This window comes from Scardinius erythrophthalmus (assembly GCF_964197995.2).
Source record: "Scardinius erythrophthalmus genome assembly, chromosome: 1".
Lineage (NCBI taxonomy): Eukaryota > Metazoa > Chordata > Actinopteri > Cypriniformes > Leuciscidae > Scardinius > Scardinius erythrophthalmus.
The window spans coordinates 44,005,836-44,077,924 of record NC_138221.1 but is presented as its reverse complement, the minus strand read 5'-3'; the positions used below and the strand labels follow the sequence as shown (position 1 = coordinate 44,077,924).

The window sequence follows — 72,089 nt, the reverse complement described above, 5'->3', positions numbered from 1 at the left end:
AGGCACCAGCGCCGCTGGTTTCTTGGCTTGCAGTTTCCCAGCTAGAATTTTTTTGTTCTAAAAATGTTCTGAGAACATTATCTTGAAATGTTCGTATAATGTTTTCAGCGGCTAGTTTTATTTTAGTTCCCAGAATGTTCTCGTAAAAGGTAGGAAAACATTCTCTAAAAACATTCTAAAAATGTTTAATGATAACATTGTTAGAACATTATTCCCTAATGTTCTTATGACATTTTTAGCGGGTAGTTTTATTTAAGTTCCCAGAATGTTCTCGTAAAAGGTAGGAAAACATTCTCTAAAAACATTCCAAAAATGTTTAATGATAACATTATTAGAACATTATTCCCTAATGTTCTTATGACATTTTTAGCGGGTAGTTTTATTTAAGTTCCCAGAATGTTCTCGTAAAAGGTAAGAAAACATTCTCTAAAAACATTCCAGAAATGTTTAATGATAACATTATTAGAACATTATTCCCTAATGTTCTTATAACATTTTCAGCGGGTAGTTTTATTTAAGTTCCCAGAATGTTCTCCTATAAGGTAGGAAAACATTCTCTAAAAACATTCCAAAAATGTTTAATGATAACATTGTTAGAACATTATTCATAATGTTCTTATAACATTTTTAGCGGGTAGTTTGATTTAAGTTCCCAGAATGTTCTCATAAAAGGTAGGAAAACATTCTCTAAAAACATTCTAAAAATGTTTAATGATAACATTGTTAGAACATTATTCCCTAATGTTCTTATAACATTTTTAGCGGGTAGTTTTATTTAAGTTCCCAGAATGTTCTCCTAAAAGGTAGGAAAACATTCTCTAAAAACATTCTAAAAATGTTTAATGATAACATTGTTAAAACATTATTCCCTAATGTTCTTATAACATTTTCATTTAGTTTTATTTAAGTTCCCAGAATGTTCTCCTTAAAGGTATAGATAACATTCTCTAAGAACACTCTAAAAATGTTTTGTGATGACCTTCTATAAAGGTTTAATCATAACATTTGTAGAACATTATCCCTTTACATTCGTATAAAGTTTTTAGCAGGAAGTTTTATTTTTATTCTTAGAATGTTCTTCTAAAAGTTAGGATAACATTCTCTAAAAATACTCTTAAAAATACTACTTAACATTCTTATAAAGTTTTTAGTGGGAAGTTTTATTTTTGTTCCCAAAATGTTCTCTTAAACATAAAAAATGCTTAGCTATAACATTGTTAAAACATACAATTTTATTAATCTCTAAAATAAAACAAAAATCTAACAGGATTATGAATGGCATCCACATAAATTATTAGAAGTTCTGTGTACAGTAGATGCCCAACATTACATGAAGAACTCAGAAAAGTCCAATGTGCAATCATACATCTTGACTGCTGTTTGCTCAGAGCGCTCATCATCAGTCTTTGGTTGTCTTGGTTCTTGCAGAAAAAGAATAAAGTCATCTGCATTAATAGGTGTTCTACTGTTCTTCTCTTCTTGTTTTTCAGCTGCTATCCCAGTTAGCAGAATTGAGCTCCATTCTCTGTGTGCATGGTAGAGTTTTTCCTCATAGCCTATAAAAGAAGATCATGCAACAGTGTAAACAAAAATAATACAAATACATATTACATATTAAGATCACAAGCAATATTGACTTTGAAAACTTTCAAAATTAGCCAGCCTAATTATTAATCAGAAATTAATTAGATTAGTTTATTTAAAAGTATAAATATGATACCTTATGAGTATCTATTTTGTTTTTGTAATTTAAAACATATACTTAATCCATTATATAAATGTTAATAACACAACTAGAGGCTAAATTATTTTAACAAACTACAAACTTGGCTTGAGAAGTGAGAACCTCGAACTCAGGTCGCCTTGAGCACAGCTGCAGCATGTCACAGCACTGCCCACGATGCTTTTGCTCTGATGTAACAGCTCATTTTCATCAGTTATATTGTCTATGGATTGTTACATTTCTTACAGATTTCTGCTTGTTTTAAATCAGATACAAATAAAGTAGAACTGCATTTGAATGCATTGGCGATGGAACAATTTCTAGTGTGATTTAATCATACCTGTGTATTGTCTCTTTGCTATTAGCTAAGCTGTAAGTTTTAGTTACTTCAAAAGCAGAAAGAAATATATGCTATAACTTCTGTTTATACGCAGTTTCTTATTGAGAAATCACAGGACAGTGTTGGCACTAACCTTCTGTGCTCCAGTAGGTTTCTGTGCGCGCACAATCTGCATGTTAAATGTGAGCTACTGTCTGTGCATATGAAAGCTTGTTTCCGCCATGGAATACAATTTTTAAAAAAGGTAATTGCGACTCACAATTCAAACTTTTTTTTCTCAGAAGTGCGAGATATAAACTCGCAATTGGCTGTTTGAAAGTCAGAATCACAGGATAAATTAGTAAAACCTGAGGAAAAAAAAGCAATTCTGGCTTATTTTGTTTTTGCTGTCTTTTCTATATGAGCACATTAATGCACTTCATACAGCCGCTCTGAGAGTCACTTCAGCAGCATTTTAGCTTCATTTGAGAAAAACTATCATAATATCATAAAACACAGAGAGACTCAAAGGTCTACACGGCAATCCGTCAAATAAAAGTTTGGTTTAACCTTTGAAGAAAGTTTTGCCTAAATCATTACATTTTAAATAATTGGTTATAGCAATTTAATTAAACCATTAAAATGGAATCAAGAAAACAAACAAAAAAAACTTTTGGGAGATGCGAGAGCGAAGTAGTCCAGTGATAATTAACAGGCAGCCATGGTTAATGCAATTTGCAAAGACCCGCCCCCTTTAGTTACTGTTGCTATGTCCAACAAGCCATGGCGCTCTCACGCCACACATCATGTTGTCACGCAATGAAAAATAGCCTACATTCCGGATCAAAGAAAAAACGCTGAAACGTCTAAACGCCGAGACAAGACAGAGCAGGTTACTTTTGATATGAAACAAAGTCTCAACGTTTAATTTGTGAAATTTTTGTAGAAAAAAAAAATTATTTTTGTAAAATAGAAATGTAAAAAATAAATACCTGTCAATCAAACTCCCTCGAAGGGTGAATTCTGAGGGGAGTAAAAAAGACAGCTCACATTTTCTTGCAATTGTGTGTTCCTGCCTCACAATTCTGAGAAAAAAAAATAAAAAAATGTAATTTTACTGATGGAAACAGACAGTAAAAAAAGTGGACTTCAAAGATTTCTTATTCTGTAGCTCCCTGTGGGATTTTTTTGACAAGTCCATAAAAATGTATCCATCCATGATAAAAGTACTCCACACGGCTCTGGCAGGTTAATAAAGGCGAAAGGTGAAGCGAAGTGAGGCGTTCGTGTAAGAAACATATCCATATTTTAGGGCTGGGAATCGATTAAAAAAAGTAACTGATTATTTACACAATTTGCTGTAATTAAATGCAATTAATTGCATTTCCCCCAAGCTTGTAATCATCAATATTTAAACTTAGAATAACCTAATTAAACAACACAGGAAAAAAGGAACAGAAAATAGCCCTGTATTAAAATAATATTAAACATCAATATATCAATATATTATTATTTTTCAATAATCAATCAACATAATCAATTTAACAATTTATTATTATAATTTTTTTTTTTTTTACTAATTATCAAAATAAAACATAGTCCTACAAAGCTATTATTACAAGAGCATGTGATCAGAGCAGGTAATTCTACCATTGTTGCCAGCATGACTATACCAGCTCAGTAGGGCTATTTCACAGAAGTCTACTATTGAGAAAATTCACGTTATTTGACTTTGCTTTTCCAGTGCATGATCGGTACATGATTGCACCGTTTGGGCCGTTAACGACAGAGCAGAACACGCAGCGCAAACACGGAGCAGAACATTGAGCAAAGAGCTCAATGTTTGCTCAGTGTTGTGTGTGTGTGTCAGTGCGCCGACACACACACACACACACACGGAATGGAGAGCGCGGCGCGGAAAAGACCCGCTCATGAAAGCTGCGCGAGAATAAAACCTGATTGCCGAACACGGCGGGGTGGGACGGCATATTTTGCAGCCTTTTCCGCAACAGGAAGTCTTTAAAACGAGGCAAAAAAAGTGCTGCGTTAATTGCGTTACGTTTTTTAACTTGTTATGCATCTCAAATTAATAGCAAAGATTAATGTGTTAATTCCCCCAGCCCTACCATATTTATAACTTTATCGACTTAAAAAACTAGCTTCCAGCAGAGATCCATATGCAAGTCAAATTACGCCAAAAGAGTTACATAGTCAACGCATCGATACGCATATGCGCCTGCAAGGCTACGCATCCCTACACTTCGGCCGCCATTATGCATCTATGCGTAGCAAAATGTGTCATCCCAGTTTTTGATACGCGACACACCATTGTATGCAATACTATGCGTTGTTGGTGGGGGCAAAACTGCAAGTTGCTTGCGTCCGACGTGTAGACTATAAAAGGCTCTTGTCGATGTATGACGTAGGAGTAGCATAAGCTTTGACGGCTCTCGCGGTTCAAACAAACAGGGCTAGGCAATAAATTCAAGCTCCTCCCACATTTCTCTTTATATGATTCTCTTTAATGATAATTTTTTCTAAAAATCTCTTTGGAAAGAAAGTCAGATATAAATCTGGCACGAGGGAGAAAAAAAGAGATCATTTTTATTTTGGAGTGCATTGTGCCTTTAAAATTGACTACGGTTTTATAAAATGCAGTGGATACTTACTAGTGATGGACTTGTTTCTCTGTTGGTGCCTGTTCTGCTCCGTGAACATTGTTCCAATGCTTGATCTTAAGAAAATTTAAAAAGTGCGTTAATGTGTGTTAACAGACTATTGATCTGGGTGACATAGGACCATTTTTTATGTTTTCCTTAAGTGTTAGGCTATATAAATCTGGAGAACCCTTTCTAACATTAACCATGGTTTTGCTACACTAACTAAATGGTAATAAATTATTGTAATCAATCCACCATAAAAACATTGTTTCTACACTTTATTATAATAAAAACCATGGTTAATTTAGCAAAGGACCCTGGGAACATACCTTAAAATTTCTCTCGTTATTTACCGGTACTCCATGTTGTTCCAAAACTGTATGAATTTATTTTGTATAACCTTAATTAAGATATCTTGAGAAATTACTTCACTGTTTTTTTTTTTTTTTTTCATAAAACGGGTTCCAATGTTGTTTTATTCCCAACATTCTTGTGTTTCACAGAAGCAAGTCATACAGGTTTGAAAATAATTTCATTTTGAAAGGACATTATGTTATGTATACACAATGTTCTCAGTTCACTCATTGTAAAGCTCCTATATGCTGAGGTTTATTTAATTTTTTTCAAAATGTTGCAAGTAAAATGTTCTAATTGTGTTAACTCGTCACATTAGAAAAACGTTTTATAAAGAACATTCAACATCTCATCTCTCAATGATATCCTCAAAACATTTTCCTAATGTGACAGAGAAAAATGTTCTTTTGTTTTTATGAAACATTGGGACAATGTTATATTGAGATCATTGTACAAACTTTAACTTTAGCAACAATCCCAAAATATGCTCAAAATGTTGCAAGTAGAATGTTCTTCTTTTGTTATTATGAAACATTGGGACAATGTTATATTGAGATCATTGTATAAACTTTAACTTTAACAACATTCCCAAAATATCCTCAAAATGTTGCAAGTAGAATGGTCTTCTTTTGTTATTATGAAACATTGGGACAATGTTATATTGAGATCATTGTACAAACTTTAACTTTAACAACATTCCCAAAATATCCTCAAAATGTTGCAAGTAGAATGTTCTTCTTTTGTTATCATGAAACATTGGGACAATACAGACTATTGATCTGGGTGACATAGGACCATTTTTTATGTTTTCCTTAAGTGTTAGGCTATATAAATCTAGAGAACCCTTACTAACATTAACCATGGTTTTGCTACACTAACTAAATGGTAATAAATTATTGTAATCAATCCACCATAAAAACATTGTTTCTACACTTTACTATAATAAAAATCATGGTTAATTTAGCAAAGGACCCTGGGAACGTCATGTCCTAAAAAGAACAGCTCATCCAAAAAATAGAGTTCTCTCGTTATTTACCGGTACTCCATGTTGTTCCAAGACTGTAAGAATTTATTTTGTATAACCTTAATTAAGATATCTTGAGAAATGACTTCTCTGTTTTGTTTTTTTCCATAAAATGGGTTCCAATGTTGTTTTATTTCCAACATTCTTGTGTTTCACAGAATCAAGTCATACAGGTTTGAAAATAATTTCATTTTGAAAGGACATTTATGTTTGGGTCAGCTAGGCCCGTAAACTCATATCAAGAAGACAGGTAAAATGTTGTCTGGAGGGTTTGGACCAGTGTGCCTTTGAGCAGAGTTTACATGTTCTGCCTCTATTTCACGTGTATTTTACTATGACAATACTCACTGCAACTGAAGATCGTGTGGCTGGATAATATTTATTCCCAAAATTCCTGGATAATGGGAAACACACACATACAGCAATATTATTAGCTATTTGTATTTACTTACTAAAAGAGACATTTGCAAAAGCTTGCAAATTTTTACTCACCAGCTCAAAAACATTATTTATGATGATGACTTCATCTAGTTTTCATAGTGTGGTTCGAGTTCCTCTCTGTATAAAGACACAATGTTCTCAGTTCACTCATTGTAAAGCTCCTATTTTATTTATTTTTATCAAAAACTAAGTTAGCTGACAATATTTACACATGCTTAGCCTGAAACATTGAAATAATGTCGATATTGCTCTAATCGCATTTAAAATTAGCTTCTCAATTTAACACACTATATTTTGATGTAGCAGAATTTATTTTTATATAAAAAAAAAGTTATTTACCTTCCGCAGATTGCAATATGTCCGTTACACGTACGTTGTTAAAATTCGTTGTCCATTTACATCCCGCAACTCGCTCAAAATAAAAATGTAACAGTACGATGCAAAATAATCCATGTTTTAAACAATGTAAAAGCCACAGAACCGAAGGAGGCTAGTACTGAAGATCCCGAGCAGCAGCGAGCGCACACACACACACACACACACACACACACACACACACACACACACGTGACACTAACTCTAACAGACGAATATTCAAACTTGACCAGTAAAAGGCGCGCATAGCTGCCATTGGCCAGATTCCTGGATGACAGTCTGAATAACCAATCATGCTCAAAAAAACTCGAAGAGACAGCCAATAATGTGGTAACATTGCAATTACAGGAAAAGATGACATGTTTAAAAGAAAGAATATGAAAAAAACGTGCACGTGCTATTTATTTAGTTGTATTTGTAAGCTGGCTGTTATATTTAATCAATTGGTTAAATGGTGTCTTCATTGCAGTGCATGATAAAAAAAAATAAACTTACAATAGCATATAAATAATAATAATAAATAACACAAATAATATATACCATTTATAACAAAATTATATTTACCACTGCTCTGCCAAACAGCAGTTTAAAAGAGCAAACATATTATATATTAAACAGAGCAAAATTGCATATGTAGGCTATTCATATACAATTCTGTACCTACCTACATGAAAAACTAATGGATTGGTGTCATGGTGACATTAGAGTTACATTCATGTGACCCATAATGATCCTTTTGCACTTTAACAAAATATTGACCTTTCCTTTAGAAACACTCTTATGCCTAATAATGTCAACTTGCTTTTCACCCTGTGTGGCACTGTTACACAACCTGTTGGCTTAGGGTTAATCCTCTGTCCAACACAACACTTTGCTAACATTGGCATAATTCTATACAAGTTGCAACATATACCCCGGGTTTCACAGGCAAGGTTTAAGCCCGTAGTCCCAGACTAAAATGCACGTTTGAGCTGTTTTACCTGAAAGCAACTTGCACTGACATATCTTAAAATATGTCGGTGCCATTATTTTGTCTCAAGATGCACACCAGTAATGTTTCTTTTTTCTTTGGCACATTTTTAAAAGCTAATTAAATGCACTAAGGCCTAATCCTGGCTTAATCTAAACTCTGTGAAACCGGGTCTGGGTTAGAAATTAAGGGTTAAGGTTAACCCTAATGTAACACGCGCGTCCTACGGTCTTAGCATAAACCAGTTTCTAATGTCTTGGACCAGGTCAGAAGACTACGTTCGCTCTTGAGCCAGTGTTGCAGCAAGACAAGGGAAATAATCACAGAAGACAGATATAGTTGAAAGAGGTAAGTATTTTTTATATATATATATATTTTGTATTAAGTCGTTTCAGTTTGAGAAAAAAAACAGGAACAAACAAACAAAACAAAAAAACGGTCAATGGCTTCAATGAAAATTCACAATCACAGTTAAATGATTTTTGAAATAAACCAATTTAAATTACATAATTGACCTCATGCTCAATAGTTCTGTAGTTAACTCTATTTACTTTAGCTAAATTAGGTTGTAGCTTGTTTTAATTATAGCTATTTACTCTTTAATTTCCTTTGTTTCTTTCCTTTCCATGAAAATAATATACCCAGTTCACTCTCAAAATTCAAATTACAATTATGTAACTCAACCTCTGTATTCAATCTTTTTCAGGAAAATTTCAATAAAAGATGATAAAATAAAATAAAATAAAATAACAATACAGACGATTTTCCGGGTGAAATGTCCAATGACACACCAAATCAGAATCAGAAATTATTCGTTTAGCTCAGTTCAATGTCCTTTGCACTCGTTTCAGTGTTCAGTTATAAAATACCGATACGCAACTCTGAGATGAATGAGAGGGAAAAAACTTCTTGTTCACAGATGCAACAATGTCCGAGGAAGAAAAAAAAAAGGAAAAAGAAAAAGGGAAAAAGTATACGTGTGGTCCTACCACTTTGATGAAACATGAAATGTTTTCCAAGTTCAGGAAAAACCAGGTTGGCCCGCCAGCTTCCACCAGTGTTGAGCACTCCCCATTTATGGCAGAAACAGTTCAAACTCAGAACTCCTCGTTCACTTTCAAGAGAATATCACAGACAGGAACAACAAAATAGAGAGGGAAAAAAAACCCAACCTTGCAAAGACAAGGCAGAAAAATAACAATTAATCACAATTAATTCCATTTAAACAACATTAACACTTCAAATTATGAATTTTATCACAACAAATCCTTCAAAATGAATATATACACATTTATCAGTGCTTATTACCCCCTTTTTTAAACTCTAATAGAAACACAAAAATGAGCAAAAATGAACAAAATGACGTCTGAAAATGGTGTGCACTCGATTAGCCTATAGCTCATAACACATGGCTAGCAAAACTCCACGTGAGCTGCGTTACACACATTATGCTCATGAATTCAACAATGCACGTATAAACACTTTTAAGCAGTAAATAAATTCTCAATTTATCACTTCAATCACTTTACCTAAATACATTTCTCAAAAATGATATAGCACAGCATCGTTTAAGAACACAAAACACTGATTAATACACAACCATAACCAATTAAAGTAGTTTATGAACTCACTTACCAAGAATAAAGTGCTATTGATTAGAAATAATCTCAGATGAATCTGTTCGAACAGGTTTCGTCGGATGAATCAACTCGACTTCTCATTTAATCCTTTAGCAACTTTTCAACTGCAATTGACATGCGTTACTGCTCCAGCGGCCATTTCACGATTTCTCTGTGACAAGTGACTATCACTCCTCTAACCCGTGCTATATGATGCAACCAACGGAGGGCGGAGCTTATCCGAACTGATCAAATTATTTATTTTTTCTAATCTGCTACATTTACATATTTCATCAATATTTAATTTATTAAACACTAAAATAATAAAATATTTATAAGTAAATATTACTTTTGTCTCTTTTTTTCCTCATAGGTTTTATATGGATGGATTGGTAACCTTGGTTACACCCTCCCCTCTGGAATATATGCACGTCCCGTAGCATTTACACGTGAATTACTGGGGCAACAACTGACTCTTCTAAAGAAGAACTAAAAGCTTCGTTTAGACCCTGCAACAAGGACTGAATTACTAAGGTAAGTGGATTTCCTAACTGGGGATATTCAAACTTTTTAGGGGGGCGTCTCTCTCTCTGTGAACGTCTGGGGGCAACATCGTCTTCAGGCTCAGTTCTCCTTTCTTCATTTTCAGTGTACTCAACACAACTCCTTTCATTTGAGATCAGATTTCTTCCTCCACTTCCTAACTCTGAACTGATTGGCACTGTCTTAATCAATTGAGTAGGGTGCTCGTTCAGGGACTTAGAGGATTGCTCTGGTTCTGGTCTTTGCTCCACTGAGACATCTGGTTCGGTACAACCTGATTCTGGCTCATCTACACATGTTTCTAATCCTACAGGCTCATCCGATTCTCCCTCCACAGGTTTCCATTCATGCAAGTATTCCTTTGCAGGTTCTTCAGTGTTACTCTCCACAGGTTCCTGAGCAGGTAAGCTCTCCCTAACAGGATCAAGGACAGGTAAGTCGGATGCAACTTGAACACAAGGTGGGTGCTCAAATCCCATAATAATTTGAGTTTCAGAGCCCAATGTTCTTTCAGGTACATAACAGGAAATTCGCTCATCCTCAGACTCTGAGCATTCAGAAACAAACTCTGACTCCTTTATCCCTCCATCAGGACAAGCTCTGGTTCTAGGCCTTTGAACTTTCTCCTTTGGTTGTTCTTCGGAGTTGCTTGGCCGCAAAAACCCACAGGGCAGCAACAAATCTCGGTGCAAAGTCCGGAGAGGACCACCGTTTCTCTCTGGTTGGACAGTATATACTGGCAGATCACAAACTTTTCTGACAACCACATGAACATCATGTTCCCATTTATCAGCCAGCTTATGCTTTCCTCTCAATCGCACGTTCCTTACAAGAACTCGGTCACCCTCCTCCAATGTTGAAGCAACCACACGCTTGTCAAATCTTCTTTTATTACGCTCGGCTACTTTTCCAGCATTTTTAGTAGCCACCTCGTAACTCTCACGTAACCGATTCTTAAGATCTCGCACATATTGGGAGTGGGACTTGATGGGAGTGTCTGCTGGCAATCCGAAGGCCAGATCAACAGGTAGGCGGGGTTGTCGCCCGAACATGAGTTCATAAGGAGTATAACCAGTGGTGTCATTGCGGGTGCAGTTATAAGCATGCACTAAAGGCTTTACGAACTCCTTCCACCGAGACTTCTTTTCATTTTCAAGGGTCCCCAGCATCTGGAGGAGCGTACGATTAAAACGTTCCACTGGATTGCCCCTCGGATGATATGGGGTAGTTCTCACCTTATGAATGCCTGCAATCTTACACAACTTCTTTATTGTGTGTGACTCAAAGTCTGCCCCTTGGTCACTATGTAGTTTCTCCAGAAACCCATAGTGCACCAAGAAATTGTCCCACAAGCTCTTAGCAATGGTTTGGGCAGTTTGGTTTCTAGTTGGTATTGCAACGGCATACTTTGTGAAGTGGTCCGTGATAACCAGTATGTTTTTGATGTTGCTTTGGTCTGGCTCCAGGGACAGGAAGTCTATGCATACCAACTCTAAGGGCCGGCCAGTTTGGTGTTTTTCTACGGACACAGCGCTCACAAGTTTTGACCCTTTCCTCCACTGCCTGTGACATTTTCGGCCAGAAGAACCTTGACCTGATGAGATCCAGGGTCCTGTCGATGCCTAGATGACCCATGTCATCATGGAGGCTCCGTAACGCCATTTCTCTCAATGTGGTGGGCAGTGCCAACTGATAGCTAGAGGCTCCACACTCCTGCCTTCTCCTATACATCTAGTCGGTTCCACTCTTTTAACCACAAACCCATGGTAGGTGGTTGGTCTCTCAGGTTACAGGGTTTCACTCCACACTCCAATCCTTCAATAACAACCCTCATTTCTGAATCTTTTCTCTGTAGTTCCGCCAAGGAAGTTTCTGAGAGATGAGGAAGATCTGGAAGACCATGTTCATCCTCACGTTGGAATTCATTCGGCAGAGCGTCCTCATGCTGAGTAAGGGATTCAACCAAGGTAAGTGAAGAGTGAAATGAACTAGGATTTTGGGATGACCCAATCACCTGGTGCCTTTCACAGATGGCCTTTATCGTGTCTGCCATGAGAACAGATGACTCAACTCCTGGCCCGATGAGATGGTTTAATGTGAACTGTTTAATCCGTTCTCTCTCCTTTTGTGAAACCAAGTCATCCAGAGGCTCACCATGTGGTCGTCGGGATAGCCCGTCAGCATCTTGATTCTGGCTACCTGCTCTATACTGCAGCTTAAAGTTGTAAGTTGACAAGCTGGACAGCCAGCGGTAACTGGTGGCATCAAGTTTTGCCGAGGTTAGAATATATGTCAAGGGGTTGCTATCCGTTACCACAGTGAATTCTGCACCATAGAGGTAGTCGCTAAATTTGGAGGTGACAGCCCATTTTAGCGCCAAAAATTCTAGTTTGTGCGCAGGGTATCTACTTTCACCCTTAGTCAATCCTCTGCTGGCAAAGGCTATGACTCGCATCTGCCCCTCCTGCTCCTGATATAAAGCTGCACCGAGCCCGGTGGTACTGGCATCAGTGTGAAGCACATAGGGAAGCTTGGGGTCCGAAAAGCCCAAAACGGGTGCAGATGTGAGCTTGCCAATTATGGAGTCAAAGGCACTCTGGCAATCTGGAGTCCATCGATCACCGAACTCTTCTTTGGGGTTGAAATAGCTTCCTTCCTTCGGTTTCTTAATACCGCTCTTCCTGAGTGGAGGATATCCCGCTGTGAGGTCGGTAAGAGGCTTAATGATCTTGGAGTACTCTCGCACAAACCTCCGGTAGTATCCGGCAAAGCCTAAAAAAGACCTCAACTCCTTCAGGTTTGTTGGCTTTGGCCATGTCTTCAGGGCCTCAACCTTCGCTGGGTCAGTCTTTACTCCGTCTCGTGAGACTATATGACCCAGATACCTCACTGATGTCTGGAAGAACCGGCATTTCTCGGGTGACAATTTCAACCCATACTCCTTCAGTCGGTTTAGAACTTGCAGCAACCGGGACTCATGCTCTTCAAGAGTTTTTGAAAAAACTATGAGGTCATCGATGAAAACCAGCACCTGTTTTCTGTTCAAGTCTCCCATACACCGTTCCATTAATCTCTGGAACGTGCTCGGTGCATTGGTAATCCCCTGCGGCATTCTGTTGAATTCCCAGAATCCAAGCGGGCAGACAAACGCGGTTTTACACTTATCAGCTTCTTCCGTGCTCGATTTGAAATCTGGGTTCTACCAAATCGGCATGGAAGAAGCCGGTTAGTGTTGAAAAGACCTCCTCTAGGTTTGGTAAGGCGTACGCATCCTTAATCGTTTGCGAGTTGAGCTTTCGAAAGTCAATACATAGCCTCACAGTACCATCCTTCTTACGGACTACCACAATTGGTGACGCAAATGGAGACTCAGACTCGCGGATGACACCGGCCTCTAGTAGTTCTTGGAGGTGCTTTCTTACAGCGTCAATGTCTTGGGGATGGATGGGTCGGGCTCTGTGCTTGAACGGTGTGCTGTCACTCAACTTTATCTGATGTTTGACCTTTTCGGTGCTGCCGTAATCAAGGTCGTGCAGGGAGAAGACCTCAGGCATGGAGTTTAACAACTTTGATATCCTCTCTTTCCAGCTCGTGGGCAGGGAGTCACCAAATTCGAAGGCAAGGTTAGCACAGTCGTTTGATGGTTCCTCAGTTTTGACATTTGAACTCTGGTGCTGCTGGTCCATGACCTTCTGAACTGCATGAATCTCTGCCAGCACAATTTTAGGAGGGACTTTTATGTCGGTTTGAGTTCCATTTCTCAGCAAAACCGACAATTTAGAGCCCACATACTCATTCCTGCTCCTGGAGAGCCACTGTCCTGCAGAGTTTAGTTCCAACCCTAATTAAACACACCTGAATCAGCTCATCAAGCTCTTCAGAATCACTTAAGTATTCAAAGGCAGGTGTGCTGAAGCAGGTTGGAACTAAACTCTGCAGGACAGTGGCTCTCCAGGAGCAGGAATGAAGACCTCTGATTTAGAGAGACGGTTTCGGGGTAAGGTGTGCAAACAGTTTGCAATCAGTAGGCCACTTGGTAAAGGGACAGATGGAGGCTCGAGAGTCACCCACTTCTCTGTGTGGGGACCATGTAGGTGGACAAGGCCATCCAAGACCACTGTGCTTCCTGCAGGCACAACTTCAGGAGAGTTTCCCTTCAACTTCACGTAACCCAGAATCTCACTGCTGGCCTGTCTCCACCTGGCCTCCAAGACTTTAAGTACTGCTTGGTAACCATGGAAGCTTGATTGAAAGTTAGCCGCATTCTCTTTGGCACACTTGCTGTAAAGCACATCTAAGGAATTGGTTCCGACTAGAATTTGAGAAAGACTTGTTAAATCTGGCACCACCAAGGCCAAGGTGGGGACTTCAACTTCAGTTCCTATGAAAGCCTTGGGAAATTTCAGGGTTAACTCAATGTACCCCAGATACGGTACTGCTTGTCCGTTTGCTCCTTCTACCTCCAACAAGTTTTCTAATGGCTTCAAGGAGTGGTCTGACAAATTTCCCTCATAAAATGACTGAGGAATTGTGGTCACCTGTGACCCTGTGTCTAGAAGGCAATCTACTTCTCTTTCTCCAATGGCGACCTTGGCTGTGCATTTTATCCCCACTAACCCCTTTGGCAAGCGTTTCGATGGCGGTGCACCACAGTTACTCACGTCAGATATCTTTTTGTAACATTCAGGGCGACAGTCTGAACGTCTGGTCTCCATATGCCCCGCTATAGAGACCCTTTTCAGTTTAAAGGCTGGGCAGGCCTTCCATGCAGAGAGTCCCATTGGCTTTGTTGCTCTCTTAGCTCAAGTCGCTGCTCTTCGACTTTGGAAGGATTTGGAGCGTTCTCGCAATTGATAGCCAGGTGCCCATCCTCTCCGCACCGGAAACAGTACCAGGGTCGTGGTCTGTTAACTCTCAGCTGGCCCATCCTGGGACTTCTGTCCGTTTCTGTGTTAAGCGTTCTCTGAGTGTTAGAAGTTCGAGGCATCGTACGAGTGACACTTTGAGTTTGCAGCTCCGCAATCTGACGTTGGAGCCTAGAAATTTCCAACTCCTCTGCATTGTTTTGTTTCAGTCCCTGGGTGACCGATGCTTTTACCGCAGCTACTTGAGTGCATAATTCTTCCACCATCTTCTTTAAAGCGGTCAACTCAGCCTTTTCAGAATGACTCTTTGGATTCTTTCGATCAGGAGACTGCTTTAAGGCAGTGACTTGAGCTTGGATTTCTGCAACTTGTTTCTTTAGTAGACTGGTTTCAGAACCATCCGAGCTGGGCACATCACACGAACAGGCTGATACTTGGTTGGAGACTGCACGCGACTTTTGGTAGGTATTAGGGGGCTTTGTCATCCCAAGATGCTTTCTCATCCGTTCCTCCTTAGAGGCGTGTTTGTCTTCCTGGGTTCGAATAAGCACTGCTAATTCAGCAAAGGTGGGTGGCTGTACTTCTCTTTTGTCAAGCTGAAGGTCGGCAATGAGACGATTGTCCCAACACCCTCTGCAGAATTGTTTCAGAAGGTAACAGTCATGTTCACTTTCTGCTATACCACCTCGTCTGATTGCAGCACTCAGAATAACCTGCAACCGATGCAGGTAGTCTGACGGTTTCTCACTCTGATTTTGTAGAGTGCCCATGAGTTTGGCCAACAGCTCGTCTCCATCCTCGACAGAACCATATACGGACTCTAAGAGCTTAAGATACACAGCAGGTAGGGCTGGAGGGCGAACATGTTTTACAATGTCAGAAGCTGGAGGTAAGAGGCTGTCTAGGATTTTCCGCGTTCTGTGCAAGTCAGAGATGGAAGGGTCACTTAACAGGAAGTCGACACTTGCACGCCAGGTGTCGAAATCTGGTTCGTTGGGGGGGCGCGGAACCCTCCCTGAGAAAACCCTCAGACGAATAGAGGTTTGCTGTGACACAGTAGCTTCACTTGTTTTCACTATGTGTTCAACCACCATTCTCTGAACACTGGGTGGGTCCACAATATTTGTGGGGAACACAGGGCATGTTGTCACAGTAATATCATCAGTGGTAGTTTCTGAAGAAGGGGCAGACACAAATGTCGGCTTATTCTTGGTTGGGTTTTTAGGTTCTGAGCTTTGAGTTGGTGTCACTTTTGAATTAGTCAGGGGGCTACTTATTGACGATGGGGCGGTTGCCTCTGCACTCTTGGAGTCACTGCTAAGATCATGGCAGCTCGCTTGCTGCGATTCTGTTGGAGCTTGATTTTCAGAATGGGTTTCTCTGAGTTTCTCCAATTTCTCTTGAAGCACACTCTGGAAGGACCTTCCACTTTCCTTAGCAATGGCCTTCAATTCCTCAAGATACCCTTCAGTGGCAGTGCAGATAGAAGGTTGAGTGTAGACAGTGGCTAAGGCACGCACTCGGAAGGTAACCCCTGGGTCAGAGAGACTCCCCAAAGTTAAAGGTAAGAAAGGGAGCAGATTTTGGATTGCAGAGTTATGATTGTATTCTATGATGGCATTTTGGTGAAACTCTGAATCTGGGTCGTCAATGATAATATTACGGCTAATTGAACCATATCTTTCTAGGTACATTTCCAGCTCATTGTCTGTTTCGGTTAACGTAAGGCCTTTGACTATGAGCGCATTTGCTACGTTAACGTTTTCCCGCTTCACGATATCCATTGTAACGGTTGAAAATGTCAATAACTTGTTTCTCTTGGTTTACTAATTTCCCTTCTCTGTTTCTTTAACAGTTACCCTCGCTGCAAGAACTGGCTCCTGGCTGGCTCGCCAACTTTTATGTAACACGCGCGTCCTACGGTCTTAGCATAAACCAGTTTCTAATGTCTTGGACCAGGTCAGAAGACTACGTTCGCTCTTGAGCCAGTGTTGCAGCAAGACAAGGGAAATAATCACAGAAGACAGATATAGTTGAAAGAGGTAAGTATTTTTTATATATATATATTGTATTAAGTCGTTTCAGTTTGAGAAAAAAAACAGGAACAAACAAACAAAACAAAAAAACGGTCAATGGCTTCAATGAAAATTCACAATCACAGTTAAATGATTTTTGAAATAAACCAATTTAAATTACATAATTGACCTCATGCTCAATAGTTCTGTAGTTAACTCTATTTACTTTAGCTAAATTAGGTTGTAGCTTGTTTTAATTATAGCTATTTACTCTTTAATTTCCTTTGTTTCTTTCCTTTCCATGAAAATAATATACCCAGTTCACTTTCAAAATTCAAATTACAATTATGTAACTCAACCTCTGTATTCAATCTTTTTCAGGAAAATTTCAATAAAAGATGATAAAATAAAATAAAATAAAATAACAATACAGACGATTTTCCGGGTGAAATGTCCAATGACACACCAAATCAGAATCAGAAATTATTCGTTTAGCTCAGTTCAATGTCCATTGCACTCGTTTCAGTGTTCAGTTATAAAATACCGATACGCAACTCTGAGATGAATGAGAGGGAAAAAACTTCTTGTTCACAGATGCAACAATGTCCGAGGAAGAAAAAAAAAAGGAAAAAGAAAAAGGGAAAAAGTATACGTGTGGTCCTACCACTTTGATGAAACATGAAATGTTTTCCAAGTTCAGGAAAAACCAGGTTGGCCCGCCAGCTTCCACCAGTGTTGAGCACTCCCCATTTATGGCAGAAACAGTTCAAACTCAGAACTCCTCGTTCACTTTCAAGAGAATATCACAGACAGGAACAACAAAATAGAGAGGGAAAAAAAACCCAACCTTGCAAAGACAAGGCAGAAAAATAATTAATCACAATTAATTCCATTTAAACAACATTAACACTTCAAATTATGAATTTTATCACAACAAATCCTTCAAAATGAATATATACACATTTATCAGTGCTTATTACCCCCTTTTTTAAACTCTAATAGGAACACAAAAATGAGCAAAAATGAACAAAATGACGTCTGAAAATGGTGTGCACTCAATTAGCCTATAGCTCATAACACATGGCTAGCAAAACTCCACGTGAGCTGCGTTACACACATTATGCTCATGAATTCAACAATGCACGTATAAACACTTTTAAGCAGTAAATAAATTCTCAATTTATCACTTCAATCACTTTACCTAAATACATTTCTCAAAAATGATATAGCACAGCATCGTTTAAGAACACAAAACACTGATTAATACACAACCATAACCAATTAAAGTAATTTATGAACTCACTTACCAAGAATAAAGTGCTATTGATTAGAAATAATCTCAGATGAATCTGTTCGAACAGGTTTCGTCGGATGAATCAACTCGACTTCTCATTTAATCCTTTAGCAACTTTTCAACTGCAATTGACATGCGTCACTGCTCCAGCGGCCATTTCACGATTTCTCTGTGACAAGTGACTATCACTCCTCTAACCCGTGCTATATGATGCAACCAACGGAGGCCGGAGCTTATCCGAACTGATCAAATTATTTATTTTTTCTAATCTGCTACATTTACATATTTCATCAATATTTAATTTATTAAACACTAAAATAATAAAATATTTATAAGTAAATATTACTTTTGTCTCATAGGTTTTATATGGATGGATTGGTAACATTGGTTACACCAACTCTAACCCTAACCCTTGTATTCTACAGACTTTTATTTAACAGCATGGATAGACTCCAAGGTGTTGACTGCAGTGGTTAGGCCTTTTGCGTTGATACAGGACAAATAACTTCTCACTGTGACAGTCTGTAATGTATTTTAGCAAAGAGTGTTTGTATGGATTGTCCCTAATTAAGCTAGAGCTATTGGTGCATTCAAGTCATGTCATAAAGATCGTATTTACAAGTTGAACGCCACCACAATGATGAGAATATGAGTAGGAAGCTCTTAGCTCAGGATTTTCTTTAACCCTGATCTTGAAGAGTTAGGGGTGTGTCAGTGGGAAATATTGTGGGATACCACTATACTTAGGTATTCAGCAGTGACAATGAAGTAAGCTAATGCCTGCACAAAATATGATAGCATTATAATATAACAGTATAATATGTGATGATAAAGTTTACAGTGGCTTCATTAATATAAAACATTAAACAAATTGTAAAACCTCATGAATACAGACTTCCCAGGAGGACGTAAACGCACCATATGTTCCATTGTGAACCCTGTTGGCCTGCTGTCAGACCAGCAAGCTCAATTTAACAATAATTGTGTAGTTTGATAGCTAAATGTTACATTTAAATTGTTCTAGTTTTGTTAACACGTCACATTACAATAACATTTTTTTAAAAACACTCATCATCTCAGGTCTCAGTGATATCATCAAAACATTTTACGAACGTTGTTTTGATAATGTTCCTCCTCTGTTATTATGGAACATTGTGCCAATGTTTTACTGAGAACATTATATAATCTGTTATCTCAACAACATCCTCAAAACATCCTCAAAATGTTGCAAGTAAAATGTTCTAATAATGTTAACACATAACATTACAAGAATGTTTTATAAAGAACATTCAACATCTCATCTCTCAATGATATCCTCAAAACATTTTCCTAATGTGACAGAGAAAATGTTCTTCTTTTGTTATCATGAAACATTGGGACAATGTTATATTGAGATCATTGTACAAACTTTAACTTTAACAACATTCCCAAAATATGCTCAAAATGTTGCAAGTAGAATGTTCTTCTTTTGTTTTTATGAAACATTGGGACAATGTTATATTGAGATCATTGTACAAACTTTAACTTTAACAACATTCCCAAAATATGCTCAAAATGTTGCAAGTAGAATGTTCTTCTTTTGTTATCATGAAACATTGGGACAATGTTATTTTGAGATCATTGAACAAACTTTAACTTTAGCAACATTCCCAAAATATCCTCAAAATGTTGCAAGTAGAATGTTCTTCTTTTGTTAACTCGTCACATTAAAAGAACGTTTTATAAAGAACAATAAACATCTCATCTCTCAATGATATCCTCAAAACATTTTCCTAACATGACCGAGAGAACATTCTTCATTTGTTATAATGAAACATTGGGACAATGTTATATTGAGATCATTGTAAAAACTTACACTTTAGCAACATTCCCAAAATATCCTCAAAATTTTGCAAGTAGAATGTTCTTCTTTTGTTATCATGAAACATTGGGACAATGTTATTTTGAGATCATTGTACAAACATTAACTTTAACAACATTCCCAAAATATTCTCAAAATGTTGCAAATAAAAAGTTATAATTTTGTTAACTCGTCACATTAAAAGAACGTTTTATAAAGAACAATAAACATCTCATCTCTCAATGATATCCTCAAAACATTTTCCTAACGTGACCGAGAGAACATTCTTCATTTGTTATAATGAAACATTGGGACAATGTTATTTTGAGATCATTGTATAAACTTTAACTTTAACAACATTCCCAAAATATTCTCAAAATGTTGCAAATAAAAAGTTCTCTTACGAGAGTCCTCTCGTACTGCGTTTTATTCAAAACGCTACGGGAAAAGTCTCTTTTCACGAAACACTGAAGCAAAAAATTATCCTTTAATTTTCATATATGTAAAACGCGTTGCGGCAGCAGCAGACAGCTATGGCGAGACGGCTTGCTCGCTCATTGGCTGCTCTGCGGCCACTGCTTAAGCCTATCGAGCGAGGCCTGAGATGACATCAGGCCAATGAGGGCGCTTCGCGCCCTCCTCGCCACTTCCCGCCGAAACGGGCGTGGCTTACCTCTATAAAAGGAGCTCGAGAAGGCTGACTCACTTGATTTTAATCTCTTCAGCGAAGCGCACGCATCGCTGGATCACGGAAGCAAGCGTCGTTCGAAGCAAGCACTTCAGCGGGACGAGCCCTCGAAGCCGCTGGCCAACGCCGCCTTCTACAGCCGTACCTGCTGCGCTTTCCGACGCCTATATCCTTTATTGCTATATTGCTCTGTTTTCTGTGTGTGTGTGTGTGTTCGCTGCAACACTCACCCCTAAAAGAGCTGCGTCTTTTTCAAGACGCCTTCTCATGCAGCGCTCGCGCTCGCTGACGGCGAAATGCCCTCACTCCGAGCCAATTGCCTACGGTGACTCTGAGGACTCGCCAGGCATCCTTCCGAGGCTGCCCTTCCTGGAAGCGGACAGCGGGATTAGTTTTTCTTTACGTTACAAGAAAAGCTACCCTGCCTCCGCGCGCGTCATTCACCGGTGAAGGAGAAAAGAGTGTTCTCAGTCCCACCGTTGGTCGGTCTCACCTCTTTTCTCTCATATTTCTCAGTTCCCTGTTCGGCGACTGGAAATATTATTGCAGCAAGTGAGTCTGTTATAGCACGCTTGCCTGCCAGCAAACGCCGAATAATACATGTTGACGCCGCCTTTGCCGCCAATGCTTCACTCTGTCAGTCCCCTGAAGGCGACTGCAGAGATGCATTTTGCAGACAGCGAGTGCGTAGTACCCGCTTGCCTGCAACCGAACACCGTTTCTAAGGTTCCCGTGCGTCACTGGCGAAAGGAGAATGGAGTGTTTTCAGCCCCGCTGAAACTGGGCGATATCCACTCTTCTCACATTCAAAGCCTACATCCCCCTGTGGCTCAGTGGCGGAATTATAGGTTTTCCGCATGGGAGACCGGAGTTCTAATCCCGGTCTAGCGGCATATATTTTTATGCCGCCAATGCTTCGCTCTGTCAGTCCCCTGAAGGCGACTTCGGAGATGCATTTTGCAGCCAGCGAGCGCGTAGTACCCGCTTGACTGCAACCGAACGCCGTTTCTACGGTTCCCGTGCGTCACTGGCGAAAGGGGAATGGAGTGTTTTCAGCCCCGCTGAAACCGGGCGATATCCACTCTTCTCACATTCTGGCATATTTCAGGCGTCTGAAAATGTTAGTATTGCATGTCGTGCTTACTCGCATGCCTGCAAGCAAACGCCAGTGTGGATAATACTCGCGCTGACTTTGTCTATGTATCTTCACTGTGGTCCAGTGGTAGATTATTAGACTCTCGCGCGAGGGATCCGAGTTCGAATCCCGGGTCTGCCGGCAGAAAATATTTTGCCGCCGAATGCAAATCACTCTGTTTGTTCCCCGAGAGGCAACTGCAGACGTGTTTGTTTTCGCAGCCCACGAGCACGTGGTACATGCCTGCAAGCAAACGCCAGTGTGGATAATACTCGCGCTGACTTTGTCTATGTATCTTCACTGTGGTCCAGTGGTAGATTATTAGGTTCTCGCGCAGAGGATCCGAGTTCGAATCTCGGGTCTGCCGGCAGAAAATATTTATGCCGCCGAATGCAAATCACTCTGTTTGTTCCCCGAGAGGCAACTGCAGACGTGTTTGTTTTGCAGCCCACGAGCGAAGTCCCGGCCACGGCCGATGATGCTATATGTGTACAGAAGATGCCCACTGCTTGTGCCCATCCCTACATATTAGCACAGCCCTTCACACAGGGCCCGCGCTCATATATTCGACTCGGGTCGATCACGCACACAACATAGTGAACGTGCCAACTGCCTAGTGCCCACAAACACTATGTTCTGCATGCCTTGTGGTTTCTGTAAAGACGAAACCTGTGCATTCACACTGCTCAGGCAGACAGTGCACTCATTGCAGTAATTGTGCCCGCTCTCCCACGCCCACACTTACTAACGGTCATTATATGTCCTACGGGACTCGCCCAGCCCTCCCTTGCTCGGTTAAACACCGCAGCGGGGTCGAGCGCAGGCATTCTGCCCGGCTACGGCCGATGGTGCTATAAATGTAGTCTCGATGCCCACTCCTCAGTGCCCATCACTACACATAAGCACAGCCCTACACTTAGGGCTCGCGCACATAAAATCGACTCAGGTCGATTGTGCTTCCAACATAGTGAGAGTGCCCGCTTCCCAGTGCCCACGAACACTATGTCTAACAGATCACAGGCTCTCTGTAAAAACGAGACCTGTGAGCGCGCGCTCTGCTCAGGCAGACACCGCGCCCAAAGCAGTAAATGTGCCCGCTCCCAGCCCACAGCTACTCGCTCACATGAGTCCTATGAGACTTTCTCAGTCCTCCCTCACTCAGCTAAGCACTGTAGTAAGGTCGAGGACGAGCGTTCCGCCCGCTGTATTAGCGCGCGCCCCGCCTCAAATGCCACAGGCATAATGCCTGTTGTATCCCCCGAAGCGCCTCTGTCGCACGGCGATCAGAGCGCGCTCCGTATCCAGCCCCTAGCCAGCCATGCAGAAGCATGGGCAGCGCTCCCAGGGGTTTCGGACTGGGTGCTAGGCATTATAAAGAGAGGCTTCTCGCTACAGTTTTGTCGACGCCCTCCCCGCTTCACAGCGCGCGTCGAAACTTCGGTTTCGTTGGAAGTAGCTCACCTACTTCGAGCCGAAATATCAAAACTGATAAGCAAAGGGGCGATAGAGCGCGTTCCCCCAGCTCTAAGCGAAGGGGGACTATACAGCAGATACTTTCTAGTCCCCAAAAAGGACGGCGGTATCAGACCCATACTGGATCTAAGACGGCTGAACAGAGTATTAGTGAAACACAGTTTCAAAATGCTCACAACCAGCAAAATTCTCGCGCATGTTCGCCAAGAAGACTGGTTCATGTCGATAGGTCTGAAGGACGCGTATTTTCAAATACAGATAGCGTCACACCACAGGCGATACTTGAGATTCGCCTTCGGGGGTCAGACATACCAGTATACAGTCCTGCCATTCGGCTTGTCCCTAGCACCTCGTACATTTACGAAATGCATGGACGCAGCGCTCGCTCCTCTCAGACTCAGAGGCATGCGAGTGCTGAACTATTTGGACGACTGGTTGATCCTAGCTCAATCACGATCACAGCTCGTGGAGCACAGAACCATTTTACTCGATCACCTCGAGAATCTTGGTATCAGTCAACTGGACAAAGAGTTCATTGAACCCCAGTCAAACGATTTTGTTTCTGGGCGTCGTTCTGGACTCACAGTCTATGACAGCGCGGCTGTCACCACAGCGCGTGTTGAACATTCAGCGCGCGGCGAGGTCTTTCCGCCGCGGCGCTGTCACCCCGCTCAGGAAGTTTCAAAAGATGCTGGGTCTCATGGCTTCAGCATCGTCAGTTCTCCGGCTGGGCCTGCTCCGCATGCGCCCGCTGCAGTTCTGGTTGAAAACGCGGGTACCGCGCAGAGCGTGGGCGACCGGTCGATTACGCCTCAAGGTCGATCAGAGCTGTGTTTCAGCCCTGGCGCCTTGGACGGCGGACGACTGGTACCAATCAGGTGTAAGCCTGGGGACTTCCTCGAGAGTGAGGATGGTGTCGACAGACGCATCCACCTCGGGATGGGGAGCTCTGCTCGGGGGCAGACCGTTCTTCGGCCTGTGGTCGGAACGAGAAAAGCTCCAACACATAAACTGCCTAGAAATGCTGGCAGTGCACAACGCGATGACGCGTTTTTGTCCCCACATCAAGGACGAACACGTCATAGTCCGTTCGGACAACATGGCTGTGGTGTCCTACATAAATCGCCAGGGCGGTCTGAAATCCATATCCCTGTACAGGCTGGCGAAACGCCTACTATTATGGGCTCAGCACAACTTACGCTCGCTGTGAGCAGTGCATGTACCTGGGCTTCAGGATGTGGGCCCAGACAGACTGTCAAGGAACAATGTTCCCCCGGGCGAATGGTCTCTACACCCACAAACAGTCCGGTTGTTGTGGGAGAGATTCGGCAGAGCGGAGGTGGACCTTTTCGCGTCCCGCGAAAACGCGCACTGCCCCGCGTTCTTTTCAAAGACCGACAGCGCGCTGTCCCGAAGGTGGCCACGCTGCCCGTTATACGCTTTTCCCCCCGTCTCCCTCCTGCCACAGGTGCTGGAACGGGTCAGGGAAACGAAATGCCCAGTCCTGCTTGTAGCTCCGTTCTGGGAGAACCAGATATGGTTCCCAGTTCTGATGCAGTTGGCAGATATCGATCCATGGCCACTGCCGTTGAGGAGAGATCTCCTCTCGCAGGCCGGGGGCTCGATTTGGCACCCACACCCGGAACTGTGGTCCCTTCATGTGTGGGTGCTCAACAGATACCCGTTGGTCTCACAGAGGGAGTCGTGAATACCATCACTCAGGCTAGAGCGCCGTCGACACGGCGGCTTTATGCTTCGAAGTGGTCTGTTTTCTCCGGCTGATGTACAGCTCGGAGCATTTCACCCCTCGAATGTGAGGTAACGGAGGTTCTCTCCTTTCTACAAGAGCTGTTGGATAAGGGCAGATCCCCTTCCACGCTCAAAGTGTATGTGGCGGCTATTTCAGCGTTCTTTGGTTCAGCGCTGGGTCAGTCACTGGGAAGGAATGATTTAGTCATCCGCTTCCTCAGGGGAGCTAGGAGACTGAATCCGCCCAGACCTCCTTCAGTTCCTTTGTGGGACCTTTCTACGGTCCTGGTGGCCATGAAAGGTGCCCCTTTCGAGCCTATCCAGTCTATTAGCCTCAAACATTTGTCTTTCAAACAGTGTTTTTGATGGCTCTCGCTTCAGTGAAGCGCATAGGCGACCTGCACGCGCTCTCTGTGAGCCCGGCGTGCTTGGAGTTTGGTCCTAATGACTCTAAAGTCATACTCAAACCTAAGCACGGCTACGTGCCGAAATCCCTCAACACGCCCTTTCGGGCTCAGGTCATTTCCCTGGCTGCCCTGCCGGCATCGAGTGAGGAAGGGGACTCGAGTTTTCTTTGCCCTGTTAGGGCTTTAAGAGCTTATATGTCCCGCTCTGCTGTCTTCAGACAGACAGAGCAGCTCTTTGTCTCGTTCAGTGGACGTTCCGAAGGAATGGCTGTTTCGAAACAAAGTCTATCCAGATGGATAGTTGACGCCATAGCGCTGGCTTATACTGCCAAGGGCATTCCATGCCCGTTGGGAGTCAGAGCGCACTCTACGAGAAGCGTTGCTTCTTCGTGGGCTTGGTCCAGCGGGATTTCCCTACAGGATATATGTACGGCGGCAGGCTGGGCCTCGCCGTCTACATTTATCAGGTTTTATAACCTAGAGGTTCCCGCCTTGCAGGCTAAGCTTTTGTCGGTGTAATCTGTTCAGCCGTCTAGTCAGACCGCTGAAACTCATGCGCTATGCGCTACCGACTATCTTGGGCAGAACTGTGTAAGACCCACATTTTCCGCATTAGTTCAGGTTCCCTACCCTGTCTATGTGATGTTATACTTGCGTCTGTGGACATGTCTATTCTACGACGCTACAGTTTAGGGAATTAAGGCTCCCACCCTTATTCCCTGACTCTGTGTGAGTCAATCTGGTGATTATGCACTGTGTGCCTGAAATAGCTTCCGGTGATCAGTGTTTTTTTATCCCAGCACGCACGGCGTTTTGCAAGGGGTTCCCGTAGCGTTTTGAATAAAACGCAGTACGAGAGGACTCTCGTAAGAGAACGTACTCGGTTACTAATGTAACCTCGGTTCTCTCTAGAAGAGGGAACGAGTACTGCGTTCTCTGCCGTGCGTACGGTTCACTCTGGTTCGCTTCGGCGATCAAAATCAAGTGAGTCAGCCTTCTCGAGCTCCTTTTATAGAGGTAAGCCACGCCCGTTTCGGCGGGAAGTGGCGAGGAGGGCGCGAAGCGCCCTCATTGGCCTGATGTCATCTCAGGCCTCGCTCGATAGGCTTAAGCAGTTGCCGCAGAGCAGCCAATGAGCGAGCAAGCCGTCTCGCCATAGCTGTCTGCTGCTGCCGCAACGCGTTTTACATATATGAAAATTAAAGGATAATTTTTTGCTTCAGTGTTTCGTGAAAAGAGACTTTTCCCGTAGCGTTTTGAATAAAACGCAGTACTCGTTCCCTCTTCTAGAGAGAACCGAGGTTACATTAGTAACCGAGTACGTTATAATTTTGTTAACTCGTCACATTAAAAGAACGTTTTATAAAGAACAATAAATATCTCATCTCTCAATGATATCCTAAAAACATTTTCCTAACGTGACCGAGAGAACATTCTTCATTTGTTATCATGAAACATTGGGACAATGTTATTTTGAGATCATTGTATAAACTTTAACTTTAACAACATTCCCAAAATATGCTCAAAATGTTGCAAGTAAAATGTTTTAATTTAGTTAACTCGTCACATTAAAAGAACGTTTTATAAAGAACAATAAACATCTCATCTCTCAATGATATCCTCAAAACATTTTCCTAACGTGACAGAAAGAACGTTCTTCTTTTGTTATGATGAAACATTAAGACAACGTTATTTTGAGATCATTGTACAAACTTTAACTTTAACAACATTCCCAAAATATTCTCAAAATGTTGCAAATAAAATGTTATAATTTTGTTAACTCGTAACATTAGAAGAACGTTTTATAAAGAACATTAAACATCTCATCTCTCAATGATATCCTCAAAACATTTTCCTAATGTGACAGAGAGAACGTTTTTCTTTTGTTATAATGAAACATTGGGACAATGTTATTTTGAGATCATAGTACAACTTGTTACTTCAGAAACATTCCCAAAACATCTTTTGAATGTTGCAGTTAAAATGTTATATCTTAGTTTTCATATAACGTTATAGGAACATTTTTTTAAATGAGAAAACATCCTTAAAATGTTCGGTAAACATTACATTCAAATGTTTTCTTTAGAACATTAACCAAACTTGTATAGGGAATGTTAGCGAAAGTTCTGAGAACGTTCCCTGCTAGCTGGGTTGTATATTAAAGGGGTGGTTCGGGATTTTTGACATCGGACCTCAATGTTAAGTCAGCCTGGTTGTTATTCATCAGTGGAGACATTTTTTAAAAAAAATTATCCAGTCCTTATATTTGGATAGTTAGCCGATGCTAGGCTAGCGCGAGTCAATGGTAGATGCGTTAGCCAGCCATTAAAAACAGTTTTACCCACTCCACAGTGCACCAAACGCAAATCAATTATAACACCAAACTATCGATGCAAATGTTCGTTGAGAGAATAATGTTAGAAATCAAACTTACCTTTCATCTCAATGATCCCAAAGGAACTAGTTTCTCAGCAGCTGCGGAATTTTACTTTGCTCCAGTTAGTAATGCGGCGAAAAGTAAACACAGAACAGACGCGCACTACAGTGTGTGTAGTACGTGTGTACCGGCTCACTCGGTTGCCTAGGTAATCAATATCACTCCGCTGCTACTGTAGACAAGGCTTATGATTACAGGGAACAAATTATAACTAATGCAATGTGATGAAAGGTAAGTTTGATTTCTAACATTATTCTCTCAACGGACATATACATCGATAGTCTAGTGTTATAATTGATTTGCGTTTGGTGCACTGTGAAGTGGGTAAAACGGTTTTTAATGGCTGGCTAACATCTACCATTAACTCGCGCTAGCCTAGCATCGGCTAACTATCCAAATATAAGGACTGGATAATTTTAAAAAAAAAATGTCTCCACTGATGAATAACAACCAGGCTGACTTAAAAATGAGGTCCGATGTCAAAAATCCCGAACCACCCCTTTAATGGCAGAAGCAATGGTTTAAAAAAAAAAAGTATAATTGCAATTCTAATAAAGTCATTATCGAATCATGCAGACTTTAGAGTATTCGTTCTCAAGTCAAGTGTGGAGCGTTAGATAAATATCACCCAGATAGCACACGTACGTCGGGCCGACGTTGGCCCGATGTACAAAGTTCCATCGGCACGATGTCGCTCAGAGATCGTTTGCTCATCGGCAATATGTCTCCTCGACGTCGGCCTTTGATCGCAAATGATCTCCGGCCGATGTTTGAACGATGCAAAGCTGTAAATCTTTTGGCAGCTCTGCATGGGATTTATAGGACCTTTATTTATAGGTCGGACCTTTCGGGCTACTCTTTACATTAGACACCATGCGCTGCTTTCATTGACGCACGCACTTACGAACACACACACACACACACACACACACACACACAACACACACACAGAGCGGAGATCGCGCTGCAACACTCACTCAGCAGCACATAAACTGTAGTCAACATTGCCCCGAGACTTAAATTGATAAAATAGCTTTGATACTGAACACATGCAACTTTCATCCCTCAAAATGGCCATATTCAAGAAAAAAAAGTGGAGTAGTTTTACACTTCCATCTTACCTCGCACTCTTTCAAAGTTAAACTGATGAAACACATGCTCTGCTTCTGTGAACAGTAAACCCCGCCTTCTATGATTTGATTGGCTATCTATTTGGATGGTCTCTGTAAGGTAGACCAGCCTAAAATGTAAGTTTTAAACCTTTTTGCCAACCTAAAAACAGAGCGGAGCAAGAATTTCCAATATTGAATTTCCAGTTTGGCTATTTCTAACTATTGACATACTATTGTTATTATTGACGTATAATTATACACTGCAAAAAATGCTTTTCTTACTTAGTATTTTTGTGTTGTTTCCAGTCCAAATATCTAAACATTCTTAAATCAAGAAAAATAACATAAGAAATTCTATTTTGTTTTCAGATAAACATAAAGTAATTTAAGTAATTTTTGCTTAAAACAAGATAAATTATCTGCCAGTGGGGTAAGAAAAAATAATCTTGTTTTCCAATTGAATCAAGATTAATTTTTCTTACCCCACTGGCAGATAATTTAGCTTGTTTTAAGCAAAAAATTACTTAAATTACTCTGTTTATCTGAAAACAAAATAGAATTTCTTATGTCATTTTACTTCTCTAGTAAATGCTTCTTGATTTAAGAATTTTTTGTTATTTGGACTGGAAACAACACAAAAATACTAAGTAAGAAAAGCATGTTTTGCAGTGTAGGACTTGTCCCCCTCAATGTCTATGTACATATACAGCCCTGGAGTTACTTGACTATCCAATATGAAAAAAGTAGGCTATACTGACATTGAAAAATATCTTCTTAATTTTGTGTGTAACTGTCTCTAGTATAATGAACAGACACAATTCAAGTTAAGACATTTTAATGACACCAGAAAGACCTCCAGGAGAAAAGGGATCAGAAAGGAACAGCAACAATGTAGAGAAGGATTCTTCCTGGCAACCTGTAACAACAGAGTGAAAAACATTGAGAAAAAGCAGTTAGGACTAAAGCTAAGAATAAAATTGTCATTACACTGGATAATATAATTAAAAATCTAACAACAATCAAAGGTATATCAGCTGGCAAACCATTTAATAGTTTAATAGGTTTAATAGTCTATTTAAAGGGAATGATTGTTGTGGGGAATTTGCTCAAACTATGGCAGCGATACAGCGAATAGTTGTGCTAAAAGACGGCGCCGTCCGCGGAGTGCTTTCAAAGGCCAGTGAAAGCAGACTGTCAGTTAAATTGTAAGTAGATGCTAACTGTTTCTCATGGGTTCGTATGGTATTTTAAACATTTACAGGGTTAAGTCTGTGATTTTATTGCCATCCGAATCCATAATGTCAGTGTTTATTTTCACCCAACCCGCGTACATTTCTTAATTGCTTTTATAAAGAACACCGCTTTCTCAGTTAACGCAGTGAAGCAGCCCCTGCACGAGTGAATAATTGATTCTCGAGCCATCGATATCAGCAGATTCAGCAGCATCGCCACGGGTAGCACTGGGTAACGTCACACGTAAGAAGGAATATCTTTAGCAGCTTTCTAAGGTATACACGCCGGAACACGCCTATAAATGGTATACCTTTAGTTAAGTTATACCTTAAGAGTCTTCGTAGCACGCTAAGAGACAACGTTATCGCGAAACCCAACCCAGGTGTTTATGAATGAGACACTGAATTAATTGGTTTTAAAAGTGTTTGAATTAATGATTCAATTGAGTATCTTTTTTTTAAATAGACTGAAACATGTTATTCTGATGTATGTTATCGTGGTCTCCATTTTAAACAAAACAAAAATGATTTTAAACCAAATAGATTCTCAGTTTATCCTGAATTAGGAGCCGTTCACATATCGCGTTTAAAAACGTGTGGAAAGCGCCCTCTCCTTTCTACAAGCTCTTGCGCTCCCATGGCGTCTGTCGTTGCTATGCAACCATGAACTGCGCTCTCCATGATGACGAGGAAGTATCAAAGGATTAATTGATTTCTAGCCCTTGCATTAGCTTTACTACTAGATATATTTATGGAGATGAGAAATAAAAACTCGCCCTGTACAGCTATGATCGGCTGTTCGGCCGAGTTTTCCATGTTGTTACGGAAAGGCCAAAGCTGATCGGTTGGTTTTTGTCACATGACCTGCGGTGCGCTTGTGGCATTCTGAAAAGTTGAGATGTTTTCATCTCGCTGTGGCATATGCGTGCCTGGAAAAACGAGCACGCCGCATCGCATGCGCGTCACTTCTATTATGGTATTACACTTTTACTATGGTTTGTTTGGGTTCATTCCAAATATCAACAGTTTCCAACAGCGTTTTTGAAATATTGCTTACCCCACCTTAATATCTGGCAGTTTTTTTATGTCCATCTATAGTTGCCATCATCTGAAGTCTTCACAAGTGAGGCTGGATCCAAACTGGAGCTGCTATAATCTGTAGTGAACTTGCTGAGCATCCTGAGATAGAAACAGGGAAGCAACAGGAGAAAGATTAGCATAGCTGCAGTTCATATTATTTCAGGCAAAAGATGATCATGTGCACTTTTTACTATTTCATCACATATTAACTGTAAAACAAGATTATGAGATGTGTTAATTGAATGCTTGGCTAAAGAGTTGTGTCTTTAGTCTAGATTTAAATTGGGAGAGTGTGTCTGAGCCCCGAACATTATCAGGAAGGTTATTTATGAAAGTAAAAGAGTAGCAAAACTCAAGAGCATAAAGATGTGAATTTGAGAACTTGTCCCCTGTAAAATACAAGTCCAAAGTTGAATTTAGAGATTTGCACTTGCAGAACGTGACTTAACGCATAGACAGTGATATTAAAATAAATAAATGATAACTCTGTAAACACCATACTAATTAAAAATAGACTACTATGTACAGTTAAGCGTTTTCCTCACATAGAAAACTGGTAGAAAACACTTAAAGGTTGCATGGTATGAAAATTTCACTTTATGAGGTTTTTTAACATTAATATGAGTTCCCCTAGCCTGCCTATGGTCCCCCAGTGGCTAGAAATTGTGATAGGTGTAACACAAGCCCTGGGTATTCTGCTACGCCTTTGAGAAAATGAAAGCTGGTAATAATCATACATTTTTCTTGAGCGTCAAATCATCAAATTAGAATGATTTCTGAAAGATCATATGAAGCTGTGATGCTGAAAATTCAGTTTTGATCACAGGAATTAATTACATTTTACAATATATTCACATAGAAAACAGTTATTTAAAATTTGTTATATTATTTCACAATATTATTGTTTTTAATGCTGTCTTGGTGAACATAAGAGACTTCTTTCAAAACATAATTTTTTTACCAACACAATTAGTGTATGTTTGACATTAGTGTATGTTTGAAGTTTTACTTACTAATCATATGGTTCATAGCGCCTTAGAGATGATGATCAGCCCAACTCTGCTACGGTGGAGGCAAGGGCATCAACATTGAAGGATCTAGGAACACAACACACCATTTGTCACAGAGCCAACAATATTATTATATAATGGCAGGTTTATTACAAGTAAGAAGCTATAGCTAAGCTATATTATATATAAGCTACAGCAGAGGTGAAATGCTTTTCTGAGATGAGTTTCTGAATCTATTTGACCTGCATCTGGGCATGGAGTACCTACGGCCTGAGGGAAGTAGCTTGAACTGGCAGGACAAAGGATGACTAGGGTCAGCTGCAATCATAGACTGTAAAAAAATATGGATGTAGTGTCCGTGACGTCACCCGTAGGTTTCTGAAGAGCATTTTTGAAGCCTAAAGTGGGCGGAGCCATCCGTCGCCATCTTGGCCTTGCGTCACTCCCGGATAACAGAAAATAGGCAAACAGGCGGGGCGTGAGTGGAGCTGAGGAGCCTGGCTATCTGAAATCACCTAGCTCGACGTGATCGAGTTAGCTGATGATGTAAAGCCAATTAAAAGTTCCTGTTTTTGCCCTTCGAAATATTATAATAGTTAAATACATGGCTACAAGTGAGACTGTGTATTACTTCGAGAGTGTTTGTGTGTGACAGTGATATTTATGTGCATAACGTTACATGTCAGTCACTCTTTCATGGTCCGTCAGCGCGGCATCGCTCAAGTTCGTAGAGAGCTTATTCAGTCCATTTTAAATTCTGATTTTGGCCGCCTCTCAAATGGGTTAAACCGTTAAACCATAGATATATTGCCTTTGAAGTGCAAGTAAATGCGCTAGAAAATCCGCGCTCATTCATGGATCGATGTGCATTTATTGCACGGACGGAGAAAGCGCCGACGCCTGCATGATTTCATCTGACGGTCACGGTACATAAGCATATTATAATCCATCTGTTCCGTGAGAGCAGAACAAACGAGCCTTTATTGACGTTTTAAATTTGAAAACCCCAAAAAGCAACGAAATTGTCTGACATCCATTAGTGCATGTTCACAGAGGAAAACAACTGAAATACAGCGCTGGTTGTTCTCTCAAACGATACTCGACGACAACGACTGAATCCAAAGACGTGGGCTTTGTACCCAAGTATTAAATTGTATGAAATAATCCCGAAAAAAAGCACAAACACCGCAGAAAAGGCAAGTTCAGCAGCTAACATTTGCTGAGGTGAAGTGACGGCTAGTAACAGCAGACAAACGGCTAGCATTGACATCAGCGGGAATCCACCTGTCACTAAAGTGGCCACACCCTTAAATTTAAATATTAATCAACTAAACGGATGAGTTATAAATAAATTCACCCCCCTCACAGTTGTTATGAAGGGCAAAATTAGCTGTATAGACCAAAGCCACAGAGAGAACCAGGCTGTAAACATGTTTTTTTTCTGCTGTAAAGTTGGTAATTTTAACATGAGGGAGATACAGATTTGACTCACTTCTGCAGCCAGGCCAAGCGGCCAGTTAATGAATTGCAGTTCAACTCACAGGGCTCCAGACTAACTTTTTGCCTTGGTTGCACTGGTGCGCCTAACTTTTTTATTTAGGTGCACCAGCACAAAATTTGGGTGCACCCAAATTTTTCCTCGGATGTATCACCTTTAACGCCACAATTTTAAGGTCACCTTTTTATCACGCTCTATACACATTCATATATATTATGTAAATGAATTTAAACAAGAAGGTGTAGGTAAAAACTTTTATTTATTTTTTGAAGCACAATTATTAACGGTATTCCTACTCTTACCGATACTGCTTATCGATACAGTACTTTAACTGTATTCTTATGGTTCTTTTTGTTTTATATATAATAAACAAAGATAAACAATAGATAAACAAAAGATAAACAATTAAACAAAGATACACTTTATATAGGCCTACACAGTGCTTTAATTTCAGGAAGGCCTACTACTGTTCAGGCATGGTCTAAAAAGAAATCTAATAAAGTAATAAAATGTAAAATAACACTGTAAAATTTATCATAAATAGATTAATGCTTATTAAAGCTGAAGTTATTCTTTCAAGAGCTGTGAGTGATTTTTCTCTTGTTGTTTGATTTGCAGTAATGGCGCAATCGTCAGCATGTTTATTAGACTGCGGCCCCTTTAAGACCGGGTGCAGATCTAATAGGCTACTGATGCACCATATTCTCCCAACTATTTCCATAACTACGTCCATTTAAGACATAAACTGTTTTTAGTGAATCTCAAAGCCGGTAATTTTGACACGCTTTTGTGTACAATTGATCGTTTAGACGCGCACAATCTGCACATGAAACCGAAAGTATAATTTGCTTGTCTCGGTCTGTTTCGGAGCGCGCGCCGCCATGCGAACAACATCTCTTGCGCAGATTTTTGTGTTTTTTAATAGCTCTTTCAATTATTAAACGCGTCCCGCAATTTAGCAACAGTACCTAGACTGCATTTACAACAATCACCGATCGTGCTGATTCTGAATCTGAGTTTTAGGGAGAAATGACAGCGTAATGCTGCGAAGGGAAGAAGTTGCGCGTAGTTAGATAGTTTTTAATGGTTTTACCTCAATATATTATTTTTTATAATCTTTGGAAGCCGAAATTTAAAATAAAATCAGACTAATAGGCTATAACAGACCTTTAGTGTAACCAGGCTACGTTTGAATGTTTAATTCTGTCCTCCGTCGTCACTCATTAAGCAGGGCTGTCATGTTGTGCGAGCTGAGGCATCGCGTGAGAGAAGAGTGCGAGTTCCGTCAAAGGAGAACAAACGCCAACAAACGTTCGTGGAGAGGCAGCGGATGCGAGGACGTTAGGTGCACCGGTGCGACCTAGGAAAAATGTTAGTCGCACACTTACAAAATTTGGTCGCATATGCGACCAAATTGGTCGCACTCTAGAGCCCTGCCTCACTTCCGTGTTGGTTTCAAGAGAGAGACGGGGAGGTTGCCGCTTGGCTGCAATAGATAGTGCCTTCTTTGCCACTCTGTTGGAGTAGCTGCTAAATGTGTGAGAGAGGGGGAAAGTTAAAGCCTGCAATCTTGCTACACGTCCTAACTCTCTAATCGTTTTTTGTAGGAACCAAACCAGCAGATAAAACAGAAGGTTAAAACAGACTGAATAAAACAAGAATAAAACATTCTCATCAAAGTGGGGTCAATGTTAAAATTCCTCAGTCTACGGTAAAAATACATTCGCTGCTGGGCTTTGGCACAAACAGCATCAGTGTGTGATTCAAAACATAGCTTACTATCAATTATTGTGCCAAGGTTGTATTCTTGTATTATCTCAATAGGTTATGATAGTAAGGGGAAGAGGGGGCCTCTGTTTCCTAAAATCAGTAATTAATTCTTTAGTTTTGGATTTCCTAACGTTACCTACCTACCTGTATTTCCTACTTCTCCAGCAGTAGCTTTCTTCAGAAATGTTGAAGTCGTGGAGCTTTCCCTCTGTTATGGGTTATTTTGTTGCTGCTGAAATCACAGAACATTTTTTTTAATCAATATTTGTTTACCATTGATCTAGTTTCAACCATGTAACTTGTGTAAGTGTAAGTTCTCCATGTAAGTGACGTCACCGATTACATATGTTTATGTTTACGTTTGTGTAAAATAAATTAGTTCACTTCCAAGTAAAACCTTTACAAAACCTCTCATATACACATAAGAGGTGATTAAAAGCCCAAACTTTCATAAACAAAAGCTCAACCGAGTTAACGTTAACTTAGCTTAACCAGAGACAATTTATATGGCTTAACTTAGCTGCTACCTTCTCTGAAAACGGTTGAGATGCTAACGGACTTTTTCCGAAGACACAAAGCCATGTCTATAAAAGTAAATATTCAACATAAGCGTATCAATTACAAGTAAGAGAAGTGTCAAGAACAGTTGTGTGTATTATCCGTGTGATTTTAGAGACTAATATGACCTGAAAGCAGTGAATTTGAAAACAACAGCGAGAGAGGGAGTTTTCCTGCTTACCAGTCGCAGTGGTCCCGCGGCGTTTCCATGGCAACTCTGCGCCGCGGCCGCTCCAGTGTTTGAAAGCGACTTGAAAGTTCACAAGCACAACGCGACATCGGCCTCCCGTATAGTGGGCCGACCTAAAGCCGACGTAACGGAGCTGGGAAATAGAGCACTGACTGACAAGAGATCTGCCTACGCCTGGCCGACGCCTTTGCGATGTTAAAGGGAGGGAGGCCGACGCTCGATGTTGGGCCAACGTCGGCCCGACGTACGTGTGCTATCTGGGCATACGATTTGTTTCGTCACCTCGTATGCAATATCACTTGCGTTGTTGCGTATGTCGGCCGAAAAATAAGTAAATCGTAACGCAGTAGTAAACCCGTGTTACATTCAGCATCAGAGGAGCATAGTAAATATAATGATTAGCATTATCTTGGTCTGCTCTAGGAGATAACATCGTCATCGAACCTGGTCTGTCCTAACACCGAAAGACGGTAACGTTAGTACCAAACTCTTCTTGCACTGCAACAACTCGCTAATCGAAAAACATAAGCTATATAAAATAGATCAACTTACCGTGTGCTTTTTTCGTTGGAAAACAGCAGCTCGCTATTCTTGGTCCTCGTTGAGAAGCATCGCGACGCAATCATGAGTTATTTACTACAAACTGAAAGATTATGATTTGAATTTGTGAGTGACAGACAAGTAGAAGGGTGGGGGCACACTGGGGGGCCAATCAGTTTTCAGGAGGGGCCAGTGCCCCCATGGCCCCTCCCCTGGCTACGCCACTGAGAACAATGTTTGCTAAGTTTTGTTGGTGGCCATGATGTTGTGGCCCTCCTCCCCCCGGGGTTCGGGAAAAGTTTGATTTTCCAGCTAAGTGCCAGAATTCCATAACTAGAACTGCCGCAAGCGGTCATTTTGATCGCTATTCAAAACTCTATATCTTTAATGATAAATCCCCAATTGAGAGATTAATGCATTTATTGTATTAGGATGTCTTTTAAAAACAAAACACCAAACTGTACATTTAAACAAGTTTAATTATTGTTTATAAATAAATAATATTCGTAGATGCCCTGAACAAAATGACGGGGAGTAGGCTATAGCCTATGTTTTCATGTTTCCACTGTTCGATCGCGCCCGCCGACACACACACACACACACACACACACACACACACACACACACACACAGCATTGCAGCCTGTTCATTATAGCCATAATAAAATATAATAATAAAATAGTCAACCTAACATATAAAAATTCCACTGCTCTGTTTCTCAGTACTAGTAGGCTACAATTCGTACCATTTTATGCGTGTGAAGAGGATGATTTTTTCCGTCGATATTGGAACGTGAGTGAAGTTCAAAGCCTATGATAAAGAATAATTTAGCATCCAAATACATCGCAAATGTTGAAACATTTTGATTCTAATTAGAGAGTTACGTGAGCCCAACGCCGCTTACTTTCACTTTCGCTTATAAAGCATTTCATTTTGGCTTTAGTTATTTTTTCATTCTTGTTCTGTTCTGAATATCATTAAATTTAAATGATTTGTTGTTGAATATGTTTAGTGTATTTTTTTTACCACATTGTATTGTTGCGTATATTGGTATAATACCGCGAAATTCGGTGCGGTCAATATGACCGTTTATGGCCGAAATAGGTTCATTTGTTTTGTTTTTTTGCCTTATGTGTAATTTACATAAGTAATTTATATGAAAAACATTTTAAATGAAAATACAGACACTTTTAGGAAAAGTCAGGTACCAGCAGGATTGTATTTATTTTTTCAACATTGCAGATATAAAATTCAAAACGGTCAAAATGACTGCCATGGCAGTTCTAGTGGTGAATGAGTTAGCTAAGGCGAACGATAGGGATGCAAAGCCGATAGTTGTTGTCGTCTCCCCTCTTGTTGCACTAATGGAGGACCAAGTGAAGGAGGCAGAAAAGTTGTTTCCGTATCGCGCAGTAGCCTGGTGATCACTGTAGCCTACAGCATTTGCGGCAGATCCGAAACGACCGCAGCGGCGTATTGTTAATGATTAGACCCAGCTTCGACAGTTGACTGAATACATCACTGTCCTTATACATTTTGAATTTGTAAATGTTTCCGGCCGGTTTCGGCGCATGACATACGTCATGACCACACGTTAGCGATTGGCTATGGCAGATCCTGAGTGACTCTGGGCAGATCCAATAGTTTTGAACTTTAACAGAGAACCCGCCTACAAGGAAGTAAACGTTTCTCAATGGAGAGATTCCAGACTCTCTGTACAAATGAAATGTACAAGAGTCTGGTAGAAACAGGCTAGTACTTTAGTGAAGTAGCCTATAATTCAGGGAAGTTTATTTTAAGAAACTAAATATATAAAGATACAAAATATAGTTTTGGGTATAGGACCATATGCTACTTAATAAAGATGATGTATACTTATTTAGAATGCTGAGAATTACAGCTTTTAATGCAATATTTTTTTTGCAAATCAAAATCCCCAGTTTTAAATGAGTAGATTTAGTTTCTAAAGTACATTATGGAGAGGATAACATTAAATTAAGAGCAAATGTATACATTTTGAAAAGATATGTGCAACTCTAAAATCAAAGAATATTCCATAAAATAAAGGAATATATATTATTAACTACATTTTTATATAACACTCCCTGCCTTTTATTTCTAGTAATTTGTTATTTTATTTATTTACTTATTTAATATTGAATATTTGATATTCAAATAATATTACTTGAATAACTATTAGGAATTATATGTCATTATAAGAGTTTGATATAAATATGTTAATGTTAAATTTTTATTACTATTTATTGTTTTTTTGTCTTTTCCCCCTTAAATCATATGTAAAAGTGTCTATGAACTTTTTTGTTATTGTTCTATTCATGTGTGTTTTTAGGCTATGTGTTGGTGGGTATTATCACAAAAGAAAAAAAGTAGAAGGAAAAATAAGGAATATTTATTGGGGGAAAATATGATGTCTTTAAAGGAACTGTCAATTTGTATAATTGTGTTAAATGTGTTTGAATTGAAAGACATAATAAAGTACATCTTACAGTTAAAATATATACTCTGTTTTTGTAATTATTTATTTTTAATTTTGTGATTTTAACTTATGCTTTACAAAGCTTTTTTCAGATTGTGTTCTAATGTTCTTCTAATCATAAACATGTACTACAGCTGCCAAACAAAACCAGAGAGAAATGTATTCATAAATCTTTAAAACAATCTAATTAAATCTTGGGCACAAAACATTCAGCCAGTAAAAAAAGAAAACCTGTAGTATATATATATCATTGTAGCCTTATTTAAGTTGATTTTCTGTATACTGTGTATTTATTTTTGGACTAATAGTGGTTAATAAAGTCCAATAATGGTATGAGAGAGTGTCAGTGGTAATATCATTGTGTTCCTATTGGTCAGTGTTAGAGGATCTGTGTAACAACTGAGGCTTAGCCTGACAGTTAGCCTGCCCTGGACCAGGCTAGTTTCCCAGCATAAGTTGCCGGGGTAACTGAGTTTGAACTTTTTTAAGTTTGATTTATGAAACCGAATCTACCAAAAATAAGCCTGACTAACCGAAATAAGCCTGGCTTATACTCTAATCTTGGTTTATGGAACAGCCCCCAGGTGTGCTAAAAAAAAGGTAAATATTAATGGGAATATATAAAATTCTAGGGGTGCCAATAATTGTGGCCAACGTGTTTTGGAGAAAAACATTTATTTCATAATGTGATATCCTCCCCACTTTCAATTATTTTACTTCAACGAAAGGTTAGATTTTTGCAAAAAAAATTTAATGAAAGATCAAAAGGATAAACAGCCATTTTTTACAGCCATTTTTGATCATATTTACCAGGGGTACCATTAATTCTGACCACCACTGTATATATTGTATTGTTCCCTCATAGTTCCATACATTACTTATTGTGTGGAGATGTGGGGTCATACAAATAAAAGTAATATAAATCCAATATGTTACAAAAGAGAGCAATAATGATTGAAAAACGGGCTGATTATTATGAACCAACAAATATGTTATTTATTAAATTACATTAAAATGAGTTGATTTAGTTGAGTTTTACACTGCACAGATAATGTATAAAGTATATAATAATTTACTTCCAAATTGTATTCAGAGACTGTTCAAAATAAAAGAAAGTGAGTATAAACTAAGAGGAATTAATGTTTAAAAAAACAAGGGCAAGAACTAATGCAAAAAATAGATGCATATCTGTCAAAGGGATAAAAATTGTGTGGCCTATATTTCACTCTGTAAATTCAAGAAAATGTTTAAAAACAAGGTGATAAATTATATAACTCAATATTATCTTAAGAACATTGCCAAAATAAGACCCTTTCTCTCTCTCTCTCTCTGAGTAATACAGAAAGACTAATCCATGCATTTATAACTAGCAGTAGTGGCAGGCTTGATTGTAATGCCCTCCTTTTTGGTCTACCAAAGACTACAATTAATACAAAACTCTGCTGCTCAAGAAGTGACAAAGACCAAGAAGAGAAAACACATACCTATACTAAAGTCACTACACTGGTTACGTGTCACACTGTGGTTTTCTCAGACTGAAGACTCCGATTAAAGATGCAAACTCAGACTTTAATAGTTACTCTCTGGAACAAGCTGACAGGCAGGGAAAACACACATTAAAACACACAACTTTTATTAGTTATAAGGCATTGCATGGATTTGCTCCAGACTATCTTTCAAAAATGCTTACAGTGAACCTGTAAGGACTCTCAGATCCTCAGATTTTTTTTTTTTTTTTAATAGTACCACAAAGTAGAAGTTCCTGCAGAGGTTCAAGCTGCAAGACTGCCGAATGACTAAAGAAATGTTATTAGCATGATGGTAGAAAACTGCACATTTCTTGTCTGTTCCACCCACTGCCACTTATACCAACGACGGAAATAAGCGTAGTTACAATAGCTTAATATGTGGGAGACGAGATTGTATTGCAATTTGTAGCACTTCAAAGTGAATACCAAATCAAAACTAGTTAGCACATTAGTTGTAATTGAAAAGAGAGAGAGAGAGAGAGAGAGAGAGAGAGAGAGAGAGAGAGAGAGAGAGAGAGAGAGAGAGAGAGAGAGACTTTTGACTTTTTAAAGCGATTTATTCCACCATTAAAAAAACTTTTTAAACATCTAAAAAATATTTTTTTTAGGGCAGGGGCAGGCGGGGCAGGCGGATTAATGTGAGAATAAAACACGGGCTTGACTTTGGAGACATGGAAGGCGGGGTGAATTCTCATGTACGCAGGAGGAAGTTTGAGTCGGACTTTCACCGGACTAATAATTTTGGTGACAGGAAACGGGCCAATGAATTTGGAAGCTAACTTGTTAGACACGGAGCAGAGCGGAATATTCTTGGTAGAAAGCCACACTTTTTGACCCACGACGTACACGGGAGGCTTTGACAGGTGGCGGTCGGCCTTGGCCTTCATGCACCCTCCTGCTTGGAGTAGAGTCTCACGGGCTCTAGTCCAAGTACGGCGGCACCTCTGGACAAATGCGTGAGCGGAGGGGACCGCGACTTTGGACCAGAGGCCAGAGAATCAGAAAAATATTTTCTCCATGGCCTCCCTCTTGGGAACAGAAAGAGAGTAAAGTTTGCCTTTAGGCGGAGATTTACCTGGCAGTAGATCTATCGCGCAGTCATAGGAACGATGCGGAGGAAGAGAAGCAGCACGAGACTTACTGAACACCTCCTTCAGGTCGAGGTACTCCGCGGGCACGTTAGATAAATCCGCTGCCTCACTCTGAAACACAGAACCAGACACAGAAGAACAAGCTGACACCAAACAGGACTCATGACAGTGGTTACTCCATGTGGAAATAGTGTTAGTGTGCCAGTCGACCCGAGGATTGTGCCGAGTGAGTCACGGGTGTCCCAGAACCACTGGTGCAAGTGGTGAGTCCATGAGGAGAAATGATATGCGTTCGTGTGATTGCCAGAAGTGATGAGAGTGATGATTTCGGTAGCAAGAGTAATCCGGGGAAGTTCCTGTCCATTGAGTGCGTTGACGGTTATCTTGTGCGGAAGGGGAGTGATGGGAATCTGAAGTTTGAGTGCCAGTTTGAAGTCCATGAAATTACCTTCCGCTCCCGAATCCAGTAGTGCTTGAGTGCTGTGTGTGGACGTTGGCCATCTCAGTCTTACCGGGAGGAGGGTCGATGATGGTGATGAGGTCTTCTCGGCGGAGATCCCACCCGATAGTAGCCTCATACTTACTATCAGGCTTGCTCTTTTACCGGACAGGAATGGATAAAGTGACCAGCCCGGCCGCAGTACAGACAGAGTCCTTGGGATCTCCGCCTTTCGCTCTCCTCCCGGGAAAGCCGAGCTCTCCCTACCTGCATGGGCTCGTGGTCGGAAACAGGGCTGACCGCGCTCGCTCTACTGGGCTGGTGGTCCTCCGCGCTGTGCTGGGGATGATTTGGACGTGTCAGTCCGGTCACACGATTCAGGCGAGCGTCCACTCTTAACGCCAGCTCCACCAGTCCATTAAGTGTCTCAGGGAGGTCAAAAACGTAGATTTCTCTAAGAACGCGGTCAGCCAGCCCATGCAGGAATCTGTCCCACTGCGCCTCCTCGTTCCAATGGCACTCTGCGGCCAGGGTGCGGAAACGGATGGAGTAATCCGACACCGAGCCTTCACCTTGACGCAGATCGGCGAGTAATCTGGCCGCCTCCTTACCCGCCACTGCGCGATCGAAAACCCTCCTCATCTCCTCGGAGAGTGCCTGGAACGAGGTGCAGCAGTCTTCCTTATTCTCCCACACCGCCGTTCCCCAGAGAGATGCCTTTCCTGACAGCAGTGTCAGCACAAATGCCACCTTGGATGATTCACTATGAAAGGTGCGCGGCTGTAAGGCAAAGTGCATGGAACATCTCGTAAGAAAAGCTCTGCAGAATTCAGGCTCACCAGAATACCCTTCCAGTGTGGGTAGACGGGGCTCAGGTAGATCTTCTGCCGCTGGTGCTGGTGGTGGGAGAACGGGCGGTGTGGGCGGCACAGTGGGAGCTCGTAGATGTTGTAACTGTTGGGTGAGCTTGGACACCTGTGCCACGAGTGCTTGGACCGCACGACCTGTGTTAGATATGCTCTCCTCTTGTTGATCCATACGCGTGATGCTATGGGAGATGAATTCACTCAGACGAGCCTCGCTTGCTGCATCCATATTGGTGTCAGATCGTTCTGTGAGGAAATCAGAACGGATACAGTTGCAAGTAAAAGGCGTTTATTGATAGTCAGAAACGCACAAACACAGGTCGGGGAAACACACTCAGATGACGATTGTGGCACAGGGACTTCGATGGCCTCCGGTGGTGGTGAAGTGAAGCGTGCTCAGGAAACCAGGAACCAGTGGAACATCCAGACGAGGTGACGAAACACAACGAATCCACACAACGAAATCCACAGCAGGGAAACAGAGAGCCACACGGTAACAGGACACGACACCGGGGAAACCACAACGATCTGACAACATGAGATGGGAATTACTGCACATATAAAGGGAACGGGGGATTGATCACAGCTGGCAACACTAATCACTACAATGAGTAACCACGCCCACATACAGACACACACACACACATCAGAAATGAGACAGCCGATTCATGAACCGTGACAGTTTTATTCTCTGTCACTGAGAGATGAGAGCTCCATTTTGTATCTCTTCTCTCTCTTAACTGTCCAGCAAAGAAAGACTTTACATAAACAGTATATACATTTTGTTTGTTCACTTTAGAAAAAGGAAGGCTTTGTAAACCCTTTAAAAGAAAGCAACAAGTTCACATTATCATCATTATCATTCCCAGACAGCAACATAGTGTCGGCTCAGATCCGGGCCGCATCTGGGCCGTGTGAAATCCATGTGTACCGGATGTGGGCCGGATCTGCAAATGGTAATGGAACATGCAAATGGTACAGCGCGTTCTTAAAAGCGTCACTCAGCTCGCTCTGCTACTCCGGTTATCTCTGTTACTCTGTATGTACATTTTAAGCGACAATAAAACGAAATATGTTATAAAACACCACTCTGCCTCTTTTCGTTTTCATTTAAATAAATGAAACATTATAGGGACACAAATGTGATTCATGCGCAACGCATATTGATTATTCACTGCACGTTATTCGTTATTCTTTTTTATAACAAAACGAAATTTAAAACACAACCCTACACACTGTAAAAAATTATTCTGTGGCTTAGTAAATATTACAGAAATTTTTAACTTTATTAACTTAATAAAATCTCTGTATATTGTTTACTTGATTGTTTGAGTTAAACATACCAAAATAATTGAGTAAAAATCCAACAGTTAATTTTATCTAAAATTTACAGATATATTTAATTTTTTTTCAATAAAATAATTTAGTATTTGACTAACCAATTATTTCTTTATAATATACTTAATATGTGAAATTTCTATCAAAATATTTGAGAATGTTTAATTAAACTGATCTGTTTCAAGAAACAAAAAATTACTTAATTCAAATCAATATTATTAATATATTTAACACGCTCTTAAAATTGAGTAAGTTTACTCAATTAAAACAATGCCCCCCCCCCCCTCCCCCACCCTCCCCCACCCTCTGACGTGACGAAAACTCGACGATTGGAGTGAGCGTGGCTGTTTGAACTCTCCAGTCTCCAGAACAACAGCTCTCTTCTCAGCGTCGCAGATTTGGTGCATTTTCACTGTGAAATTCAGGTTGGTGTATGTTCTGTTTTATCTATAAAATCATTACTGTGCTTTAAATCATATTTAATGCAAAACAACATACAGAGGCGTAATTCGACACCTAAACGAGACGAGAGCCGCGTTTGTCTTTTTGCGTGATTGAAACGCTTTGCATAAACACATGACTTTCATAATGATAATGAATATAATTATTATCATTTGGATGATAAAATGTCCTCAGAACTATCACTTTTTGTTTATTGGCAGGTTATGTCAGTCGCTCGCAGTATATTTCGGCTGTGCCTCAGACAGTGACTGTGAGTGAAACGCAGGACGCGGTATGAAGTTCAAAGTTCACCCGCAGAGCGCGAGTCTGTCTCCGGCACGAGGACCAGCGCAGATTCGGTGGATATTGGATAACAGAGTGGTTGATTACACTTGAATTAGGCTACCTGAATGTTTAAATATTTCATTTTTACTTGTTAAATAAGTTTAAATGCAGGCAATATTGTATACATGAAAAAACAGTCTAAAATGTGCTGTATTGCTGTACTGAAAATAAAGGCCAATGTAATGTATACTGGTGGTTGTCTGGAGTACTATTTTACAAAGGTTTAGAGAAAATAAAAAAGTTAATATTACTCAATAATAAAAACAGTTAATATTACTCATAAATATTGTTTTTTTAATGTTTAAATGTTAAATTATTTCTACTCAATTTTATTTGTTATTGTACCAGATGCAGTTACTCAGATTTACTTAATTTTTTTACTTGCATGTACTCAATTCATACAGTATATTTCATTGATTTCACAGCTTTAAAATTTACTCATTTTTTTTGAGTGTAAAAATGTTTCACCAATAAAATTGAGTAAATAATAGTTAAACTTTTTAACGTTACCTCTTTTCTTTAAAAAATAAAATAAAAATTAAACACATTTCAGGCAATATAGGCTATGCATTTGTACAAATGTTGCAATAAACATCAGTGATAATCTTGTAATAAAAAATGACCAGAAACGTACTCTGTTACTAACGTAACCTCGGTTCTCTCTAGAAGAGGGAACGAGTACTGCGTTCTGCAGTACTCGCTGCAGAACCGGAGCGCTTCGGCAGGAAGTGCTTGAAGGCTTGAGACGCTTTCTGGGCTTCGGTAAATCTCTCCACGAACTCGGAGAGAGAAGAACCAAAAAGGCCAGCGGAAGACAGCGGGGCGTCGAGAAACGCGGTGCGCTCGGAATCGGCCATCTCCGTGAGCGTCAGCCATAAGTGCCTCTCAGCAACAGTGGCGGAAGCCATACACCGTCCCATGGCTTGTGCGGCAGCCTTGGTGGCTCGGAGCGTGAGGTCAGAAGCACTCCTCAAATCCGCGATGCAGATAGCGCCAGGTCCCATCTCGTCCAACTTACGGAGGAGATCACCCTGGAATATCTGCAGCGTAGCCATGGTGTGTAGCGCTGACGCGGCCTGCCCAGCGGCGGAGAAAATTCGCGCGAGCAGCGTCGACGTCATGCGGCAGGCTCTTGAAGGCAACACCGGTTTAGTCCGCCATCCAGCAGAGGGCGGGCAAAGGTGGGTCGCTATCGCCTGTTCCACTGGCGGAAGTGAGAGGTAGCCTAGGTCTTTGGCATTATCCAGCGAGGAAAATGCAGGCGACACAGATGAGCGCGTTCGCGCAGAGTAGGGCGCGTTCCAGGCCTTCGCAACTTCTGCATGTAACTCAGGAAGAAAAGGAGCGGGCTTTGATTCCGGAGAAGTGCGCTCACCAGGGAGGAAGCTACCATCCAGCCGGGTACGAGAGGGGGGCTCCGGTGCAGACCACTCGAGGCCGAGGCTCGCCGCGGCCAGCGCGAGTACTCGCGCGAGCTCCGTCTCAATGTTGGCTCTCGTCGTGGGCTTGCGGGCAGGAGGCGCGAGATCCTCGGAGCTCGCCCAGTCCTCGCTGCCTGAAGCCAGCAGAGAGCAGGAATCCTTTTCCCCCGACGCGGCCTCTGAAACAGCTTCCTCTGATGAAGCGGCGGCAGACTGCGGGCGCTGAGCATCAGGAAGTGATTCGAGAGAGGCCGGCGAAGCTGGCGGGCGAACCGGCGAGCTTGGTCGGGCTGGAGCGGGTTCCGGGACCCGCTGCGAGCGGCGCTTTTTACGGCGCGGCATCGCGGCGGTGAATGCAGGCTTCGAGAATGATGCCAGGCGAGTCCTCAGAGTCACCATTGGCAAAAGCTCGCAGTGAGGGCAGCCGCCGTCAGCGAGCGCGAGCGCTGCATGGTCCTAATCCAGACAGGAGACACAGATGACGTGACCGTCTCCCTCTGTGAGTGGGGCTCGGCACGAGCCGCAGGATGACATCTTTAAAAAGACGCAGCTCTTTTAGGGGGTGAGTGTTACAACCGAACACCCACACACACACACAAAACAGAGCAATTGCAAATAAAGGATACGGGCGTCGGAAAGCGCAGCAGGTACGGCTGTTGAAGGCGGCTTCGAGGGCTCGTCCCGCTGAAGTGCTTGCTTCAAACGACGCTGCTTCCGTGATCCAGCGATGCGTGCGCTTCGCTGAAGAGATTAAAATCAAGTGAATCAGCCTTTTCGAGCTCCTTTTATAGAGGTTAGCCACACCCGTCTCGGCAGGAAATGGCGAGGAGGGCACGAAGCGCCCTCATTGGCCTGACGTCACTTTAGGCCTCGCTCTATAGGCTTATGCAGTTGCCGCAGAGCAGCCAATGAGCGAGCAAGCCGTCTCGCCATAGCTGTGTACTGCTGCAACGCGCTTTACATATATGAAAATTAAGGATAATTTTTTGCTTCAGTATTTCGTGAAAAGAGACTTTTCCCGTAGCGTTTTTACAAAACGCAGTACGAGAGGACTCTCGTAAGAGAACCATATTTCTTTTTGTAAAATTTCAGTTTTATCAATAATAGCCAATATAAAAGTTTAAGTAAAAGGCACAAGAAGCTAAACAATAAGACATAAAGCAAACAATTCAGTCAAATATCCAAATGCAGCGCTCTAGTCTAACATTACAACAGTAAAGTTAAATACAAATAGCCTATAACATTAATATGAAACAAAACTTAGCCCTCAGCCAAAACGATAGACAGGGAACGAATTATATATTCACGAGAGCAAAGATCGCCTGTTAGGTCTACACAAGACGAGTTATATCTCATGTTTAACCACTACCGTCAGCGGCGAACGTCAGAACTAGCCGAGGAAAGGCTCATCCAGCCGGGAAACATGAGCGCCGAGCGCCTGCTGACCGTATGGATCTCACAACCGGGGGAAAAAAAATCATCTTTATAAATAAACCACAGATTTGAGCTTTAAACAACTACATTCTCGCCTGAAAAACTCTTAAAATTACATTTCGTGATACAGTAACAGTAGTATTATATTAAACTGTATATTAAAAAAATGGCGCTTCTTATGTTGTCATTTCCCTTGTAGCACGCGCAAGTGACCATTCCCTGTCAACCAATCAACGTCCTGCAGTGAGTCTAGCTCCACCTTTTAGTACCGTTCCACTGTGCTAGGTACCCCAATGGAAGGGTACCTAAAAAGTGGTACGGAACGGTTTGGCATTTTGGTACCATTCACAACTTTTGATAGTGGGAACGCAAATAAATGCGTACCGTTCCGTACCGTACCGCTCAGTGGAAACGAGCCATAAGCGTCGCTCCGGCCACTAAAGCGTCGCACCTGCCACAAGATCTCTCACTGTTTATGTAATAGTGAGTACAGGCCGTTTGTGTTTGTACATTTCTTTGTAGACTTTGTAATATAGTGAGATGTTAATTTTCCAATACTTTTAAATATGGTTTAAATGCTTATTTGTGTTTTATGTTTTAAAAAGGAGTGTGTGTCATGCGCATTTATTCATATTATCATTTTCGCTTGGCATACCAGCGTGATGACGTCATCGCACGCATTGCATAGTTACGCGAGCGCTAGTGATGCCTCATTCGTAGTAAATGCAGAGACGAGAAGCCATCACAATTGCGTTCTTCTCTTCATTGTCTTCTTGTTACTTACAGGAGTACTACAAATTGGGAGGCCCCGCTGGGATGACTGTTGGGTGGTCTGACTCCTTCATCAGCGAGAATCACCCAGTCACATTCATCTCTTACCCAGATGTACAGCAGTGAGGCTGCAGAGTGAAGTGGAGAGACAAGGCTGCTTTAGTGGTGCGTGCGCTTGAGACACAGTGAGTTCAGAAGCGACGGCACCCAGGTCAGTGAGGTAACCACCACTTTCAAAACTGCTAAATACTGTTAAAAAAAAAGAAAAGAAGAATGGATGCGCTTGAAAGTCTTCAGGAGGAGATAGGAGAAAAATTATGCACACTGTCAAAAGAGAAGTTAATAGAACTCTGCTCCTTTTTACACATCCCGTCAGTGAAAGATGTGACCCGCCCCTCACTCATAAAGTATATCAGCAGTCATTTATTGAGGAGTGAGCTGGAAGAAGTAGAGGATAGTGGCATGGCAGAGTTATTGTGTATTCATGAGAAGATAAGTGACCTCACAGTGGCCACTGCTGACAATCCGGAAAAAAGGCTGGAGCCAGAGCACATTGAAAGAGAAATGAACACAGCCCAGAGATCAGTGAGAGAAACTAGTACTGTAACTGAGTCATTTCAGGCCATGCATATTAATACTGCTGTTGCAAATACCAAATCAGGGGCGCAGGCAACATCAGATAGGAGGCCGACAGACCATTCGCAACTGCACCAGAGAAACAGCGCGCCAGTCATTTGGCATAAAGAGTTTCAGGCTTGATCGGTGAACCAGGCCAAAAGGACCGATTATCATTCTCTAGTCTCGCTCGTCAAATCGAGAGTGGGCTGGGCAAGGGATATCCTGAACAGGAAATCGTAGATGCAGTAATCAGATCCATTACTGGAGTGGTGGTGGCGCAATGGATAAGACACATGCCTCTGGTGTCAGAGACCCGTGTTCGAATCCACTGTGAGACACCAATGTGTCCTTGAGCAAGACACTTAACCCCTAGTTGCTCCAGAGGCGTGCGACCTCTGACATATATAGCAATTGTAAGTCGCTTTGGATAAAAGCGTCAGCTAAATGTAAATGTAAAGAAGTCTCTCAAGGTTACTGCCTGTGAATTACACCTGAGCTTCAGCTGCGTAGCTATCTTGAAGGGAAAGCTGGTTTAACTCTTCCTACTCTGAGACGCATACTCCGTTCTCATTATCAAGAAAAAAATGCAACTGAATTATACAAACAATTGACCACCGAGGGCCAGCGTAGCAAAGAGACCCCCCAAAACTTCCTGATACGGGCTCTTGACCTGAGACAAAAAATTCTGTTTGCCTCGCAAGAAGATGAATCTGGGCTGAAGTATGACCCTGTTTTAGTGCAGAACATGTTTCTGCATTCAGTTTTTACGGGCTTGCAAAACGACCGTGTTCAAAATGACTTACAGCCGTATCTTTCTGACGCTGCAATCTCCGATGAAGTATTGCTAGAAAAATTAAATGTTGCATGCTCTCATGAGTCAGAGAGGCAGAACAAGTGGAAAACAGAACGCCAAGCTATTATTCACGCTACCCAGCTTGATGAACCCGTCCCTGAACAAAAATGTCTGCCTAAACAGTCAAAGCTTGACTTGATGTCTCAGTTAAAAAGACTTAGCGATGACATTATGCAGATCAAAGAGCAAATTCAGCTGCCACAAGTTACATCACAGCAGTGCTTTGCAGTTAACCATGAAGAGTTAGCAGTGACAGCGGCACACCGTCATTCGCAGAACATGCCACAGATCAGCCAGCTGCCGCCAGAGTGGAGCCCAGTGCCAGGTCATCAAGCCCAGAGGCCGGATTCAGTCAAACATGAGCAACAACATTATCAACTTCAATCGCAACATCCGCAATTTGGTGCTGTATCACAGCAACAGTACACAGCACCACAGCCGCTTCAATACCCAAATGAACGGTTGTCACAACCCCAACGCCAGTATCAACAGCCCAGACGTCAGCAAGCTAGACAATGTTTTCACTGCCAACAGAGGGGAACCACGGAGCAGTGCACCCATTGCTATTATTGCAGCAGCAGCGAACATTATGCAGCTGGTTGCAGAGTACGGGGTACGAGAAACCAGAGGGAGGTTTAGTTAAACGGGGAAGGGTTGCTCCTAAGGGACAGGGTGTGACCCAAGAGACGAGCACGACCCGACGATGCACAACACGACAGTTCAAACACAACCTGCAATACCATGTGCCTCACGAAATAGACAGCATAATAACAGCCGAATGCCGAGTTAATCAACGTTCTCCAATAACTTCCCTAGTTGGCAGGCAATGCCTGCTGTTTGCAAGGACGTGAGACAGAGGCTTTATGGGACACAGGCTCCCAGGTGTGTATTATTGATGAGCAGTGGAAAGACAGCTACATACCAGAAGTCAGACTGAGAGATATTTCTGAAGCCACAGAAACACCTGAACGTCTACACCTTGTGGCAGCCAATGGTACTGACATGCCGTACGGAGGATGGGTTGAGGTGACGTTCAAGTTGGCCTCCCCTGCTGAAAGAGTGAAAGAATTAGTCATTCCTATGCTTGTTCTAAAGGGTCAGCAACTCCCTAAACCTATCATTGGATTTAATGTAATCGAGCAAGTGATGAAACAAAAAGATACAGACAATTCGGACAAAGTGACTAACAGGCAGCTGTACCAAACCGTTGTAAGCGCATTTCCCAACCTGAAAAGAGACAAAGTCCATACCTTCATCAATCTGGTGACCGCTGATGATCTCGGCGAGTATACAGTGAGTACTGCCCAGGGATCTGTGAACATACCAAAGCACACAATCATGTGTATTGGCAATTTTGAGAAATTAATAACAAACAGCTTCAATGGTGTAAGAAACTTTCAGAGGCAAAACTGTAATAAAGAGAAAATGTTTATTTCAATGAGGATTCTTTTCACAAAAGCCGCAGCCACCCAGCTTTGAAATAGAATACCCACTAGACACAATAAAACATTGACATTTTATACAGTTTCTTGGTAAAAACTCCTCCTTCCAGGTTTCTTGTAAATTTCCAGAAAGATACCCCCTATCTTCTACTGGTTCGGACTGGTTTTCTACCCCCTGGCGAAGGTCACCCTGTTCTTTGTCCCTGAGACACCCAAAGGCCTTCATCTATGACCTAATTGCCTCCTGCTTCCCTAAGGAAGATGGCCTGGTGCTGGTTTTATTAGTTAAATAACCCTGTATTCTTCTAACCAAACTCTTTCTCGTGCTCAGGTATTTCACTATCTTCCTGCCCATCTGTCTTATTGGCCTGCTCTTTCCTGTCCCCCCTCAGCTGCTGGAAAACCTCACAGAAACATATGATTAAACAGTTTGGAAACAAATGATTATAAGAAATACTGAATTTTCCCGTAACAATTCCTCCTTTTTATCATTCTCTGATAAACGTATTAAAAGAAAATTTACCCTTGTCTTCTAATTCTTTTCAAAATCATTACATCATTACATTTCAAGAACAGAATTGATTCAAGTCTTCACATCACAGTTATACTCTTCATGTCTGACTTTTATATACCTGATCATTTTACTTGAACCTTCATTAAAATTTAGAATGAAAAAGCTTAGGCTGTTTTGTAAGGATAGGCCCTCTATGTTATAGCAAGTAAAGGTTTATTCTGAAACCGGGCTAGATGAATAAGCACTGTTATTGCATCCCCAACACTATAGATCGGACCCTCAGTCATCTCATTATAAACGAGAAATAGTATAGATCACATTAGTAGGGAAAAAACATATCAATTCATAAAACACTGGTTGATTTGACATTCTTAAAAAGGTGCAAAGAAATAGTATACATAAAAAAAAAATCCCTCATTTCAAACCCTTCCACTTGTACGTCACCTCGTAACACAGATGACCGCAACAAAAAGAAAGAAAACACATTTAACTCATGTCTGCATACACGTCATCGCTGTCATAATCATCACATTGCTCTCCATCAGTTATTGGGTACAGAGTCAGTTTCACTGCTTGGACTGACGTCACTTTGCTACCTGTCCCTGCCTTGATCAATCTCTGCACTGAACTGGAAAAACATTTCATAATGCATGGTAAGCAAACCAGAATCAGTAACCCCATACCTACAATTGGCAAGACAGTTTGAATTATTCTGAAAAACCACCCCGACCATATGCAGACATCAGCCACCCCACCCACTCACTACCAGTAGCTTGAGGCGGCTATTTTACAGCTTTTCTCATGTGCTCGATGATATTGCTTATGTTGTCACTGTAATCAGGAATATTAAAACAACATGATACCCCCAACATTTTGCAAACTCCACCCCTCTCTGCCGTCAAAATGTCCAAAACTAATCTATTCTGAACGAGCGCCTCGCGAACTTGTTTCATCTCATCGTTTATTAATGTAAAAGCATTTTCTGTGCTATTGGCTATTGCTAATACTGTCCATGCTAATCCATTAATTTTGTTGATTGCTACCGTTGTACCCACCCCCAGGAAAATTTACCAACCTATATTTGCCCCTGGCGTCGTCCACGGGTCTGTCAATGTATATCCTGCATAACTATTTGGTAAAGCTTCAGGCAAAATCTTAACATCTCGTTTCTCTCTCTTACCCACTTTGCTTGGCAAATACACAGAAGTTCCCACATTCATTAAAGCTGGGTAACAGCACCCTGACCAGTCCTTTTTTTGGCAAACTGTGATATGCTCTATCACCACAAACCCACACTGCGGCTGGTGAGCTTTCGCTCGGCTTGTTGAATGGGCACTTTAAGTTCATTTCTTTGTCGTTGATGTTTGCTGTGCAATTGTTCATTGTCCCGTCCAACACATTGATCTTAACTCTTCGGAGTCTTGGGCTATTTTGGCCGTTTTTGAGTACTTTTTATTATTTTTATTTTGCGACATAAACAAATGTTTACCATACCAATGTTTGGTCTTGTTTTTTTCAGCACAACATCACCTATATGAACAGACAATTATTTTTTCACTTTTATGTTCTGTATCAACATACTGGACCCAAAATCACACAAAAAACACAAAATCCGAATAGAAAAATTATAGTTTTTTTACTACAAAACACACAAATATGCTCAATGAAGCATTTTAAAAGGTTTAAAATGTAAACACAAGTTGTAAATGTCAACATATACAGGTAAAATTAAGATATAATCAAGCTATATACAAAAAAAATATGATTTACAAAAAAAAGCGAGTGTAGCCATAGGCTTTTTTTTTCTCTTTTTAGCTTTGCCACTTTTTAAAAGTTTATGCACACAATTATTCAGAGAGCTATATTTAAGGCCTTGCATTCCCAGAGTATGAGGGTTCCCAATTAGTGCAAATACAACATAAAAAAAGGTAAAATTGAGATAAAATCTAACTATATACAGCAAAAAGCAGGTGTGGCAATAGGCGTTTTTTTCTTTTCTTTTTTGCTTAGAAACTCTACAAAACACTTCATGTACAATTACACAGACAGCTACATTACAGGGCTTTCCTTCCTTGAGTAAGAGGGGTTCCTAAAAAGTGCAAATATACTATACAAAAGGTAAAATGAACACAAAATCAAACTATATATACAACTATTTACAATGAATATCACGTGAGTTTTTATTTATTTATCTGTGCCACTCCTCAAAACAGTTTCTGTCAACAATGAGACCAAAGACATTCGCTTCATTTTCCTTCCACAAAAAACTACCTAAACTACCTAAACTATCTACACTACTCCTAAACTACTCTCAAAATCTATTCAAACTTTTCCAAAAACTAGCAATAATATCTCTCTCTCTCTTTCTATATATATGTCTCTCTGTCTACTCCGTCAATCTCCCGACTCCCGCGGGCGCCTTTCAATTTCACTTCTTTGCTCAGTTGGCTCCTCCTCCACTCCCTAAAATGTGCAGCCTGAAGAGCAGAGTCAGCAGATTCACACATTTTTCTCCGTTTTGTTTTATGACAAAAACCGACGAAGTTATGAGAATAAATGCAACGCCTCTCGCATCCCATCTTGCGTTCCTTTACGAACGCGTCAATATTTAAAAAAAAAAAATTATATAAAGTTTAAATGATCATATCTCCGTTTTTACTTGGTCTATCAACACAAAACAAAAAGTAAAATAGAGTTTCAAGCCAGCACTTTCGACAGAAGTGGACAGCAGCGCTCAACGTGACTTTGTTTTTATGCTTCGACGTCTTAAACTGGTCATGTGATTTGATCACGCCGGCGTGATCGGCGACTCGGAAGAGTTAATTCTGCAATCGGACCACCCAATTTTCAAGGGTCTCGGTCTGTTGAAACAAACACAAACATTACCTTTCGCAAACGTTACCCTCAGAGGTGGAATTGCAATTTCAGTGTTATTGTACTGCTGTATATGGTCACAGCTGTCAGCAGGCTGTTTCGTTGGTGTCTTTCCTCTCTCAAGTTCCACAACAGTTTTCAGCACATCAGTCATTTGCTGAGGAATCAGACACTTGGTTTCGTCGACAGTAGCTGCCGCTAGAGGGACAGCTTTCCATGCGTGTGACATCTGAAGACACATCCAGCAACTTTTCTTGATCTGTAGCTCCTCCTTCTGCAGCAGCGCACACGCTTTGTTCCCCTGGCATTTCATCATTGCTTTCTTTACTTCGGGATTTATCTGACCTTTGTTTGTTTCCCCGTCCTTCATCCAGGCCAGCTCTTCTCCAGAGGCTCGTTCGATCTGTGGTGGCCCTGGTAGCAAGAGAGGTTTCGCCGTTGCTGCTGTCCGCGGTGTCGTTGCTGCATACACCATGATATCCACCTGCTCATACCAGTCTTTAGCAGATAAGTCCAGGGCACAGTAGTACCTGCCCTGGTCAGAACGTGCTGCATTTTCCAATTCCACTCTCATTCCATACCTGTTGTTACTCAGTCTTTCTTCAGGGAACACCCTGAATCTTCTGTCGTACCCCTCTCTGATGTTAAAAGCATAGGCTTTCACGTTCGCCCAGTTGCATGGGCTTTCACAGAAGTAGAATGGTAAATACTGTTCGGCGTGTCCGTCACACCCTTGGCAGTTGGTTTCGAACGGGTTGCATTTGAAAGTTATGCTCAACCCCTCCTCGATGGTGACGGCAGCACAGTCGTTTCAGTCTCGTTGGTGTGTCTCTCCACAGACCACACTGGAAAGCCCTCAGTGAAACATAAAATAATCAAACAGATAGTCACTGATATCAGAGTCAAAATGAACGTGCTTTTGCAAAGTCCGCACATTCCTGGTATTCTGAATGGATGCCACGGCTTTGGACCTTCCATCTTGTCTAGTTCTGCAACTGTGTTGTGCCAGAGAATACTTTTTTAACCACTCAGAGTCTTATCAGTCTTTGTTGATGTATAGTGTGCAACCTGATGCTGCCTGTGCAATCAGAACCAGGCCCGGATTGGGTAATCGGGAGAATCGGGAGAATTCCCGGTGGGCCGCTTCACTTTTGGGCCGGTCGAGGATTTTTTTTTTTTTTTTTTTTTTTGGTTTGTTTTTTGTTTCACATTTCAATGTCACGTTAGTAACATTACACGTTCCGCCTTCTGACACTGCAGCGCGCAGCCTCTGCATGGGTTGTACCATGTGAGGGAGTTCTCCCCTCCCCTGCTATAGAGTTAGTTGGGTCCACAGCCAGTCTTTTCCAAAACGTTTTAGGTAGGCTACTGCGGCCGCGGGCCCGCAGCATCGCCGGCGCCTACCGCGCCTGGCCGGCCCTACCTTAACGGTACGCGTCAGGGAGGATGGCTGGGAGGAAGAGGCCAGGAGGTATGGAAGCTTGTTTGCGTCACAGAATAAAACGTTTTAAAAGATAATTGCGACTTTTTATCTCACACTTGCGAGTTTACATTTCGGAATACATCAGAATTGCGTGAAATAAAGTCTCAATTGCGTGTTATAAAGTCAGAATTGCCTGAAATAAAGTTGCAATTGCGTGTTATAAAGTCAGCATTGCGAGATGGTCAGAATTGCGTGATATTAAGTCTCAATTGCGTTTTATAAAGTCAGAATTACGAGATATAACTGTCAGAATTGCCTGAAATAAAGTTGCAATTGCGTGTTATAAAGTCAGCATTGCGAGATGGTCAAAATTGTGAGATATAAAGTCGCAATTGCGTGTTATAAAGTCAGCATTGTGTGAATTAAAGTCGATTGCTTCTTATAGTCAGAAATTGCAAGATATAAAGTCAGAACTGCGGGATATAAAGTTGCAATTGCTTCTTTTTAAAGTCAGAAATACAGAATTGCGAGATATAGTCTGAATTGTGTGATATAAAATCGCAATTGCTTCTTATAAAGTCTAAGTGAATTATTATTTAACCTTTACATTATTTGTTGAACTATGGTATTAATACCAACTACACAATAGTAACAACTGAACTGTTGCTTCATTTATCCAAATTGGAAAAAGTGCTAATTTGGAATTCCACCGTGGAAAAAGTGGGCCGGTCTTGGGCATGAACTCCAGGGCTGAAAAGTGGCCCCACTCCGGCCCTGATCAGAACCCTCCTCTTCACCCAGCTTCCTTCTTGCAGCTCGTTTTTCACTCCGCCCGTTGCTGCTGCTAGAATGTGGGGATCTGTTGCCAGTAAATCTTTAAGTTTTGTTAGTTCAATGATCAATGTCTCTGACTGTACAAATGGCTTTACTCTGCACACTGGTCTCACCACTTTCTCTGAGTGACCTTGCACCTGCTTGTCTTTAGGGCTTATTGTTGAATTTGCTGCTGTCCTTGGGGCTCCTCCTCTTGTTGCTCCTCCGATGTGGGTGGAACTTTCCTGCAGTGATTGGCATGTACCCACATGGCTTGTTCTCCGACCTTCACCGCCGTATGCGTGATCAGCAAGACTTGGAACGGTCCTAGCCACCGTTTCGCCCTCCAGCTCTTCCTCCTGAGGTCTCGAATCACCACGTAATCACCCGGTCTGATTTTGTGCAGGAATGTCTCAGCTACTTTGCTCCTAGAGAGAGCTGCCTTCACCTGCACAGAAATTTAAGATAACAAACACGACATCTCTTTGCAGTAATTCAACATTTCATTCTCACACACATCTGTCGATGGAAGCCTCCTTCTTTCCCGTTATACCCATGAATGGTGGTCTACCAAAGAGAGTTTCAAATGGGCTCAAATTTGTTTTGACTCTCTTTCTCATTCTCATGTACATTAACACAGTGGGGAGTGCTTTCACCCACGAGAGCCCTGTTTCTACCGGTTTTCACGCTCAACAGCGTGATAGGCACAATGTGTTCTCATATCAATTCCTAAGAACTTGCCCACCTGTTTGATTGCCTCATTGACAAAATGTCGTCCGTTATCACTGCTGATCTTCTTTGGGACGCCCCAACGGGGTACAATTTCGGTCAGCAGTGCCTTTGCAACTGCTGCCGCATCTTGTTTTGAGGTGGGAAACATCTCAACCCATTTTGAAAACATATCCACCATAACCAAACAATATTTCTTATTTCCGCATGGGGTTAGTTCAATGAAATCAATCATTAAATATTCAAATGGCCCGTCTGGGGCTGGCTGACTTGCCAGTGGTGTTTTAATGCCCCGTGCAACATTATATGTGGTGAAAATCACACATCTTTTGCAAAAATTCTCAGCATATATTGTGAACCCTTTGGTAAACCACAATTCCCTAATTTGCATAATCATCCCCATTTTTGATGCATGGTCCATCCCATGCAACAATTTAGCATAATGTGGGAAAAAATGGCTGGGCAGACATGGCTTTCCATCAACAGATGTCCATACACCATCAACAAGGCTGCAGCCTGCCGTCTTCCATTTGTTTTTCTCAGCTCCTGTGGAAAAAGACTGCATGCTCTGTAAACAAGGAGAAATGTCATTGTTAAGGTTATTGTCAACTTGTATGCAGGTGGCGCCACTGTTATCAGCTTCAGTCTGCTTTGTTGCCGCTGCCTTCGCAGCCATATCAGCTCTGGCGTTGCCTGTTGATACGAAACTTTTATCATTAGTATGCGCTGCGCATTTACAAATTGCAATCTTGTCTGGCAGCATAATGGCCTCCAAAAGGTCAGATACTAATGTAGTGTTCAGTATTGGTCGTCCGTCTGACTTTAAAAATTTTCTGTGCTTCCACAGAGCACCAAAGTCATGCGTGACCCCAAAAGCATAACGTAAGTCTGTGTAAATCGTTACACACTTGTCAGTCATCAGTTTACATGCTTCAGTCAAAGCGACTAATTCAGCTGCCTGTGCAGAGTAGTGACATGGTAATTTGCCAGATTTTACAGTTTCAAATTCAGTCGTCACGGCATAGCCCACGTTATTCTGTCCTGTTTGTGGATCTTTTGACTCAGATCCATCCACAAACAGGATGTTGTCACAATTATCAAGCGGAATGTCCATCAAATCTGGACGTGGTGTGCATACCTGCTCTAACACTGACAGACAACAGTGATGTTCTTCACCATCCTGCTCTGTGGGTAAAAGGGTCGCTGCGTTCAACTTTGTACACCTTTTGACAGTTATATTTGGCATATCTAACAGAATCGTATGATATCTCAACCAACGAGCTGTAGACAAATGTGATGTTCTCTGCTCCTGCAAAATCACGGACACCGAATGTGGGACTTCTAAAGTCAGATCCGCATAGCCTACAAACTCTCTTGAGGCCATGACAGCCAATTCAGCCGCTGCCACTGCCCTTAGCCAATGTGGCAGTCCTGCGGCTACAGGGTCGAGTTTTGTTGAGAAATAGGCTACAGGTCTTTTTCAGTCACCGTGTGTTTGCAAGAGGACAGAAGTCATATAACCGTTCTTTTCATCGACCATCTGCGTGAACGGACGGTCCACAACCAGAAGGCCCAACGAAGGAGCCATGCACAACTGTACTTTCATGTTATCAAATGCGGCTTCAGCTTCACTTGTCCAAACAAGTTTGTCACATGACCTCAGCCCTTTCCCTGTTGTAAGGGCTCGTAAAGGCTGTTCTAAAATGGCATAATTGGGAACGAATGTACGACAGTAAGCACATGTAATAGCAATTTTTATCTCACTTGGAAAAACAGCATCACAGGTGTAAGACAACACTCAAAAAGGCAAAATTGTAATAAAGAAGAAAAAGGCTTTATTCTGTGAGGAATCTTTTCGCAACCGCAGCCACCCAGATGTGAAACAGAAAGCCCACTGACATAATAAAACTGAGACATTTTATACAGGTTTCTGACATTCTTGACTCCTCCTTTCCCAGTCTCTGTAAATTTCCTTAAAGACATCTAGTATGGACTGGTTCTACCCCCCCCCCTGGGCAGGTCATGCTGTTCTTTGTCCCTGAGAAGCCAAAAGGCCTTCATTTACAATCTAAATGACCTCCTGCTTTCCTCAGGAGGGGGCCTGGGACCCTACTATATGACATCCTGTATTCTTCGACTAAGATTCTTTCTCGTGCCTAGGTGTTTGTTATCTCCCCGGGCTATCTGGTTTATTACATCTGCTCTTTCCTACCCCCAATTCAGCTGTTAGAAATGCTTTTACACACACTCAAATGAAATCAACAAGTTTTAAATGAATGGACACAAGAACAATGAATTTTTCATTAACATCTCCCCCCTGTTTATCATTCTCTGATAACCAATAAAATAATAAAAATTCATTTCTGTTTTCTAATCAAACCCATTATACTATTAAATCTTTAAGAATAGAATTAATTCAAGTCTTAATTCAAGAACAGTTATACCCTTCATGTATATCAATACTAAGCCCTAATTTGATTCAATCAAATAAAATCGCAAAACTTTTCTTCAACCATTAATTGGTCAACATTTTCTCCAGATATGTTGATCATCTCGTTGCCTCATGGACGTTCCATCTTCACCAATATGACACTTTGTGTGCTGTTGAAATGGTCTTTTTCCAACGTTGGCAGGAGAGGTATGTTCTAGCGCATATCCTTGATCTTCCACTTTATTCTTCGTTGTGGCGTATGGGGTTGCTGATGTTGGTTGGTATAGTTTAAGGTGAGATGCTTGGACCCAGATCCTTCCAAGATTTTCCCTTAGATCACGATCGCACCCCCACTGGAATGAGTCGTTTACTGTCTGCTGTCACCTGTGAAGGCAGACCTTAAGTGATTTTGTTAGTGACCGCTTGTCTTGTCGTCCCTTTGGTGTGACCTGTGGATTCAACAGCCTGAAACATTATTGTCACCAGATAATTTTTGCTCATTGAATAGCACTCAGGGTCCTTGTTCCCCTGAAAAAAAAAAATTCAACCCATGTTGTTCATGTTAACAAAACAATACAGAATCAGTTCTGTTTGGTTCAATCCATCCTGACATCCTGCAAAATGAAAATTTTAAGTTAGGCATTACACAGGGTTAGGCACTGTTTCTTCACTTTGCTCATGCCATGCGCAAAAGTCTGCATCTTCTGTAAAGAAAAACAAATGTTGAGGTTATTGTCACATAGTTTTCTTTTGTCTGCTGTGCTGCCACATCTGCTCCGGCGTTTCCTGTCAAAACAATTCTTGTTATTAGCACACTTAGAATACAAACAATGCACACAATTAAACCCAATGTCCTCCCAACATTTATCTTCCCACCTGTGCGATGGCTTTCAGCAAATGTGAACCCCTTAGTAAACCAGATCTAGCTGGTTAATACAAATAAAGTTCTTCAAATAAACCCCTCCTGGACTTTTACTGTCCTCATATACCGATGAGGTCAAAGCTAGATAACCTCTCAGCCTGCTGTGAAGACAATGGGTTTAGCCCTCCCCCCCCTGGATTTACTGTTTTCCCACCTGTGAGGCCGAAATGTCTTTGTTTGTGGCCTGAATACAAATTATTCATACTAAAAAGTTCAAAGACTCATCTGACCACTTGTTTTACTGTGCGTTCTCTTGTTCCCGCCATGAGCATATTCATCCTCCTCTTGATGCACAACACCCATCTCGTGCATAAATTTAACATAATAAAATTCTCTTACTTTTATCAGACGCTTTTATCCAAAGCGACTTACATTTCAAGGTACACATTTACATTCTTATCAATTCTTGCTTTCCCTCGGAAATTGAACCCATGACTTTGGCGTTACAAGCGCTAACGCTCTACTGTTTGAGCTATAGAAAACTGCAATATTTGTTCATATTTATTTGGTAACATTTGTTTGGATAAAGTTTGCTAACCCAAACGTTGTCCTTCAGCCAAATTTCCCATCTTTCTCTGCCTCTGAAATAAAAATATTACTTAAAGCCACAATTTCATCTTCTTATCAAATTGATTTTTTAGGCAACGGCCCCTAGTCTCACAGCGTTTCTTGATTTTTCAGGCCTATTGTTTGGTCTCTTAATCAACTGTCATCTACGAACATTCTCCAGGTCATCAATTGGTCAGGTCAGGTCGTGTACACTTTGTCAGCGTCAGTACACTTCGTCAACGTCAGTCGAATAACAATCTTCCCCTTTTTACAATACATAACTGTTAAGGGCTCTCTGGATAATCTGATATTTACTTAGCCTACTGTACGTGTTTGTTGCTGTCAAATTTATAACTTTTTCTCAACACATGACTGACGGCTATCTACGACTTCACAATTCTAATTTATCAATACTTAAACCTGTCCAGAAAGTAATTCAAATCTACTGCACATCATGAATGACCAAAATAATAATTAACAGACAGAGCTCGATGATCAATCAACTTAAAGCTCATCCTGTTCTGTGTTGCCTTCTTATCAGATTGACTCACAATTCTCAGCTTACTTTCAAATTTGTCATTCGCCTTAACCCATCTATAATGCTAAAACACTCTTTCCAGAGGTTAATGACAAATTTATACACACTATTCAGACAGAACAGTTGTCCTAAACTAACACATACTGTACAAAACATGAATTAACACTCACACTCATCCCTGACTATGAACTGCTCATATTTCTTATTCATATCTTTTCTCTAAAAAGATTTAAATTTTAAATGACATTTTAAACTTCTCAATTTACTGTAGCTTTTATCTAATTTTACATGGTCTCTTTACCAGTTTCAAAGCCCGTTTGTTCATTGTTCATTTTCTCTCAGAAAAGTCAGCTGGGTTGTTTTGATTCACTATCATTATTTTGTTTTAGCTTGCTTTACCAGGCCGATAACAGAAAGACAGACAGAGTACCATCCCTTCCTCCACTCAAACAGTCTCTCTCACTATACACAAATAATCTTTTCAACAGCCTCCTAAGACTGTAATCTAGACAAAATCTAATAATAAATTCATTTCAATAACCTTTGACCATTAATCTTTATCCAGACTTTTCTTGAATCTACAAAAGCTGTCTTCACCTTTAGCCACCACCACGTCTAATGACCTTCAGGATTTAAAACTTACAAAACATATCTTACATATCTTAAAGACATATTATTTCAATATCAACTTCTATAATATTTTCCCTTGCCCATAAGGCAACCAGCATCATGTTCCTGATAAAAATTAAGTATACTGTCTCCACAACAAATAATGACAATCACCTCACGGTCTCAGCTGGCTCTTGAAAGCCCATTCCCATCAGCTCTTTATCTTTAATCTTCATCAGGGTGTTGTCCCCTGGCATGGTTGCAAACACTTGTCATAATGAAAAACAAGCCATACAATGAATGCGGTTTCTTGCAAGTGGTATATAGAGGAACTCACATTTTCTGGGGCAGACTGCCATAACTCCTTACAGCTCCATCTCCCCTCTCAATGTTCTGCTGATGCTGCTGGCCTCACAGTCATCGCTCAACTCTAATACCTTTCTCACATAAACACACCTCCCTTCAGGAGATGCCCAGTGTCGGCGTGACCCCCTGCCTTAGGTTGACCTCTGGCCAAAGGTTCTTACCCGTCCTTGAGTAGCCACTTCGTGCACACTGGTAGCCGCTCTTTCCTACCGCAAAATCAGTTTTCCCCAACAGACTAAGTTGTTTTCTGAAGCTTTAGGGAAGGCACATTCAAGAGTCACCAGAGCACTCTGGACTGCCTAATAGTGTTAACACAGGGAGACAAGTTAACCCTCATGTGGTGTTCAAAACCCTATAACACCTGTGGTGTTCCCGGTCAAAAATGACCGGCCCATAAAAAAAAGCTTATAAATCACTCATTATACCATATTTTCACCCAATCTTGGATTCAATCTTTTTGTCAACATGTTCTCTTTCAATTAGGACTGGTTTTATATTTTGATTTGCATCTGAATAATCATAGGCCTCATTTATTTGAGAGAAGGCATTTCATTTTTTGAGTAATTTTTTTAACATTTTTGAATAATTTTGGAAATATTAAATAAAATCTGAAGAAAATTGGTATTGTTGATCACACTAGTCAACTTAAAATTTTCACCAGGAATTTTGTTTTTAAAAACTTTTATTTTGTATAAAATGGTACATTGTCACACTTGTGGTGTTCCCGGTCAAAAATGACCGGCCCATAAAAAAAGCTTATAAATCACTCATTATACCATATTTTCACCCAATCTTGGATTCAATCTTTTTGTCAACATGTTCTCTTTCAATTAGGACTGGTTTTATATTTTGATTTGCATCTGAATAATCATAGGCCTCATTTATTTGAGAGTAGGCATTTCATTTTTTGAGTAATTTTTTTTAAATTTTTTAATAATTTTGGAAATATTAAATAAAATCTGAAGAAAATTGGTATTGTTGATCACACTAGTCTACTCTAATATTTCACCAGGAATTTTGTTTTGAAACTTTTGTTTTGTAAAAAATATGGCACATAGTCACACTTGTGGTGTTCCCGGTCAAAAATGACCGGCCTATAAAAAATAGCTTATAAATCACTCATTATGCATTATTATCACCCAATATTGGATTCAATCTTTTTGTCCACTTGTTCTCTTTCAGTTAGGACTGGTTTTATATTTCTATTTGCATCTGATTAATTGTAGGCCTCATTTATTTGATAGTAGGCATCTCATTTTTTGAGTAAAAAAAACATTATTTTTTAATAATTTTGGAAATATTAAATGAAATCTGAAGAAAAGTGGTACTGTTGATCACACTAGTCTACTTTAATATTTCACCAGGAATTTTGTTTTGAAAAACTTTTATTTTGTACAAAATGGCACAGAGTTACACTTGTGGTGTTCCACTGGGCCATTGAGGGCCACTGTTTCAATTGGCCATTGAAAGTGAATGGGAGAGACGTGTTAGAAGTCCATGAGGAATATCTTTACATCTGAGTGATGGATTATGGTGAGTTTGGGCTCTTTTTAATCTTAACAATCTCATGTAAATAATGATGTGCCATTTTCCACAATTTCTGCATGCTTCATTGAGTTATGAGTTAAAACGCGACATAAGTGCTAGGCTACATCTATATTCAAGGCTCTGTGAGCGCATGTGGGGGTTTGTGTGTTACAACTCAATTAGGAATATCTTTAGATCTGAGTGATGGATTATGCTGAGTTTGGGCTCTTTTTAATAGTGATAGTCTGCTGAAAATAATGATGTACAGTTTTCTACGAACTGTGCATGCTTTGTGAAGTTATGAGCGAAAACCAAACACGAGTGCTTCATGAGTATATACTGGGCTATGTGCGTCTGTGGTATTTTCTGTGTTAGAACACCATGAGGAATATCTTTAGATCTGATTGATGGAATATATTGAGTTTGGGCTCTTTTTAATCGTGAGCTCCTGCTGTAAATAACGATGTGCCATTTTTCATGATCGATATAATTTTCATGAAGATATGAGTAAAAAGGCCAAGTCTAAGCTACCTTGGTTGGCTACGTGAGTCTGTGCGTCTGTGATATTTTTTTGTGTTAGAACTCCATGAGGAATATCTTTAGTTCTGAGTGATGGATTATGTTGAGTTTGGACTCATTTTAATTGTAAGCATCTGCTGTAAATAATGATGTGTCATTAACCACAATCGGAGCATGTTTCATGAAGTTACGAGCGGAAATGTGTCTAACATTCAGCATCAATACATGGTTTGCACATGGGTCTCTTGAAGGGCTTCTTTTAGAAAAACCTCGCTCAAGTTTAGTAAAAAAGCCTGAAACAATTATGCTTGTTGTATTCTACTCATTGAGACCTTTCAAATGACATATGACACAGGACTATCAGAGCTATATGATGCATTTGACATATTGCTGAATGTAATACAAAAAAGTAGTTTATAAATTATGATTTTTTTTATTTTTGTTTATCAGCAAATAACTCAGCACTACTTAGGAGATAATCAAATTGGCTACATTCATTGTAAATTTCAGACTCTAAGCTTTCAAATGACACCTATTTTAAGTTGATCAAGGTAATAGTTTTGAAAAATATTATGATTATTTATTTCACAGCTAGGTGGCGCCGGCGGGGGGTACACTCAGTTTTAGAGTGATAACTCAGCAGTCGTTAGGAGTTGATCAAAGTGATTAGATGCATTAAAAAGCTGAGATTCTAAGCTTTAAAATGATACATATTTTGTGTTGTTCCATTCATTGGTTGCATTGGTCTCTCCCATTCACTTTCAATGGCCCATTGAAACAATGGCCCACAATGGCCCTCAATGGCCTAGTAGAACACCACAAGTGTAACTCTGTGCCATATTGTACAAAAAAGTTTTTCAAAACACAATTCCTGGTGAAAAATTAAAGTAGACTAGTGTGATCAACAGTGCCAATTTTCTTCAGATTTTATTTTATTTTTCCTAAATTATTCAAAAATAATGTTTTTTTTACTCAAAAATTGAGATGCCTTCTCTCAAATAAATGAGGCCTACAATTGATCAGATGCAAATAGAAATATAAAACCAGTCCTAATTGAAAGAGAACAAGTGGACAAAAAGATTGAATCCAATATTGGGTGATAATAATGCATAATGATTGATTTATAAGGTATTTATTGTAGTCCGGTCATTTTTGACCGGGAACACCACAAGTGTAACAATGTGCCATTTTGTACAAAATAAAAGTTTTTCAAAACAAAATTCCTGGTGAAATATTAAAGTAGACTAGTGTGATCAACAGTGCCAATTTTCTTCAGAATTTATTTAAAATTTCCAAAATTATTCAAAAATAATGTTTTTTTTACTCAAAAAATGAGATGCCTACTCCCAAATAAATGAGGCCTACGATTAATCAGATGCAAATAGAAATATAAAACCAGTCCTAATTGAAAGAGAACAAGTTGACAAAAAGATTGAATCCAATAGTGGGTGATAATATAGCATAACAACTGATTTATAAGCTATTTTTTGTAGTCCGGTCATTTTTGACCGGGAACACCACAAGAGTGACAAGGTGACAAAACTCCCCCTAAAAAATTAAGAAAATTGTCACAAAACATTTCAGAAGTAGTTATACCATTTGTGAAAAAAGTCACTAAGTTTCAGTCCAAAGCGATAACATTAACTAGTATTTTCAGGAAAAAGAAAATCTTCGGGTCAAAATGACCCGAACACCACATGAGGGTTAATAACAACAGTATTTAATCACCTAAATCTTTTAAACATCTTCAAATCAGCAAAATCGCAATTGAAGCAACCGTCCATTCAGTGTACTGTTACATCTGTAGCCGGAGCCATCAGCCCTGTTCCATGGTGGAGGCTAAAATCAGACAAAGAAGTTACTGGTTCTAAACTAGTTAAAAATGTCACTTCTATCGTTTTAAGACTTCTTTAAAGTCATTCAGTTTTACTTTTAAAACATTTACAAATTTCTCTTGAAATGTATGAAATCTGAACTGCCTTGTAGCATGATTTCTTTTAACATCCATGTCTATGGTTTTCAACTAAAACAATGTGCCTTACACAGGCTCAGATAATAGCTTTCAGCTGGCATTGAATGAGAGAGACTCTGAGGCATTCAGGACTGGTATACTGTACTCTCTTCTAAAATCAAACTTTATCTACCATCTTTTAACTTTAGCCCAGCTTAAGGCATCTTTGCCAGAATTTACATGTATTTTCAAACAACCATCTTTTACATTTGTCTTTTGCCCACATCAGGGAATTTAGACATCACAAATTTCACTCAGATTGTGTCTCTGGCCGTTTCAGCCACAGCACACTCCAGTCTCAGATAAGCAAACTGTTTCAGCCAATCACAAGCTTATCTTTTGAAAGCAAAACATCAGCTCCTAGTTCTTTCATGGTCAACACCATTTCTCCACGTTCAAAACACTAACAAGCTGTTTGTTTAATCCTTTCTACATTTTACATTTAGCAACTGTTAATCCAGTAATACTGCTTCTACTTATTTGATCACTTTTATGTATTTTGCAACTCATATTTTTAGTCATTATCTGTAATTTTACATCAACCTGTATTCATCAATTCACTAGCTCTTTCCTTCAAAAGGATTCCCTTAAGACTTAAATCTTTCAACCTTCTTACAACTTTCAAAAGTTCCATCTATCAACTTTATTTCTCCCTCATTTACTTTTACAGTCATATAGTGGGCATTTATAGTCACTGAATGACCCCGCTGACCGCAATAAAACACTCTCTGTTATCTTGCCTAGTCTTATCACTCTGATCTTTCTAACATCTCCACCTTACTTTACACCCCCAAAGCAGTGTGTGTGTGATGAAAATGTAAACAGAGCCACTGATAAGCAGTTGTCTGTATTTTTCTATTACAGTCTCGTTTGCAAATTCAATTACAATAGCCAAATTATAATCTTCATCATATTAACATTGATCTACTTTCTAACCCATATTAACACAGACTTTTCTTTAGATCTGTGTAATTTTGGCACTTTCTTTGTTTGGAGCCAGTTAAGTTATTGTTTATCTTTCCAATCACAATCAAACTTTTACTAAACATCATCTGCAAATCTCTTCAGAGCATGAGCAGAACTGCTTACAGCATTTGCTCTCTTTTATCTCACTATTTATCAGGACTGTTCAGTTACTCTTCATACAGTATTAAAACATTAACGTGTAATTAATTTCATCAACACTGGTTTTAAAAGCTTATTCTTCTATCAAATGGTTAGTTTGCAGATTCAACATAAATCACAAGATTGTATTATAATTATTCAGTCCTACTTATCTCTACTGTTTCACAGAGACCACAAGATTCCCTAATTCTTCTCAGTCTCTAAATTACACAGACAGCTATCCTCAACTCAAAAATATGGCAATCTATTCTTCAATACTCTTGTTTTCATATCATTAATACAATAAAGCATTCACATCGTAATTTCAATCATTATTTTATCTCCAAAATATAGAATTTTTCCCGTTTTGCTTACATTTGCGTACATGATTCCTAATCTTTATATCATGTTAATCCCTGTTAATCATACTCAATGCCTTATTTTATCTAACACTCTTTCCCTATATGCCACTTCCTTCTGTATCTGTTCAATCCAACAATTCACTGTTTCCATCAAGAAAAACATCCTATCTTCCCCTACATGCCAGTTCCTTCTGCATCTGTTCTCTTTTATCTGCAATCCAACAATTCTCTGTTTATAATTTCCATCAGGAAAAACATTCTATCTTTCCCTATCTTCTTTAGTTCAACAAACTACTGTCTGTTCACAGTTTTACAACCATGCTGAACACGACTACAACAACCTTTTTGTTAAACAATTATCCGTTTCCACAATTTCTTGCATGCATTTCTAGCCGTAATTTTTTATTCGACACAAAATAGGTGTGTAAAAAATATCTAATTTACTGTTAGATGACCCCATTTTTGGCTGAGTTCCTCTTTTCTGGATTTCACAATTCGACACGTGTCTTACAGAATCTGTCAAACGTCTTCGACAGACCCGATCTTTCCCTTACCCCAAGATCGGTCGGGTGGTTTGTAATTACGTTTCACTCAAAAACTTCCTATAAGCACTTTCCAGCGCTTGATTAATTCTGATTTGACGTGGCTCTTCCGTCCACCTAAATCGATTATTTATTATTATTATTATTTTTTTTTTTTTGGGTTACTAGCGCTTTTGAGTAAAACTAATTAATCAACAACTGTGATTCCCCTGAATCTGTGATTCCCCTGAATCACCTGTGGCCCTTCCGTCCACCAACGAGCTAAGTGAGGTAGAAACTGATCCGAATTCCTCGGATCAATTCTTTCCCTTGTTACCCCCAAAAAAATTGTGATTCCCCTGAATCACCTCTCGCTCGTACCAAAAAGCAAAACTCAGCCAATATGGTTCACGTTCACTCACAATTATCAAATTACACTCAACTTCAATAAAACAATTTTGCCGTTTCTTACCCAGAGATGCTTTTCTGTTTTTTTTTTTTTTTTCTCGCAATCGTCGCGGATTTTTTAATCCTGGTGGGAGTTTTCCTTCACTGGCCCTGAGTGCGGGGTTTTGCCTCTCTCTCTCGTAATCTGTTGAGTTTCTATCTCAAACCGTCGAGGTATGAGACGGCCGCCTGTTGCTGCCGAGGTCGTGCACTTTCCCGTCAAATCCGTTCTCAGGACCAGGAGAAGAAGCGTCCGCACAGGATCCCACTTCTGACACCAGCTGTAATAGCAATTTTTATCTCACTTGGAAAAACAGCATCACAGGTGTAAGACAACACTCAAAAAGGCAAAATTGTAATAAAGAAGAAAAAGGCTTTATTCTTTGAGGAATCTTTTCGCAACCGCAGCCACCCAGATGTGAAACAGAAAGCCCACTGACATAATAAAACTGAGACATTTTATACAGGTTTCTGACATTCTTGACTCCTCCTTTCCCAGTCTCTGTAAATTTCCTTAAAGACATCTAGTATGGACTGGTTCTACCCCCCCCCCCACCCCCCACCCCCCCCCAGGTCATGCTGTTCTTTGTCCCTGAGAAGCCAAAAGGCCTTCATTTACAATCTAAATGACCTCCTGCTTTCCTCAGGAGGGGGCCTGGGACCCTACTATATGACATCCTGTATTCTTCGACTAAGATTCTTTCTCGTGCCTAGGTGTTTGTTATCTCCCCGGGCTATCTGGTTTATTACATCTGCTCTTTCCTACCCCCAATTCAGCTGTTAGAAATGCTTTTACACACACTCAAATGAAATCAACAAGTTTTAAATGAATGGACACAAGAACAATGAATTTTTCATTAACACACACATCCCCAAAAATGACAAAATCTGCTTTTTTGTTACTGGCTTTGGCAGGTCTTTTATGCCCTGCACCCTCTTTTGTGACAATGTTTTGCTGTTTTGTTTGATAACATGGCCCAGGAAGGTCACTTCCTGTTTCACAAACTGCAGCTTTGAAAGGCTGACCTTGTGCCCCTCCCTTTCAAGATGCTTCAGGAGAGTCACAGTGTCAGCCCTGCAAATAGACTCACTTTCTGAACAGATCAAAAGGTCATCAACATAAGAAAGCAATGCGGTTCCCTCTGTCAAAGTCAGATTCTCAATGCTCCTTCTCAGTGCCTCGTTGAATAAAGTCGGACTCTCAGAAAAACCCTGACATAATCTCGTAAAAGTATAACCCCTACCATCGAAATCAAACGCAAACCAAAACTGGCTTTTTTCATCGACCGGAACGCTAAAAAAAGCATTAGCCAAATCAACCACAGAAAAATACTTTGCATTTTCTGGAATTTGAGTTAGGAGCGTGTATGGATTTGGCACGCGTAACAACAGAAGAGTTCAACGTTTGGAGGTCCTGGACAAAACGCCATTCAACAGGTTGGTTACGATCTCGTATCTTTTTCACAGGAAAAATTGGAGTTCTGACAGGTGAATCATCACAAGGCCTAATTACGCCCTCTTTCAATAAAGCATCAAACACCGGTTTTATACCCTCTATTGCTTCACGTTTCAGTGGATACCGTGCCTTACATGGTCTGAAATCAGATTTTGGTGTGATTACAACTGGCTCACAACCTTTTATCAGCCCCACATCATATTTGTTTTTTGCCCACAAGTTTGGTGATATTTGTGCCAAAGAAATATCAATTTCTGAGGCAGAAATATCCTTCTCATCCTGTGCTGTCACATTTTTCCCAATAGCAGTCACATTTCTCTGAACACCCACCTCAAAGTCACATTTTGATTTAAATGCCCCCACACTCT

General features: G+C 40.6%; 1 long non-coding RNA gene across 1 annotated transcript; it reads right to left on the bottom strand.

The window, feature by feature from the left end:
* Positions 1–32,171: 32,171 nt before the first annotated feature.
* Positions 32,172–36,490, bottom strand: LOC308706319. The gene is made up of 4 exons (XR_014032023.1): positions 36,373–36,490; positions 35,778–35,865; positions 35,306–35,393; positions 32,172–32,452 (listed from the first exon to the last, which is right to left on the bottom strand). It is a non-coding gene; the product is annotated as an uncharacterized lncRNA (long non-coding RNA).
* Between the last annotated feature and the right edge of the window lie 35,599 nt (positions 36,491–72,089).